We start from the raw sequence: 70454 nt of genomic DNA, 5'->3' as shown, positions 1-70454 counted from the left end.
TTGATCAAAATCACCATGCGCGAAATGCCGTATCGGCTACTGTTTCAGTCTTAAAGTGAAGTCGGGCTATATTTCGGCCCAGAAGCTCGAAAGTGAGGGTTCAAAAAGTTTTGCTGTGTGCATTTCACTGCAAACCAAAGCTATCAAAAGTTAGTTTAGGGTACCCGGGACTGGAAATATTCACCAAGTTCCGGGAAAGTGCGCCGAAGTTGATCAAAATCACGATGCGCGAAATGCGGTCTCGGCTACTGTTTCAGTCTTAAAGTAACGTGTGGCTATATTTCGGCCCACAAGCTCGAAAGTGAGCGTTCAAAAAGTTTTCCTGTCTCCATTTCAATGCAAAACAAGGCCATCAGGACTTAGTTTAGCGTCCAAGGGACTGGAAAATGTTCCCCAAGTTCCGGGAGATCCACCCGAAGTTTGTCAAAATCACAATAAGCGTAAGGTTGTCTCGGTTACTCTTTAAGTCTTAAAGTAAAGTGGGGCTTTATTTCGGCCAGGAAGCTCGAATGTGAGCGTTCAAAAAGTTTTGCTCTGTCCATTTCACTGCAAACCAAGGCCATCAGGAGTTAGTTTAGAGTTACTGGGCATGGAAAATATCCCCCAAGTTCCGGAATATCGACCCAAAGTTTGTCAAACTCACGATGCGAGCAAGGCGGTCTCGGCTACTCTTTCAGTCTTAAGTGAAGTGGGGCTATATTTCGGCCCAGAATCTCGAAAGTGTGCGTTCAAAAAATTGTGCTGTGTCCATTTCAATGGAAACCAAGGCCATCACGAGTTAGTTTAGAGTCCCCGGGACTGGAAAATATCCCCCAAGTCTCGGGAATTGGAGCCGAAGTTGATCAAATTCATGATGCGCGTAACGTGGTCTCGGCTACTGTTTCAGTCTTAAAGTCAAGTGTGCCTATATTTCGGCCCACAAGCTAGAAAGTGAGCGTTCAAAAAGTTTTGCTGTCTCCATTTCACTTCAAAACAAGGCCATCAGCACTTAGTTTAGGGTCCAAGGGACTGGAAAATATCCCGCAAGTTGCGGGAAATCCATTCGAAGTTCGTCAAAATTACGATATACGTAAGGCAGTTTCGGCTACTCTTTCAGTGTTAAAGTAAAGTCGGGCTATATTTCTGTCCAGAAGCTCGAAAGTGAGCATTCAAAAAGTTTTGCTGTGTGCATTTCACTGCAAACCAAAGCTATCAAAGTTAGGTTAAGGTCCCCGGAACTGGAAAACATTCCCCAAGTTCCGGGAAAGCGAGCCGAAGTTGATCAAAATCACGATGCGCGAAATGCGGTCTCCGCTACCGTTTCAGTCTTAAAGTAAAGTGTGGCTATATTTCAGCCCACAAGGTCGAAAGTGAGCGTTCAAAAAGTTTTGCTGTGTCTATTTCACTGCAAAACAAGGCCATCAGGACTTAGTTTAGCGTCCAAGGGACTGCAAGATATCTCCCGAGTTCCGGGAAATCCATTCGAAGTTCCTCAAAATTACGATATACGTAAGGCGGTTTCGGCTACTCTTTCAGTCTTAAAGTAAAGGCGGGCTATATTTCTGTCCACAAGCTCGAAAGTGAGCGTTCAAAAAGTTTTGCTGTTTGTTTTTCACTGCAAACCAAAGCTATCAAAGTTAGTTTAGGGACCCCGGAACTGGAAAATATTCCCCAAGTTCCGGGAAAGCGAGCCGAAGTTGATCAAAATCACGATGCGCGAAATGCGGTCTCGGCTACTGTTTCAGTCTTAAAGTAAAGTGTGGCTAAATTTCGGCCCACAAGCTCGAAAGTGAGCGTTCAAAAGGTTTTGCTGTGTCTATTTCACTGCAAAACAAAACCATCAGGACTTAGGTTAGCGTCTAAGGGACTGGAAAATGTTCCCCAAGTTCCGCTAGATCCACCCGAAGTTTTTCAAAATCACAATGCGCGTCAGGTGGTCTCGGTTACTCTTTAAGTCTTAAAGTAAAGTGGGGCTTTATTTCGGCCAGGAAGCTCGAAGGTGAGCGTTCAAAAAGTTTTCCTCTGTCCATTTCACTGCAAACCAAGGCCATCAGGAGTTAGTTTAGAGTTCCTGGGACTGGAAAATATGCCCAAAGTTCCGGAATTTCGACCCAAAGTTTGTCAAACTCACGATGCGAGCAAGGCGGTCTCGGCTACTCTTTCAGTCTTAAGTGAAGTGGGGCTATATTTCGGCCCAGAATCTGGAAAGTATGCGTTCAAAAAATTGTGCTGTGTCCATTTCAATGCAAACCAAGGCCACTAGGAGTTAGTTGAGAGTCCCCGGGACTGGAAAATATCCCCCAAGTCCCGGGAATTGGAGCCGAAGTTGATCAAATTCATGATGCGCGTAACGTGGTCTCGGCTACTGTTTCAGTCTTAAAGTCAAGTGTGCCTATATTTCGGCCCACAAGCTAGAAAGTGAGCGTTCAAAAAGTTTTCCTGTGTCCATTTCACTTCAAAACAAGGCCATAAGGACTCAGTTTAGCGTCCAAGGGACTGGAAAATATACCCCAAGTTGCGGGAAATCCATTCAAAGTTCGTCAAAATTACGATATACGTAAGGCGGTTTCGGCTACTCTTTCAGTCTTAAAGTAAAGTCGGGCTATATTTCTGTCCAGAAGCTCGAAAGTGAGCGTTCAAACAGTTTTGCTGTGTGCATTTCACTGCAAATCAAAGCTATCAAAAGTTAGTTTAGGGTCTGCGGGACTGGAAAATATTCCCCAAGTTCCGGGAAAGCGAGCCGAAGTTGATCAAAATCACGATGCGCGAAATGCGGTCTCCGCTACTGTTTCACTCTTAAAGTAAAGTGTGGCTATATTTCCGCCCACAAGCTCGAAAGTGAGCGTTCAAAAGGTTTTGCTGTGTCTATTTCACTGCAAAACAAGGTCATCAGGACTTAGGTTAGCGTCCAAGGGACTGGAAAATGTTCCCCAAGTTCCGCTAGATCCACCCGAAGTTTTTCAAAATCACAATGCGCGTCAGGTGGTCTCGGTTACTCTTTAAGTCTTAAAGTAAAGTGGGGCTTTATTTCGGCCAGGAAGCTCGAATGTGAGCGTTCAAAAAGTTTTGCTCTGTCCATTTCACTGCAAACCAAGGCCATCAGGAGTTAGTTTAGAGTTCCTGGGACTGGAAAATATGCCCAAAGTTCCGGAATTTCGACCCAAAGTTTGTCAAACTCACGATGCGAGCAAGGCGGTCTCGGCTACTCTTTCAGTCTTAAGTGAAGTGGGGCTATATTTCGGCCCAGAATCTGGAAAGTATGCGTTCAAAAAATTGTGCTGTGTCCATTTCAATGCAAACCAAGGCCACTAGGAGTTAGTTGAGAGTCCCCGGGACTGGAAAATATCCCCCAAGTCCCGGGAATTGGAGCCGAAGTTGATCAAATTCATGATGCGCGTAACGTGGTCTCGGCTACTGTTTCAGTCTTAAAGTCAAGTGTGCCTATATTTCGGCCCGCAAGCTAGAAAGTGAGCGTTCAAAAAGTTTTCCTGTGTCCATTTCACTTCAAAACAAGGCCATAAGGACTCAGTTTAGCGTCCAAGGGACTGGAAAATATACCCCAAGTTGCGGGAAATCCATTCAAAGTTCGTCAAAATTACGATATACGTAAGGCGGTTTCGGCTACTCTTTCAGTCTTAAAGTAAAGTCGGGCTATATTTCTGTCCAGAAGCTCGAAAGTGAGCGTTCAAACAGTTTTGCTGTGTGCATTTCACTGCAAATCAAAGCTATCAAAAGTTAGTTTAGGGTCTGCGGGACTGGAAAATATTCCCCAAGTTCCGGGAAAGCGAGCCGAAGTTGATCAAAATCACGATGCGCGAAATGCGGTCTCCGCTACTGTTTCAGTCTTAAAGTAAAGTGTGGCTATATTTCAGCCCACAAGGTCGAAAGTGAGCGTTCAAAAAGTTTTGCTGTGTCTATTTCACTGCAAAACAAGGCCATCAGGACTTAGTTTAGCGTCCAAGGGACTGCAAGATATCTCCCGAGTTCCGGGAAATCCATTCGAAGTTCCTCAAAATTACGATATACGTAAGGCGGTTTCGGCTACTCTTTCAGTGTTAAAGTAAAGTCGGGCTATATTTCTGTCCAGAAGCTCGAAAGTGAGCGTTCAAACAGTTTTGCTGTGTGCATTTCACTGCAAATCAAAGCTATCAAAAGTTAGTTTAGGGTCTGCGGGACTGGAAAATATTCCCCAAGTTCCGGGAAAGCGAGCCGAAGTTGATCAAAATCACGATGCGCGAAATGCGGTCTCCGCTACTGTTTCACTCTTAAAGTAAAGTGTGGCTATATTTCAGCCCACAAGCTCGAAAGTGAGCGTTCAAAAGGTTTTGCTGTGTCTATTTCACTGCAAAACAAGGTCATCAGGACTTAGGTTAGCGTCCAAGGGACTGGAAAATGTTCCCCAAGTTCCGCTAGATCCACCCGAAGTTTTTCAAAATCACAATGCGCGTCAGGTGGTCTCGGTTACTCTTTAAGTCTTAAAGTAAAGTGGGGCTTTATTTCGGCCAGGAAGCTCGAATGTGAGCGTTCAAAAAGTTTTGCTCTGTCCATTTCACTGCAAACCAAGGCCATCAGGAGTTAGTTTAGAGTTCCTGGGACTGGAAAATATGCCCAAAGTTCCGGAATTTCGACCCAAAGTTTGTCAAACTCACGATGCGAGCAAGGCGGTCTCGGCTACTGTTTCAGTCTTAAAGTAAAGTGTGGCTATATTTCGGCCCACAAGCTCGAAAGTGAGCGTTCAAAAAGTTTTGCTCTGTCCATTTCAATGCAAAGCAAGGCGATCAGGAGTTAGTTTAGAGTTCCCGGGACTGGAAAATATCCCCCAAGTTCCGGGAAATCGATCCGAAAATGGTCAAAATCACGATGCACGTAAGGCGATCTCGGCTACTCTTTCAGTCTTAAAGTGAAGTGGGGCTATATTTTGGCCCACAAGCTCCAACGTGGGCGTTCAAAAGGTTATGCTGTGCGCATTTCAGCGCAAACCAAGGCCATCCGGAGTTAGTTTAGAGTCCCGCGGACTGGAATATATCCCAAAAGTTGCGTGAAATCGAGCTGAACTTGGTCTAACTCGCGTTGCGCGTGAGGCGGTCTTGTCCACTATTTCAGTCTGAGAGTGAAGTGGGATTCTATTTCGGCCCAGAAGCTAGAAAGAGAGTGTTTAAAAAGCTTTCCTTTGTCCATTTCACGGAAAGCCAAGGCCATCAGGAGTTAGTTTAGAGCCCGCGGAAATGGAATATATCCCCCAAGTTCCGGGAAACCGACCCGAAGTTGGTCAAAATCACGATTTGCGCAACACGCTCTTGGCTACTCTTTCAGTCTTAAAGTAAAGTGGGGCTATATTTCGGTCCAGAAGCTCGAGAGTGAGCGTTCAAAAAGTTTCGCTGTGTCCATTTCACTGAAAACCAAGACAATCAGGAGTTAGTTTAGAGTCCCCGGGACTGGAAAATATCCCCCAAGTTCCGGCAAATCGAGCCGACGTTGGTCAAAATCACGGTGCGCTTAAGGCGGTGTCGGCTACTCCTTCAGTCTTAAAGTGAAGTGGGGCTCTATTTCGGCCCACAAGCTCAAAGCTCAAAAAAAATTACTGTGTCTATTTCACTGCAAACCAAGGCTATCAGGAGTTAGTTTAGAGTCCCCGGGAGTGGAATGTATTTCCCAAGTTCCGGAAAATCGAGAAGACTTTGGTCAAAATCGCGATGCGCGTAAGACGGTTTCGGCTACTCTTTCAGTCTTAAAGTGAAGTGGGGCTATATTTCGGCCCAGAAGCTCAAAAGTGAGCGTTCAAAAAGTTTTGCTGTATCCATTTCAATGCAAACCAAGGCAATCACGGGTTACTTAAGAGTCCTCGGGACTGGAAAATATCCCCCAAGTTCCGGTAAATCGAGCCGAAGTTGGTCAAAATCACGATGTGCGTAAGGTGGTCTCGGCTACTCTTTCAGTCTTAAAGCGAAGTGGGGCAATATTTCTGCCCAGAAGCTCGAAAGTGAGCGTTTAAAAAGTTTTGCTCTGTCACTTTCAGTACAAACCAAGGCCATCAGAAGTTAGTTTAGAGTCCCCGGGACTGGAGAATATCCCCCAAGTCCCGGGAAATCGAGCCGAAGTTGATCAAATTCATGATGCGCGTAACGTGGTCTCAGCTACTTTGTCAGTCCTAAAGTGAAGTGTGGCTATATTTCGGCTCACAAGCTAGAAAGTGAGCGTTCAAAAAGTTTTGTTGTGTCCATATTACTTCAAAACAAGGCGATCAGGACTTAGTTTAGCGTCCAAGGGACTGCAAAATAGCCCCCAAGTTCCGGGAAATCCATTCGAAGTTCGTCAAAATTACGATGCGCGTAAGGCGGTCTCATCTACGCTTTCAGTCTTAAAGTAAAGTGGGGCTATATTTCTGCCCAGAAGCTCGAGAGTGAGCGTTCAAAAAGTTTCGCTGTGTCCATTTCACTGAAAACCAAGACAATCAGGAGTTAGTTTAAAGTTCCCGGGACTGGAAAATATCCCCCAAGTTCCGGCAAATCGAGCCGACGTTGGTCAAAATCACGGTGCGCTTAAGACGGTGTCGGCTACTCCTTCAGTCTTAAAGTAAAGTGGGGCTCTATTTCGGCCCGCAAGCTGAAAGCTCAAAAAAAATTACTGTCTATTTCACTGCAAACCAAGGCTATCAGGAGTTAGTTTAGAGTCCCCGCGAGTGGAATGTATTTCCCAAGTTCGGGAAAATCGAGAAGACGTTGGTCAAAATCACGATGCGCGTAAGACGGTTTCGGCTACTCTTTCAGTCTTAAAGTGAAGTGGGGCTATATTTAGGCCTACAAGCTAGAAAGTGAGCGTTCAAAAAGTTTTGTTGTGTTAATTTTACTTCAAAACAAGGCCATCAGGACTTAGTTTAGCGTCCAAGGGACTGCAAGAAATCCCCCGAGTTCCGGGAAATCCATTCGAGGTTCGTCAAAATTACGATGCGCGTAAGGCGGTCTCATCTACTCTTTCAGTCTTAAAGTAAAGTGGGGCTATATTTCTGCCCAGAAGCTCCAAAGTTGTGCTCTGTCCATTTCACTGAAAACCAAGGCCATCAGCAGTTACTTTAGAGTCCATTTGACTGGAATATATCCCCCAAGTTTCGGGAAATAAACGCGAAATTGGTCAAAGTCACGATTCGCTCAAGACGGTCTCGCCTACTCTTTCAGTCTTAAAGTAAACTGGGGCTCTATTTCGGCCCAGAAGCACGAGAGTGGGCGTTGTGTCCATTTCACTGCAAACCAAGACAAGCAGGACTTAGTTGAGAGTCCCCGGGACTGGAAAATATCCCCCAAGTTCTGGGAAATCAACCCGAAGATTGTCAAAATCACGATGCGCGTAAGGCGGTCTCGGCTACTCTTTCAGAGTTAAGGTAATGGGGGGCTATATTTTGGCCCAGAAGCTCGAAATTGGGCGTTCAAAAAGTTTTGCTGGGTCCATATTACTGCAAACCAAGGCCATCGGGAATTAGTTTAGAGTCCTCAGAACTGGAATATATCCCCTTAGTTCCGGCAAATCGAGCCGAAGTTGCTCAAAATCACGATGCACGTAAGGCGGTCTCGGCTACTCTTTCAGTCTTCAAGTGAAGTGGGGTTCTACTTCGGTCCAGAAGCTCGAAAGTATGCGTTCAAATACTTTTTCTGTTTCCGTTTCACTGCAAACCAAGACGAGCACGAGTTAGTTTAGAGTACCCGGGACTGAAAAATATTTCGCAAGTTCCGGGAAATTGAGCCGAAGTTGATCAAAATCACGATGCGCGAAACGTGGTCTCGGCTACTGTTTCAGTCCTAAAGTGAAGTATGGCTATATTTCGGCCCACAAGCTGGAAAGTGAGCGTTCAAAAAGCTTTGCTGTGTCCATTTCACTGCAAAACAAGGCCATCGGCACCTAGTTTAGCGTCCAAGGGACTGGAAAATATCCCCCACGTTCCGGGAAATCGAGCTGAACTTGGTCAAAATCACGATGCTCGTAAGGCGGTCTCGGCTACTATTTCAGTCTTAAAGTGAAAGACGGCTATATTTCGGCCCAGAAGCTCGAAAGTGAAAGTTCAAAAAATTTTGCTGTATCCATTTCACCGTGAACCAAGCCGCATCAGGAGATAGTCTACAGTCTCCGGGAGATCAAAAATATCCCCCAAGTTGCGGGAAATCGAGCCGAAGTTTGTCAAAATCACGATGCGCGTAAAGCAGTCTCGGCTACTCTTTGAGTCTCAAAGTGACGTGGCTGTATATTTCGGCCCAGAAGGTCGAAAGTGAGCGTTCACAAAGTTATGCTGTGCCCATTTCACTGCAAACCAAGGCCCTCAGGAAGTAGTTTACAGTGCCCGGAACTGGAAAATATCCCCCAAGTTCCGCGAAATCGAGACGAAGTTGGTCAAAATAACGATTCGCGTGAGGCGGTCTCGGCTACTGTTTCAGTCTTAAAGTGAAGTAGGGCTATATTTCGGTCCAGAAGCTCGAAAGTGAGCGTTCAAAAAGTTTTCCTCTCTCAATTTCACTGAAAACCAAGGCCACCATGAGTTAGTTTAGAGTTCCCGGGACTGGAAAATATCTTTTAAGTTCTGGCAGATCAAGCCGAAGTTGGTCAAAATCACGATGCGCCTAAGGCGGGCTCGGCTACTCTTTCAGTCTTAAAGTGAAGTGGGGCTCTATTTCGGCCCAGAAGCTCCAAAGTGAGCGCTGCAAAAAATTTGCTGTGTCTATTTCACTGCAAACCAAGGCCATCAGGAGTTAGTTTAGAGTCCCCGGGACTCCAATATATTTCCCCAGTTCCGGAAAATGGAGAAGACGTTGCTCAAAATCACGATGCGCGCAAGACGGTCTTGGCTAGTCTTTCAGTCTTAAAGTGAAGTGGGGCTATATTTCGGTCCAGAAGCTCGAAAGTGAGCGTTCAAAAAATTTTGCTGTATCCATTTCAATGCAAACGAAGGCCATCAGATGTTACTTAAGAGTCTTCGGGACTGGAAAATATCCCCCAAGTTCACGGAAATTTAGCCGACGTTGGTCAAAATCAGGGTGCGCGTTAGGCGGTCTCGCTTACTGTTTCAGTCTTAAAGTGAAGTGAGGCTTTATTCCTGCCCAGGAGCTTGAAAGTGAGCGTTCAAAAAGTTTCCCTGTGTTTATTTCACTGCAAACCAAAGCCATCAGGAGCTAGTTTAGAGTCCCCGGGACTGGAAAATATCCCCCAACTTCCGGGAAATCGAGCCGAAGTTGGTCAAAATACGATCCGCGCAAGCCGGTCTCGGCTACTCTTTCAGTCTTGAAGTGAAGTGGGGCTATGTTTCGGGCCAGAAGCCCGAAAGTGAGCGTTCGAAAAGTTTTGCTGTGTTCATTTCACTGCAAACCAAGGCCATCAGGAGTTAGTTTAGCGTCCCCGGGACAAGAAAATATGCCCCAAGGTCCGGGAAATTCAGCCGAGGTTGGTCAAAATCACGATGCCCCTAAAGTGGTCTCGGCTACTCTTTCTGTCTTAAAGTGAAGTGGGGCTATATTTCGGGACAGAAGCCCGAAAGTGAGCGTTCAAAAAGTTTTGCTGTGTCCATTTCACTGCAAACCAAGGCCATCAGGGGTTATTTTAGGGTCCCCGGGACTGGAAAATATTGCCCAAGTTCCGGGAAAGCGAGCCGAAGTTGATCAAAATCACGATGCGCGAAATGCGGTCTCGGCTACTCTTTCAGTCGTAAAGTGAAGTGGGGCTATATTTCTGCCCAGAAGCTCCAAAGTTGTGCTCTGTCCATTTCACTGAAAACCAAGGCCATCAGGAGTTAGTTTAGAGTCCCCGGGACTCCAATATATTTCCCCAGTTCCGGAAAATGGAGAAGACGTTGCTCAAAATCAAGATGCGCGCAAGACGGTCTTGGCTAGTCTTTCAGTCTTAAAGTGAAGTGGGGCTATATTTCGGTCCAGAAGCTCGAAAGTGAGCGTTCAAAAGATTTTGCTGTATCCATTTCAATGCAAACGAAGGCCATCAGATGTTACTTAAGAGTCTTCGGGACTGGAAAATATCCCCCAAGTTCACGGAAATTTAGCCGACGTTGGTCAAAATCAGGGTGCGCGTTAGGCGGTCTCGCTTACTGTTTCAGTCTTAAAGTGAAGTGAGGCTTTATTCCTGCCCAGGAGCTTGAAAGTGAGCGTTCAAAAAGTTTCCCTGTGTTTATTTCACTGCAAACCAAAGCCATCAGGAGCTAGTTTAGAGTCCCCGGGACTGGAAAATATCCCCCAACTTCCGGGAAATCGAGCCGAAGTTGGTCAAAATACGATCCGCGCAAGCCGGTCTCGGCTACTCTTTCAGTCTTGAAGTGAAGTGGGGCTATATTTCGGGCCAGAAGCCCGAAAGTGAGCGTTCGAAAAGTTTTGCTGTGTTCATTTCACTGCAAACCAAGGCCATCAGGAGTTAGTTTAGCGTCCCCGGGACAAGAAAATATGCCCCAAGGTCCGGGAAATTCAGCCGAGGTTGGTCAAAATCACGATGCCCCTAAAGTGGTCTCGGCTACTCTTTCTGTCTTAAAGTGAAGTGGGGCTATATTTCGGGACAGAAGCCCGAAAGTGAGCGTTCAAAAAGTTTTGCTGTGTCCATTTTACTGCAAACCAAGGCCATCAAGGGTTATTTTAGGGTCCCCGGGACTGGAAAATATTGCCCAAGTTCCGGGAAAGCGAGCCGAAGTTGATCAAAATCACGATGCGCGAAATGCGGTCTCGGCTACTCTTTCAGTCGTAAAGTGAAGTGGGGCTATATTTCTGCCCAGAAGCTCCAAAGTTGTGCTCTGTCCATTTCACTGAAAACCAAGGTCATCAGGAGTTACTTTAGAGTCCATTTGACTGGAATATATCCCCCAAGTTTCGGGAAATAAACGCGAAATTGGTCAAAATCACGATTCGCTCAAGACGGTCTCGCCTACTCTTTCAGTCTTAAAGTAAACTGGGGCTCTATTTCGGCCCAGAAGCTCGAGAGTGAGCGTTTGTGTCCATTTCACTGCAAACCAAGACAAGCAGGACTTAGTTGAGAGTCCCCGGGGACTGGAAAATATCCCCCGAGTTCCGGGAAACCAACCCGAAGATTGTCAAAATCACGATGCGCGTAAGGCGGTCTCGGCTACTCTTTCAGTGTTAAAGAAATGGGAGGCTATATTTTGGCCCAGAAGCTCGAAATTGAGCGTTCAAAAAGTTTTGCTGGGTCCATTTTACTGCAAACCAAGGCCATCAAGAATTAGTTTAGAGTCCTCAGAACTGGAATATATCCCCTTAGTTCCGGCAAATAGAGCCGAAGTTGCTCAAAATCACGATGCACGTAAGGCGGTCTCGGCTACTCTTTCAGTCTTAAAATTAAGGGGGGCTATATTTCGACCTAGACGCTCGAGACAGGGCGTGCGCTAATTTTACCTGTGTCCATTTCACTGACATCTTAGGCCATCAGGAGTTAGTTTAGAGTGCTTGGGACTGGAAAATATTTCCCAAATTCTGGCAGATCGAGCCAAAGTTGCTCAAAATCACGATGCACGTAAGGCGGTCTCGGCTACTCTCAGTCTTAAAATGAAGTGGGGCTATATTTCGGCCGACAAGCTCAACACCGAGCGTGCGCTCCTTTTACCTGTGTACATATCACTGAAAACTAAGCTCATCAGGGGTTAGCATAGAGTCCTCGGGACTGGAGAATAGTCCCCGAATTCCGGCAAATCGAGCCAAAGATGCTCAAAAATCACGATGCGCGTAAGGCGGTCTCGGCTACTCGTTTACTCCGAAAATGAAGTGGGGCTATATTTCGGTTCTACAAGCTCGACACCGAGCGTGCTCTCCTTTTACCTGTGTCCATTTCACTAAGAACTAAGTCCATCAGGAGATAGTTTAGAATCCTCGAGACTGGAAGCTATCCTCCAAGTTTCGGCAAATTGAGCCATACTTTCTTAAAATTACGATAAGCCTACGGCAGTTTCGTTTACTCTTTCAGTCTTAAAATGAACTGGGGCTACATTTCGGCCTAGAAGCTCGACACCGAGCGTGCGCTCCTGTTACCTGTCACCATTTGACTGAAAACTAAGGCCATCAAGAGTTAGGATAGAGTCCTCGGGACTGGAAAGTATCCCCCAAGTTTTGGCAGATCGAGCCATAGTGGCTAAAAATTTCGATGCGCTTAAGGCGGTTTCGTGTACACTATCAGTCTTAAAATAAAGTAGGGCTATATTTCGGCCTACAACTTGGAAACCTAGCGTGCGCCCCTTTTACCTGTGTCCATTTCACTAAAAACCAAGGCATTCAGGAGTTAGTTTAGAGCTTCCGGGACTGGAAAATATCCCCCAAGTCCCAGGAAATCAAGCCGAAGTTCGACAAAATTACCATGCGCGTAAGGCGGTCCCGGCTACTCTTTCAGTCTTAAAGTGAAGTGGGGCTATATTTCGGCCCAGAAGCTCGAAAGTGAACGTTCAAAGAGTTTGGCTGTGTCCATTTCACTGAAAACAAAGGCCATCAGGAATTAGTTTAGAGTGCCCGAGACTGGGAATTATCTCCCAAGTTCCGGGAAATCGAGCCGAAGTAGCCCAAAATCACGATGCGCGTAAGGCGGTCTCGGCTAGTCTTTCAGTCTTAAAGTGAAGTAGGGCTATGCTTCGGCTCTACAAGCTCGACACCGAGCGTGCTCTCCTTTTACCTGTGTCCATTTCACTAAGAACTAAGTCCATCAGGAGATAGTTTAGAATCCTCGAGACTGGAAGCTATCCTCCAAGTTTCGGCAAATTGAGCCATACTTTCTTAAAATTACGATAAGCCTACGGCAGTTTCGTTTACTCTTTCAGTCTTAAAATGAACTGGGGCTACATTTCGGCCTAGAAGCTCGACACCGAGCGTGCGCTCCTGTTACCTGTCACCATTTGACTGAAAACTAAGGCCATCAAGAGTTAGGATAGAGTCCCCGGCACTGGAAAATATCCCCCAAGTTTTGGCAGATCGAGCCGTAGTGGCTAAAAATTTCGATGCGCTTAAGGCGGTTTCGTGTACACTTTCAGTCTTAAAATAAAGTGGGGCTATACTTCGGCCCACAACCTCGAAACCCAGCGTGCGCCCCTTTTACCTGTGTCCATTTCACTAAAAACCAAGGCATTCAGGAGTTAGTTTAGAGCTTCCGGGACTAGAAAATATCCCCCAAGTCCCAGGAAATCAAGCCGAAGTTCGACAAAATTACCATGCGCGTAAGGCGCTCTCGGCTACTCTTTCAGTCTTACAGTGAAGTGGGGCTATATTTCGGCCCAGAAGCTCGAAAGTGAACGTTCAAAGAGTTTGGCTGTGTCCATTTCACTGAAAAGCAATTAGGAATTAGTTTAGAGTGCCCGGGACTGGGAATTATCACCCAAATTCCGGGAAATCGAGCCGAAGTAGCCCAAAATCACGATGCGCGTAAGGCGGTCTCGGCTAGTCTTTCAGTCTTAAAGTGAAGTAGGGCTATGCTTCGGCCCGGAAGCTCAAACGTGAGCGTTCAAAAAGTTGTGCTGTGTCCATTTCACTGCAAACCAAGGCAATCAGGAGTTAGTTTATAGCCCCCGGTACCAGAAAATATCCCCCATTTCCCGGGAAATCGAGCCAAAGTTGGTCAAAATCACGATGGGCGTAAGGCGGTCCCGGTTACTCTTTAATTCTTAAAGTGAACTGGGGCAATATTTGCGCCCAGAAGCTGGAAAGTGAGCGTTCAAAAAGTTGTGCTGTGTCCATTTCACTCCAGAGCAAGGCCATCAGGAATTACTTTAGAGTCCGCGGGACTGGAAAATATCCCCCAAGTTCCGGGAAATCGAGCCGAAGTTGGTCAAAATTAGGATGGGCGTAAGGCGGTCTCGGCTACTCTTTCACTCTTAAAGTGAAGTGGAGCTATATTTCGGCCCAGACGCTCGAAAGTGAGCGTTCAAAAAGTTTTGCTGTGTCCATTTTACTGCAGACCAAGGACGTCGGGGGTCAGTATAGAGTCCTCGGGACTGGAAAATATCCCCCAAGTTCGGGGAAATTTAACCGAAGTTGGTCAAAATCAGGACGCGCGTACGGCGGTCTCGGCTACTCTTTCAGTCTTAAAGTGAAGTGGGGCAATATTTCGGCCCAGAAGCTCGAAACTGAGTGTTTAAAAATTTTCGCTGTGTCCATTTCACTGCAAAACTAGGCCATCACGACTTAGTTTAGCGTCCAAGGAACTGGAAATATCCCCCAAGTTACGGGAAATCCACCCGAAGTTAGTCAAAATCACGATGCGCTTAAGGGGGTCTCGGCTACTCTTTCAGTCTTAAGGTAAAGTGGGCTTAGATTTAACTCCAGAAGCTCGAAAGTAAGGGTTCAAAAAATTTTGTCTCTATTTCACTCACTTCTTAGACAATCAGGAGTGAGTTTAGAGACTTTGGGACTGGAAAATATCTCCCAAGTTTCGCCAGATGGAGCCGAAGATCCTCAAAATCACAATGCGCGTAAGGCGCTCCCGCCTACTCTTTCAGTCTTAAAAAGAAGTAGGGCTATATTTCGGCCAGCAAGCTCGAAAGTGCGCGTTGAAAAAGTGTTCCTGTGTCCATATCACTGGAAACCAAGGCCATCAGGAGTTAGTTTAGAGTCAACGGGACTGGAAAATATCCCCCTATTTGCGGGTAATCCAGCCGAAGTATCCCAAAATTACGATGCGCGTAAGGCGGTCTCGGCTACTCTTTCAGTCTTAAAGTGAAGTAGGGCTATATTTCGGCCGAGAAACTCGAAAGTGAGCGTTCAAAAAAATGTGCTGTGTCCATTTCACTGCAAACCAAGGCCATCAGCAGTTAGTTTAGAGTCCCCGGGACTGGAATATATCCCCGAATTTCCGGGAAATCGAACGGAGGTTGGTCAAAATCACGATGCGCCTAAGACGGTCTCGGCTACTCTTTCAGTCTTAAAGTAAAGTGGGGCTATATTTCGGCCCAGAAGCTCGAAAGTGACCCTTTAAAAAGTTACGCTTTCTGCATTTAACTGCAAACCAAGGCCATCAGAAGTTAGTTTAAAGTCCCCCGGACTGGAAAATATCCCCCAAGTTCCGGGAAATCGAGCTGAACTTGGTCAAAATCACGATGCTCGTAAGGCGGTCTCGGCTACTATTTCTGTCTTAAAGTGAAACACGGCTGTATTTCGGCCCAGAAGCTCGAAACTGAGCGTTCAAAAAGTTTTCCTGCGTCCATTTCACTGCAAACCAAGGCCGTCAGCAGTTAGTTTACAGTCCCCGGGACTTGAAAATAGCGCGAAAATTATAGAAAATAGAGCGGAAGTTGCTCAAAATCACGATGCGCGTAAGGCGGTCTCGCCTACTCTTTCAGTCTTAAAGTGAAGTGGGCCTATATTTCATCCCAGACGTTCGGAAATAAGCCTTCAAAAAGTGTTACTGTGTTCATTTCACTGGAAACCAAGGCCATCAGGAGTTAGTTTAGACTCCTCGAGACTGGAAAATATCGCCCAAGTTCGGGGAAATCGAGCCGAATTGTCTCAAAATCGCGATGCGCGTAAGGCGGTCTCCGCTACTCTTTCATTCTTAAAGTCATCCGGAGCTATATTTCGGCCGAGAGGCTAGAAAGTGAAAGTTCAAAAAGTTTTGCTGTAATCATTTCACTGCAAACCAAGGCAATCAGGAGTTACTTTAGAGTCCCCGGTACCGGAAAATACTCCCCATTATCCGGGAAATCGAGCCAAAGTTGGTCAAAATCAGGATGCGCGTAAGGCGGTCTCGGCTACTCTGTCATTCTTAAAGTGAACTGGGGCTATATTTCCGCCCAGAAGCTAGAAAATAAAAGTTCAAAAAGTTTTGCTGTGTCCATTTCACCGCAAACCAAGCCACATCAGCAGATTGTTTACAGTGTCCGGGACATCAAAATATCCCCCAAGTTCCGGGAAATCGAGCCGAAGTTTGTCAAAATCACGATGCGCGTAAAGCAGTCTCGGCTACTCTTTTAGTCTTAAAGTGACGTGGCTGTATATTTCGGCCCAGAAGCTCGAAAGTGAGCGTTCAAAAAGTTTTGCTCTCTCAATTTAACTGAAAACCAAGGCCATCATGAGTTAGTTTAGAGTCCACGGGACTGGAAAATATCCCTTAAGTTCTGGCAACTCAAGCCGAAGTTGGTCAAAATCACGATGCGTCTAAGGCGGTCTCGGCTACTATTTCAGTCTTAAAGTGACGTGGGGCTATATTTCGGCCCAGAATTTCGAAAGTAAGCGTTCAAAAAAAAATTGTCCTGTCCATTTCACTGCAGACCAAGGCAATCAGGGGTTAGTTTAGACTCCTTGGGACTTGGATATATCCCCACAGTTTCGGAAAATCGAGGCGAAGTTGGTCAAAATCACGATGCGCGTAAGACGGTGTCGGCTACTCTTTCAGTCTTAAACTGAAGTAGGGCTATATTTCGGCTCAGAAGCCCGAAGGGGAGCGTTGAAAAAGTTTTGCTCTCTCCATTTCAATACAAACCAAGGCAATCAGGAGTTACTTTAGAGTCCCCGGTACCGGAAAATATTCCCCATTTCCCGGGAAATCGAGCCAAAGTTGGTCAAAATCACGATGCGCGTAGCGCGGTGTCGGCTATTCTTTCATTCTTAAAGTGAACTCGGGCTATATTTCGGCCCAGAAGCTCGAAAGTGAAAGTTCAAAAAGTTTTGCTGTGTCCATTTCCCCGCGAACCAAGCCACATCAGGAGATAGTTTACAGTCTCAGGGACATCAAAATATCCCCCAAGTTGCGGGAAATCGAGCCGAAGTTTGTCAAATTACGATGCGCGTAAACCAGTCTCGGCTACTCTTTGAGTCTTAAAGTGACGTGGCTGTATATTTCGGCCCAGAAGCTCTAAAGTGAGCGTTCAAAAAGTTATGCTGTGCCCATTTCACTGTAAAGCAAGGCCCTCACGAAGTAGTTTACAGTGCCCGGAACTGGAAAATATCCCCCAATTGCCGCGAAATCGAGAAAAAGTTGGTCAAAATAACGATTCGCGTAAGGCGGTCTGGGGTACTCTTTCAGTCTTAAAGTTAAGTAGGGCTATATTTCGGTCCAGAAGCTCGAAAGTGAGCGTTCAAAAAGTTTTCCTCTCTCAATTTCACTGAAAACCAAGGCCACCATGAGTTAGTTTAGAGTCCCCGGGACTGGAAAATATCTTTTAAGTTCTGGCAACTCAAGCCGAAGTTGGTCAAAATCACGATGCGCCTAAGCCGGCCTCGGCTACTCTTTCAGTCTTAAAGTGAAGTGGGGCTCTATTTCGGCCCAGAAGCTCCAAAGGGAGCGCTGCAAAAAATTTGCTGTGTCCATTTCACTGCAAACCAAGGCCATCAGGAGTTAGTTTAGAGTCCCCGGGACTGCAATATATTTTCCAAGTTCCGGAAAATAGAGAAGACGTTGGTCAAAATCACGATGCGCGCAAGACGGTCTTGGCTAGTCTTTCAGTCTTAAAGTAAAGTGGGGCTATATTTCGGCCCAGAAGCTCAAAAGTGAGCCTCAAAAGGTTTTGCTGTATCCATTTCAATGCAAACGAAGGCCATCAGAAGTTACTTAAGAGTCTTCGGGACTGGAAAATATCCCCCAAGTTCACGGAAATTTAGCCGACGTTGGTCAAAATCAGGGTGCGCGTTAGGCGGTCTTGCTTACTGTTTCAGTCTTAAAGTGAAGTGAGGCTTTATTCCTGCCCAGGAGCTTGAAAGTAAGCGTTCGAAAAGTTTCCCTGTGTTTATTTCACTGCAAACCAAAGCCATCATGAGCTAGTTTAGAGTCGCCGGGACTAGAAAATATCCCCCAACTTCCGGGAAATCGAGCCGAAGTTGGTCAAAATAACGATTCGCGTAAGGCGGTCTCGGCTACTCTTTCAGTCTTAAAGTGAAGTGGGGCTATATTTCGGGCCAGAAGCCCGAAAGTGAGCGTTCAAAAAGTTTTGCTGTGTTCATTTCACTGCAAACCAAGGCCATCAGGAGTTAGTTTAGCGTCCCCGAGACAAGAAAATATGCCCCAAGGTCCGGGAAATTGAGCCGAGGTTGGTCAAAATCATGATGCCCCTTAAGTGGTCTCGGCTACTCTTTCTGTCTTAAAGTGAAGTGGGGCTATATTTCGGGACAGAAGCCCGAAAGTGAGCGTTCAAAAAGTTTTGCTGTGTCCATTTCACTGCAAACCAAGGCCATCGGGGGTTAGTTTAGATTCCCCGAGACTGAAAAATTTCGCCCCAGTTCCGGGGAATCGAACCGAAGTTGATCAAAATCACGATACGCGAAATGCGGTATCGGCTACTGTTTCAGTCTTAAAGTGAAGTGGGGCTATATTTCGGCCGAGGAGCCCGAAAGTGAGCGTTCAAAAAGTTTTGCTGTGTTCTTTGACTGAAAAACAAGGCCATCACGAGTTAGTTTAGCTTCCCTGGGACTGGAAAATATTCCCCAAGTTCCGGTAAATCGAGCTGAAGTTGGTCAAAATCACGATGCTCCCAAAGCGCTCTCGGCTACCCTTTCAGTCTTAAAGTGAAGTGGGGCTATATTTCTGTCCAGAAGCTCGAAAGTGAGCGTTCAAAAAGTTTTGCTGTGTGCATTTTACTGCAAACCAAAGCTATCAAAAGTTAGTTTAGGGTCCCCGGGACTGGAAAATATTCCCCAAGTTCCGGGAAAGCGAGCCGAAGTTGATCAAAATCACGATGCGCGAAATGCGGTCTCGGTTACTGTTTCAGTCTTAAAGTAAAGTGTGGCTATATTTCGGCCCACAAGCTCGAAAGTGAGCGTTCAAAAAGTTTTGCTGTGTCCATTTCACTGCAAAACAAGGCCATCAGGACTTGGGTTAGCGTCCAAGGGACTGGAAAATGCTCCCCAAGTTCCGGGAGATCCACCTGAAGTTTGTCAAAATCACAATGCGCGTAAGGTGGTTTCGGTTACTCTTTAAGTCTTAAAGTAAAATGGGGCTTTATTTCGGCCAGGAAGCTCGAAGGTGAGCGTTCGAAAAGTTTTGCTCTGTCGATTTCACTGCAAACCAAGGCCATCAGGTGTTAGTTTAGAGATCCTGGGACTGGAAAATATCCCCCAAGTTCCGGACTATCGACCCGAAGTTTGTCAAACTCACGATGGGAGCAAGGCGGTCTCGGCTACTCATTCAGTCTTAAGTCAAGTGGGGCTATATTTCTGCCCAGAATCTGGATAGTGTGGGTTCAAAAAATTGTGCTGTGTCCATTTCAATGCAAACCAAGGCTATCAGGAGTTAGTTTAGAGTCCCCGGCACTGGAAAATATCCCCAAGTTCCGGACTATCGACCCGAAGTTTGTCAAACTCACGATCCGAGCAAGGCGGTCTCGGCTACTGTTTCAGTCTTAAAGTCAAGTGTGCCTATATTTCGCCCCACAAGCTAGAAAGTGAGCGTTCAAAAAGTTTTGCTGTGTCCATTTCACTTCAAAACAAGCCCATCAGGACTTAGTTCAGCGTCCAAGGGACTGGAAAATATACCCCAAGTTGCGGGAAATCCATTCCAAGTTCGTCAAAATTACCATATACGTAAGGCGGGTTCGGCTACTCTTTCAGTCTTAAAGTAAAGTCGGGCTATATTTCTGTCCAGAAGCTCGAAAGTGAGCGCTCAAAAAGTTTTGCTGTGTGCATTTCACTGTAACCCAAAGCTATCAAAAGTTAGTTTAGGGTCCCCGGGACTGGAGAATATCCCCAAGTTCCGGGAAAGCGAGCCGAAGTTGATCAAAATCACGATACGCGAAATGCGGTCTCGGTTACTGTTTCAGTCTTAAAGTAAAGTGTGGCTATATTTCGGCCCGCAAGCTCGAAAGTGAGCGTTCAAAAAGTTTTGCTCTGTCCATTTCAATGCAAAGCAAGGCGATCGGGAGTTAGTTTAGAGTCCCCGGGACTGGAAAATATCCCCCAAGTTCCGAGAAATCGATCCGAAAATGGTCAAAATCACGATGCGCGTAAGGCGATCTCGGCTACTCTTTCAGTCTTAAAGTGAAGTGGGGCTATATTTCGGCCCAGAAGCTCCAAAGTGGGCGTTCAAAAAGTTATGCTGTGCGCATTTCAGTGCAAACCAAGGCAATCCGGAGTTAGTTTAGAGTCCCTTTGACTGGAATATATCCCCCAAGTTTCGGGAAATAAAGTTGGTCAAAATCACGATGTGCGTAAGGTGGTCTAGGCTACTCTTTCAGTTTTAAAGTGAAGTGGGGCAATATTTCGGCCCAGAAGCTCGAAAGTGAGTGTTGAAAAAGTTTTGATCTCACTTTCAGTGTAAACCAAGGCCATCAGATGTTAGTTTCGAGTCCCCGGGACTGAAGAATATCCCCCAAGTCCCGGGAAATCGAGCCGAAGTTGATCAAATTCATGATGCGCGTAACGTGGTCTCGGCTATTGTGTCAGTCCTAAAGTGAAGTGTGGCTATATTTCGGCCCACAAGCTAGAAAGTGAGCGTTCAAAAACTTTTGTTGTGTCCATTTTACTTCAAAACAAGGCCATCAGGACTTAGTTTAGCGTCCAAGGGACTGCAAAATATCCCCCAAGTTCCGGGAAATCCATTCGAAGTTCGTCAAAATTACGATGCGCGTAAGGCGGTCTCATCTACTCTTTCAGTCTTAAAGTAAAGTGGGGCTATATTTCTGCCCAGAAGCTCCAAAGTTGTGCTCTGTCCATTTCACTGAAAACCAAGGCCATCAGCAGTTACTTTAGAGTCCCTTTGACTGGAATATATCCCCCAAGTTTCGGAAAATAAACGCGAAATTGGTCAAAATCACGATTCGCTATAGACGATCTCCCCTACTCTTTCAGTCTTAAAGTAAAATGGGGCTCTATTTCGGCCCAGAAGCTCGAGAGTGAGCCTTCAAAAAGTTTCGCTGTGTCCATTTCACTGCAAACCAAGACAAGCAGGAGTTAGTTGAGAGTCGCCGGGACTGGAAAATATCCCCCAAGTTCCGGGAAATCAACCCGAAGTTTGTCAAAATCACGATGCGCGTAAGGCGGTCTCGGCTACTCTTTCAGTGTTAAAGTAATGGGGGGCTATATTTTGGCCCAGAAGATCGAAATTGAGCGTTCAAAAAGTTTTGCTGGGTCCATTTTACTGCAAACCAAGGCCATCAGGAATTAGTTTAGAGTCCACAGAACTGGAATATATCCCCTTAGTTCCGGCAAATCGACCCGAAGTTGCTCAAAATCACGATGCACGTAAGGCGGTCTCGGCTACTCTTTCAGTCTTCAAGTGAAGTGGGGTTCTATTTCGGTCCAGAAGCTCGAAAGTATACGTTCAAAAAGTTCTTCTGTTTCCGTTTCACTGCAAACCAAGACAAGCACGAGTTAGTTTAGAGTCCCCGGTACTGGAAAATATTTCGCAAGTTCCGGGAAATCGAGCCAAAGTTGATCAAAATCACGATGCGCGAAACGTGGTCTCGGCTACTCTTTCAGTCTTAAAGTGAAGTATGGCTATATTTCGGCCCACAAGCTCGAAAGTGAGTGTTCAAAAAGCTTTGCTGTGTCCATTTCACTGCAAAACGAGGCCATCGGCACCTAGTTTAGCGTCCAAGAGACTGGAAAATATCCCCCAAGTTCCGTGAAATCCACCCGAAGTTTGTCAAAATCACGATGCGCGTAAGGCGGTCTCCGCTACTTTTTCAGTTATAAAGTAAAGTGGGCTATATTTTGGCCCAGAAGCTTGAAGGTGAGCGTTCAAAAAGTTTTGCTGTCTCCATTTCACTGCAAACCAAGGCCATCAAGTGTTAGTTTAGAGTCCCTGGGACTGGAAATTATCCCCCATGTTCCGGAATATCGACCCGAAGTTGGTCAAAATCACGATGCGCGCACGCCGGTCTCGGCTACTCTTTAAGCCGTAAGTGATGTGGGACTATATTTCGGCCTAGAAGCTCGAAAGTGTGCGTTCAAAAACTTGTGCTGTGTGAATTTCACTGCAAACCATGGCCATCAGGAGTTAGTTTAGAGTACCCGGTACTGAAAAATATTCCCCAAGTTCCAGGAAAACGAGCAGAAGTTGATCAAAATCACGATGCGCGTACCGCGGTCTCGGCTACGTTTTCAGTCTTAAAGTGAAGTGTGGCTATATTTAGGCCCACAAGCTCGAAAGTGAGCGTTCAAAAAGTTTTGCTGTGTCCATTTCACTACAAACCAAGGCCATCAGGAGTTAGTTTAGAGTCCCCGCGACTGGAAAATATTCTCCAAGTTCCAGGAAATGGCGCCGAAGTTGATGAAAATTACGATGCGCGTAACGGGCTCTCGGCTATTCTTTCAGTCTTAAATTTAAGTAGGGCTATATTTCGGCCCTGAAGCTCGAAGGTGAGCGTTCAGAATGTTTTGCTGTGCTCATTAAACTGCAAACCAAGGTCATCGGGAGTTAGTTTAGCGTCCCTGGGACTTTAAATTATTCGCCAACTTCCGGGAAATCGAGCAAAAGTGGCCCAAAATCACGATGCGTGTAAGGTGGTCTTGGCTACTCTTTCAGTCTTAAAATTAAGGGGGGCTATATTTCGACCTAGAAGCTCGAGACCGGGCGTGCGCTAATTTTACCTGGGTCCATTTCACTGACATCTTAGGCCATCAGGAATTAGTTTAGAGTCCTTGGCACTGGAAAATATTTCCCAAATTCTGGCAGATCGAGCCAAAGTTGCTCAAAATCACGATGCGCGTAAGGCGGTCTCAGCTACTCTTTCAGTCTTAAAATGAAGTGTGGCTATATTTCGGCCCAGAAGCTCGAAAGTGAACGTTCAAAGAGTTTGGCTGTGTCCATTTCACTGAAAACTAAGGCCATCAGGAATTAGTTTAGAGTGCCCGGGACTGGGAATTATATCCCAGGTTCCGGGAAATCGAGCCGAAGCAGCGCAAAATCACGATGCGCGTAAGGCGGTCTCGGCTAGTCTTTCAGTCTTAAAGTCAAGTAGGGCTATGCTTCGGCACACAAGCTCAAACTTGAGCGTTCAAAAAGTTGTGCTGTGTCCATTTCACTGCAAACCAAGGCAATCAGGAGTTAGTTTAGAGTCCCCGGTACCGGAAAATATCCCCCATTTCCCCGGAAATCGAGCCAAAGTTGGTCAAAATCACGATGCGCGTAAGGCAGTCCCCGTTACTCTTTCATTCCTAAAGTGAACTGGGGCAATATTTCCGCCAAGAAGCTGGAAAATGAGCGTACAAGAAGTTGTGCTGTGTCCATTTCACTCCAGAGCAAGGCCATTAGGAGTTACTTTCGAGTCCGCGGGAATGGAGAATATCCCCCAAGTTCCGGGAAATCGAGCCGAAGTTGGTCAAAATTAGGATGGGCGTAAGGCGGTCTCGGCTACTCTTTCACTTTTAAAGTGAAGTGGAGCTATATTTCCGCCCAGAAGCTCAAAAGTGGGCGTTCAAAAAGTTTTGCTGTGTCGATTTCACTGCAAAACAAGGCCATCACGACTTAGTTTAGCGTCCAAGGGACCGGAATTATCCCCCAAGTTACGGGAAATTTACCCGAAGTTAGTCAAAATCACGATGCGCTTAAGGGGGTCTCGGCTACTCTTTCAGTCTTAAGGTAAAGTGGGCTTAGATTTAACTCCAGAAGCTCGAAAGTAAGGGTTCAAAAATTTTTGTGTCTATTTCACTCACATCTTAGACAATCCGGAGTGAGTTTAGAGACTTTGGGACTGCAAAATATCTCCCAAGTTTCGCCAGATCGACCCGAAGATCCCCAAAATCACAATGCGCGTAAGGCGCTCCCGCCTACTCTTTCAGTCTTAAAAGAGAAGTAGGGCTATATTTCGGCCAGCAAGCTCGAAAGTGCGCGTTCAAAAAGTGTTCCTGTGTCCATTTCACTGGAAACCAAGGCCATCAGGAGTTAGTTTAGAGTCCCCGGGACTGGAAAATATCCCCCTATTTCCGGGAACCCGAGCCGAACTATCCCAAAATCACGATGCGCGTAAGGCGGTCTCGGCTACTCTTTCAGTCTTAAAGTGAACTGGGGCTATATTTCGACCCATAAGCTCGAAAGTGAGCGTTCAAAAAGTTTTGCTGTGTCCATTTAACTGCAAACTAAGGCCATCGGAAGTTAGTTTAGCTTCCCCCGGAGTTGAAAATATTCGCCAACTTCCGGGAAATGGAGCCGAAGTTGGTCAAAATTACGATGCGCGTAAGGCGGTCTCGGCTACTCTTTCAGTCTTAAAGTGAAGTAGGGCTATATTTCGGCCGAGAAGCTCGAAAGTGAGCGTTCAAAGAAATGTGCTGTGTCCATTTCCCTGCAAACGAAGGCCATCAGCAGTTAGTTTAAAGTCCCGGGACTGGAATATATCCCCGAATTTCCGGGAAATCGAACGGAGGTTGGTCAAAATCACGATGCGCGTAAGAGGGTCTCGGCTACTCTTTCAGTCTTAAAGTAAAGTGGGGCTATATTTCAGCCCAGCAGGTCGAAAGTGACCCTTTAAAAAGTTACGCTTTCTGCAGTTAACTGCAAACCAAGGCCATCAGGAGTTAGTTTAAAGTCCCCCGGACTGGAAAATATCCCCCAAGTTCCGGGAGAATCGAGGTCAACTTGGTCAAAATCACGATGCGCGTAAGGCAGTCTCGGCTACTATTTCAGTCTAACAGTGAAATACGGTTGTATTTCGGCCCAGAAGCTCGAAACTGAGCGTTCAAAAAGTTTTCCTGCGTCCATTTCACTGGAAACCAAGGCCATCAGCAGTTAGTTTAGAGTCCCCGGGACTTGAAAATATTGCCAAAATTCTAGAAAATCGAGCGGAAGTTGCTGAAAATCACGATGCGCGTAAGGCGGTCTCGCCTACTCTTTCAGTCTTAAAGTGAAGTGGGGCTATATTTCATCCCAGAAGCTCGAAAATAAGCCTTCAAAAAGTGTTAGTGTGTTCATTTCACTGGAAACCAAGGCCATCAGGAGTTAGTTTAAATTCCTCGGGACTGGAAAATATCGCCCATTTTGGGGCAAATCGAGCCGAATTTTGTCAAAATCACGATGCGCGTAAGGCGGTCTCGGCTACTCTTTCATTCTTAAAGTGAGCTGGGGCTATATTTCGGCCGAGAAGCTAGAAAGTGAAAGTTCAAAAAGTTTTGCTGTGTTCATTTCACTGCAAACCAATGCCATCAGGAGTTAGTTTAGTCTCCTCGGGACTGGAAAATATCGCCCAAGCTCGGGCAAATCGAGCCGAATTTTGTCAAAATCACTATGCGCGTAAGGCGGTCTCGGCTACTCTTTCATTCTTAAAGTGAACTGGGGCTATATTTCGGCCCAGAAGCTAGAAAGTGTAACTTCAAAAAGTTTTGCTGTGTCCATTTCACCGCAAACCAAGCCACGTCAGCAGATTGTTTACAGTGTCCGGGACATCAAAATATCCCCCAAATCCCGGGAAATCGAGCCGAAGTTTGTCAAAATCACGATGCGCGTAAAGCAGTCTCGGCTACTCTTTTAGTCTTAAAGTGACGTGGCTGTATATTTCGGCCCAGAAGCTCGAAAGTGAGCGTTCAAAAAGTTTTGCTCTCTCAATTTAACTGAAAACCAAGGCCATCATGAGTTAGTTTAGAGTCCACGGGACTGGAAAATATCCCTTAAGTTCTGGCAACGCAAGCCGAAGTTGGTCAAAATCACGATGCGTCTAAGGCGGTCTCGGCTACTATTTCAGTCTTAAAGTGAAGTGGGGCTATATTTCGGCCCAGAATTTCGAAAGTAAGCGTTCAAAAAAAATTGCTGCGTCAGTTTCACTGCAGACCAAGGCCATCAGGGGTTAGCTTAGAGTCCTTGGGACTTGAATATATCCGCGAAGTTTCGGGAAATCGAGCCGAAGTTGGTCAAAATCACGATGCGCGTAAGACGGTGTCGGCTACTCTTTCAGTCTTAAACTGAAGTGGGGCTATATTTCTTCTCAGAAGCCCGAAGGGGAGCGTTGAAAAAGTTTTGCTCTCTCCATTTCAATGCAAACCAATGCAATCAGGAGTTACTTTAGAGTCCGCGGTAGCGGAAAATATTCCCCATTTCCCGGGAAATCGAGCCAAAGTTGGTCAAAATCACGATGTGCGTAAGGCGGTCGCGGCTATTCTTTCATTCTTAAAGTGAACTCGGGCTATATTTTGGCCCAGAAGCTCGAAAGTGAAAGTTCAAAAATTTTTGCTGTGTCCATTTCACCGCGAACCAAGCCACATCAGGAGATAGTTTACAGTCTCCGGGACATCAAAATATCCCCCAAGTTGCGGGAAATCGAGCCGAAGTTTGTCAAAATCACGATGCGCGTAAAGCAGTCTCGGCTACTCTTTGAGTCTTAAAGTGACGTGGCTGTATATTTCGGCCCAGAAGCTCGAAAGTGAGCGTTCAAAAAGTTATGCTGTGCCCATTTCACTGCAAAGCAAGGCCCTCAGGAAGTAGTTTACAGTGCCCGGAACTGGAAAATATCCCCCAAGTTCCGCGAAATCGAGACGAAGTTGGTCAAAATAACGATTCGCGTAAGGCGGTCTCGGCTACTCTTTCAGTCTTAAAGTGAAGTAGGGCTATATTTCGGTTCAGAAGCTCGAAAGTGGACGTTCAAAAAGTTTTCCTCTCGGGATTTCACTTAAAACCAAGGCCAGCATGAGTTAGTTTACAGTCCCCGGGACTGGAAAATATCTTTTAAGTTCTGGTAACTCAAGCCGAAGTTTGTCAAAATCACGATGCGCCTAAGGCGGCCTCGGCTACTTTTTTAGTCTTAAAGTGAAGTGGGGCTCTATTTCGGCCCAGAAGCTCCAAAGTGAGCGCTGCAAAAAATTTGCTGTGTCCATTTCACTGCAAACCAAGGCCATCAGGAGTTAGTTTAGAGTCCCCGGGTCTGCAATATATTTCCCAAGTTCCGGAAAATCGAGAAGACGTTGCTCAAAATCACGATGCGCGCAAGACTGTGTTGGCTACTCTTTCAGTCTTAAAGTGAAGTGGGGCATTATTTCGGGCCAGAAGCCGAAAAGTGAGCGTTCAAAAAGTTTTGCTGTGTTCATTTCACTGCAAACCAAGGCCATCAGGAGTTAGTTCAGAGTTTCTGGGACTGGAAAATATCCCCCATGTTCCGGAATATCGACGCGAAGTTTGTCAAACTCACGATGCGAGGAAGGCGGTCTCCGCTACTCTTTCAGTCTTAAGTGAAGTGAGGCTATATTTCGCCCCAGAATCTCGAAAGTGCGCGTTCAAAAAATTGTGCTGTGTCCATTTCAATGCAAACCAAGGCTATCAGGAGTTAGTTTAGAGTCCCCGGGACTGGAAAATATCCCCCAAGTCCCGGCAATTGGAGCCGAAGTTGATCAAATTCATGATGCGCGTAACGTGGTCTCGGCTACTGTTTCAGTCTTAAAGTCAAGTGTCCCTATATTTCGGCCCAAAAGCTAGAAAGTGACCTTTGAAAAAGTTTTGCTGTGTCCATTTCACTTCAAAACAGGGCCATCAGGACTTAGTTTAGCGTCCAAGGGACTGGAAAATATACCCCAAGTTGCGGGAAATCCATTCCAAGTTCGTCAAAATTACGATATACGTAAGGCGGTTTCGGCTACTCTTTCAGTCTTAAAGTAAAGTCGGGCTATATTTCTGTCCAGAAGCTCGAAAGTGAGCGTTCAAAAAGTTTTGCTGTGTGCAATTCACTGCAAACCAAAGCTATCAAAAGTTAGTTTAGGGTCCCCGGGACTGGAAAATATTCCCCAAGTTCCGGGAAAGCGAGCCGAAGTTGATCAAAATCACGATGCGCGAAATGCGGTCTCGGCTACTGTTTCAGTCTTAAAGTAAAGTGTGGCTATATTTCGGCCCACAAGCTCGAAAGTGAGCGTTCAAAAAGTTTTGCTCTTCTCCATTTCAATGCAAAGCAAGCCGATCAGGAGTTAGTTTAGAGTCCTCGGGACTGGAAAATATCCCCCAAGTTCCGAGAAATCGATCCGAAAATGGTCAAAATCACGATGCGCGTAAGGCGATCTCGGCTACTCTTTCAGTCTTAAAGTGAAGTGGGGCTATATTTCGGCCCAGAAGCTCCAAAGTGGGCGTTCAAAAAGTTATGCTGTGCGCATTTCAGTTTAAACCAAGGCCATCCGGAGTTTGTTTAGAGTCCCCCGGACTGGAAAATATCCCAAAAGTTGCGTGAAATCGAGCTGAACTTGGTCTAACTCACGATGCGCGTGAGGCGGTCTCGGCTACTATTTCAGTCTGAGAGTGAAGTGGGATTCTATTTCGGCCCAGAAGCTACAAAGAGAGTGTTCAAAAAGCTTTCCTTTGTCCATTTCAATGCAAACCAAGGCCATCAGCAGTTAGTTTAGAGCCCGCGGAAATGGAATATATCCCCCAAGTTCCGAGAAACCGACCCGAAGTTGGTCAAAATCACGATTTGCGCAAAGCGCTCTCGGCTACTCTTTCAGTCATAGACTAAAGTGGGGTTATATTTCGGTCCAGAAGCTCTAGAGTGAGCGTTCAAAAAGTTTCGCTGTGTCCATTTCACTGAAAACCAAGACAATCAGGAGTTAGTTTACAGTCCCCGGGACTGGAAAATATCCCCCAAGTTCCGGCAAATCGAGCCGAAGTTGGTCAAAATCACGGTGCGCTTAGGGCGTTGTCGGCTACTCCTTCAGTCTTAAAGTGAAGTGGGCCTCTATTTCGGCCCAGAAGCTCCAAAGTGAGCGCTGCAAAAAGTTTGCTGTGTGCATTTCAGTGCAAACCAAGGCCATCAGGAGATTGTTTAGAGTCCCCGGGACTGTAATATATTTCCGAAGTTCCGGAAAATCGAGTAGACGTTGGTCAAAATCACGATGCGCGCAAGACTGTGTTGGCTAGTCTTTCAGTCTTAAAGTGAAGTGGGGCTAAATTTCGGCCCAGAAGCTCAAAAGTGAGTCTCAAAAGGTTTTGCTGTATCCATTTCAATGCAAACGAAGGCCATCAGGGGTTACTTAAGAGTCTTCGGGACTGGAAAAGAACCCCCAAGTTCAGGGAAATTTAGCCGAAGTTGGTCAAAATCACGGTGCGCGTTAGGCGGTCTCGCTTACTGTTTCAGTCTTAAAGTGAAGTGAGGCTCTATTCCTGCCCAGGAGCTTGAAAGTGAGCGTTCAAAAAGTTTCTCTCTGTTTATTTCACTGCAAACCAAAGCCATCAGGAGCTAGTTTAGAGTCCCCGGGACTGGAAAATATTCCCCAACTTCCGGGAAATCGAGCCGAAGTTGGTCAAAATCACGATTTGCGTAAGGTAGTCTCGGCTACTCTTTCAGTCTTAAAGTAAAGTGGGGCATTATTTCGGGCCAGAAGCCCGAAAGTGAGCGTTCAAAAAGTTTTGCTGTGTTCATTTCACTGCAAACCAAGGCCATCAGGAGTTAGTTTAGCGTCCCCGGGACAAGAAAATATGCCCCAAGGTCCGGGAAATTGAGGCGATGTGGGTCAAAATCACGATGCCCCTAAAGTAGTCTCGGCTACTCTTTCTGTTTTAAAGTGAAGTGTGGCTATATTTCGGCCAAGAAGTCCGAAAGTGAGCGTTCAAAAAGTTTCTCTGTGTTTATTTCACTGCAAACCAAGGCAATCAGGGGTTACTTAAGAGTCCTCGGGACTGGAAAATATAGCCCAAGTTCCGGTAAATCGAGCCGAAGTTGGTCAAAATCACGATGTGCGTAAGGTGGTTTCGGCTACTCTTTCAGTCTTAAAGTGAAGTGGGGCAGTATTTCGGCCCAGAAGCTCGAAAGTGAGTGTTTAAAAAGTTTTGCTCGGTCACTTTCAGTTCAAACCAAGGCCATCACAAGTTCGTTTCCAGTCCCCGGGACTGCAGAATATCCCCCAAGTCCCGGGAAATCGAGCCGAAGTTGATCAAATTCATGATGCGCGTAACGTGGTCTCGGCTACTGTGTCAGTCCTAAAGTGAAGTGTGGCTATATTTCGGCCCAGAAGCTCAGAAGTGAGGGTTCAAAACGTTTTGCTGTATCCATTTCAATGCAAACCAAGGCCATCAGGGGTTACTTAAGAGTCCTCGGGACTGCAAAATATCCCCCAAGTTCCGGGAAATCGAGCCGAAGTTGGTCAAAATCACGATGTGCGTAAGGCGGTCTCGGCTAGTCTTTCAGTCTTCAAGTGAAGTGGGGTTCTATTTCGGGCCAGAAGCTCGAAAGTATGCGTTCAAAAACTTTTTCTGTTTCCGTTTCACTGTAAACCAAGACCAGCACGAGTTAGTTTAGAGTCCCAGGTACTGGAAAATATTTCGCAAGTTCCGGGAAATCGAGCCGAAGTTGATCAAAATCAGGATGCGCGAAACGTGGTCTCGGCTACTGTTTCATTCTTAAAGTGAAGTATGGCTATATTTCGGCCCACAAGCTAGAAAGTGAGCGTTCAAAAACTTTTGTTGCGTCCATTTTACTTCAAAACAAGGCCATCAGGACTTAGTTTAGCGTCCAAGGGACTGCAAAATATCCCCCAAGTTCCGGGAAATCCATTCGAAGTTCGTCAAAATTACGATGCGCGTAAGGCGGTCTCATCTACTCTTTCAGTCTTAAAGTAAAGTGGGGCTATATTTCTGCCCAGAAGCTCCAAAGTTGTGCTCTGTCCATTTCACTGAAAACCAAGGCCATCAGGAGTTACTTTAGAGTCCCTTTGACTAGAATATATCCCCCAAGTTTTGGGAAATAAACGCGAAATTGGTCAAAATCACGATTCGCTCAAGACGGTCTCGCCTACTCTTTCAGTCTTAAAGTAAAATGGGGCTCTATTTCGGCCCAGAAGCTCGAGAGTGAGCCTTCAAAAACTTTCGCTGTGTCCATTTCACTGCAAACCAAGACAAGCAGGCGTTAGTTGAGAGTCCCCAAGACTGGAAAATATCCCCCAAGTTCCGGGAAATCGACACGAAGTTTGTCAAAATCACGATGCGCGTAAGGCGGTCTCGGCTACTTTTTCAGGGTTAAAGTAACGGGGGGCTATATTTTGGCCCAGAAGCGCGAAATTGAGCGTTCAAAAAGTTTTGCTGGGTCCATTTTACTGCAAACCAAGGCCATCAGGAATTAGTTTAGAGTCCTCAGAACTGGAATATATCCCCTTAGTTCCGGCAAATCCAGCCGAAGTTGCTCAAAATCACGATGCACGTAAGGCGGTCTCGGCTACTCTTTCAGTCTTCAACTGAAGTGGAGTTCTATTTCGGTCCAGAAGCTCGAAAGTATGCGTTCGAAAACTTTTTTCTGTTTCCGTTTCACTGCAAACCAAGACCAGCACGAGTTAGTTTAAAGTCCCCGGGACTGGAAAATATTTCGCAAGTTCCGGGAAATCGAGCCGAAGTTGATCAAAATCAGGATGCGCTAAACGTGGTCTCGGCTACTGTTTCAGTCTTAAAGTGAAGTATGGCTATATTTCGGCCCACAAGCTCGAAAGTGAGCGTTCAAAAAGCTTTGCTGTGTCCATTTCGCTGCAAAACAAGGCCATCGGCACCTAGTTTAGCGTCCAAGGGACTGGAAAATATCCCCCAAGTTCCGGGAAATCCACCCGAAGTTTGTCAAAATCACGATGCGCGTAAGGCGGTCTCGGCTACTTTTTCAGTATTGAAGTAAATTGGGCTATATTTCGGCCCAGAAGCTTGAAGGTGAGCGTTCAAAAAGTTTTGCTGTCTCCATTTCACTGCAAACCAAGGCCATCAGGAGTTAGTTTAGAGTCCCTGGGACTGGAAAATATCCCCCAAGTTCCGGAAGATCGACCCCAAGTTGGTCAAAATCACGATGCGCGCACGCCGGTCTCGGCTACTCTTTAAGTCGTAAGTGATGTGGGACTATATTTCGGCCCTGAAGCTCGAAGGTGAGCATTCAGAATGTTTTGCTGCGTTCATTAAACTGCAAACCAAGCTCATCGGGAGTTAGTTTAGCCTCCCCGGGACTTTAAATTATTCGCCAACTTCCGGGAAATCGAGTAAAAGTGGCCCAAGATCACGAAGCGCGTAAGGCGGTCTCGGCTACTCTTCAGTCTTAAAATTAAGTGGGGCTATATTTCGACCTAGAAGCTCGAGACCGGGCGTGCGCTAATTTTACCTGTGTCCATTTCACTGACATCTTAGGCCATCAGGAGTTACTTTAGAGTCCTTGGGACTGGAAAATATTTCCCAAATTCTGGCAGATCGAGCCAAAGTTGCTCAAAATCACGATGCGCGTAAGGCGGTCTCGGCTACTCTTTCAGTCTTAAAATGAAGTGGGGCTATATTTCGGCCGACAAGCTCAACACCGAGCGTGCGCTCCTTTTGCCTGTGTACATATCACTGAAAACTAAGTTCATCAGGAGTTAGCATAGAGTCCTCGGGACTGGAAAATATTCCCCGAATTCCGGCAAATCGAGCCAAAGATGCTCAAAATCACGATGCGCGTAAGGCGGTCTCAGCTACTCGTTTACTCCGAAAATGAAGTGGGGCTATATTTCGGTTCTACAAGCTCGACACCGAGCGTGCTCTCCTATTACCTGTGTCCATTTCACTAAGAACTAAGTCCATCAGGAGATAGTTTAGAATCCTCGAGACTGGAAGCTATCCTCCAAGTTTCGGCAAATTGAGCCATACTTTCTTAAAATTACGATAAGTCTACGGAAGTTTCGTTTACTCTTTCAGTCTTAAAATGAACTGGGGCTACATTTCGGCCTAGAACCTCGACACCGAGCGTGCGCTCCTGTTACCTGTGACCATTTGACTGAAAACTAAGGCCATCAAGAGTTAGGGTAGAGTCCCCAGGACTGGAAAATATCCCCCAAGTTTTGGCAGATCGAGCCATAGTGGCTAAAAATTTCCATGCGCTTAAGGCGGTTTCGTGTACACTTTCAGTCTTAAAATAAAGTGGGGCTATATTTCGGCCTACAACCTGGAAACCTAGCGTGCGCCCCTTTTAGCTGTGTCCATTTGACTAAAAACCAAGGCAGTCAGGAGTTAGTTTAGAGCTTCTGGGACTGGAAAATATTCCCCAAGTCCCAGGAAATCAAGCCGAAGTTCGACAAAATTACTATGCGCGTAAGGCGGTCCCGGCTACTCTTTCACTCTTAAAGTGAAGTGGGGTTATGCTTCGGCCCAGAAGCTCAAACGTCAGCGTTCAAAAAGTTGTGCTGTGTCCATTTCACTGCAAACAAAGGATATCAGGAGTTAGTTTAGAGTCCCCGGTACCGGAAAATATCCCCCATTTCCCTGGAAATCGAGCCAAAGTTGGTCAAAATCACGATGCGCGTAAGGCGGTCCCCGTTACTCTTTCATTGTTAAAGTGAACTGGGGCAATATTTCCGCCCTCAAACTGGAAAGTGAGCGTTCAAAAAGTTGTGCTGTGTCCATTTCACTCCAGAGCAAGGCATCAGGAGTTACCTTAGAGTCCACGGGACTGGAAAATATCCCCCAAGTTCCAGGAAATCGAGCCGAAGGTGGTCAAAATTACGATGGGCGTAAGGCGGTCTCGGCTACTCTTTCACGCTTAAAGTGAAGTGGAGCTATATTTCGGCCCAGAAACTCAAAAGTGAGCGTTCAAAACGTTTTGCTGTGTCCATTTTACTGCACAGCAAGGACGTCGGGGGTCAGTTTAGAGTCCCCGGGACTGGAAAATATCCCCCAATTTCCGGGAAATTTAAGCGAAGTTGGTCAAACTCACGACGCGCGTACGGCGGTCTCGGCTACTCTTTCAGTCTTAAAGTTAAGTGGGGCAATATTTTGGCCCAGAAGCTCGAAACTGAGTGTCTAAAAAGTTTTGCTGTGTCCATTTCACTGCAGAACAAGGCCATCACGACTTAGTTTAGCGTCCAAGGGACTGGAAATATCCCTGAAGTTACGGGAAATCCTCACGAAGTTAGTCAAAATCACGATGCGCTTAAGGGGGTCTCGGCTACTCTTTCAGTCTTAAGGTAAAGTGGGCTTAGATTTAGCTCCAGAAGCTCGAAAGTAAGGGTTCTAAAATTTTTGTCTCTATTTCACTCACATCTTAGACAATCAGGAGTGAGTTTAGAGACTTTGGGACTGGAAAGTATCTCCCAAGTTTCGCCAGATCCAGCCGAAGATCCTCAAAATCACAATGCGCGTAAGGCGCTCCCGCCTACTCTTTCAGTCTTAAAAAGAAGTAGGGCTATATTTCGGCCAGCAAGCTCGAAAGTGCGCGTTCAAAAAGTGTTCCTGTGTCCATTTCACTGGAAACCAAGGCCATCAGGAGTTAGTTTAGAGTCCCCGGGACTGGAAAATATCCCCCTATTTCCGGGAACCCGAGCCGAACTATCCCAAAATCACGATGCGCGTAAGGCGGTCTCGGCTACTCTTTCAATCTTAAAGTGAACTGGGGCTATATTTCGACCCATAAGCTCGAAAGTGAGCGTTCAAAAAGTTTTGCTGTGTCCATTTAACTGCAAACTAAGGCCATCGGAAGTTAGTTTAGCTTCCCCGGGAATTGAAAATATTCGCCAACTTCCGGGAAATGGAGCCGAAGTTGGTCAAAATTACGATGCGCGTAAGGCGGTGTCGGCTACTCTTTCAGTCTTAAAGTGAAATAGGGCTATATTTCGGCCGAGAAGCTCGAAAGTGAGCGTTCAAAAAAAATGTGCTGTGTCCATTTCACTGCAAACCAAGGCCATCAGCAGTTAGTTTAGAATCTCCGGGACTGGAATATATCCCCGAAGTTCCGGGAAATCGAACGGAAGTTGGTCAAAATCACGATGCGCGTAAGACGGTCTCGGCTACTTTTTCAGTCTTAAAGTAAAGTGGGGCTATATTTCGGCCCACAAGCTCGAAAGTGACCCTTTAAAAAATTACGCTTTCTGCATTTAACTGCAAACCAAGGCCATCAGGAGTTAGTTTAAAGTCCCCCGGACTGGAAAATATCGCCCAAGTTCGGGGAAATCGAGCCGAATTTTGTCAAAATCACGATGCGCGTAAGGCGGTCTCGGCCACTCTTTCATTCTTAAAGTGAACTGGGGCTATATTTCGGCCGAGAAGCTAGAAAGTGAAAGTTCAAAAAGTTTTGCTGTGTTCATTTCACTACAAACCAAGGCCATCAGGAGTTAGTTTAGACTCTTCGGGACTGGAAAATATCGGCAGAGTTCGGGGAAATCGAGCGGAATTTTCTCAAAATCACGATGCGCGTAAGGCGGTCCCGCCTACTCTTTCAGTCTTAAAGTGAAGTAGGGCTATATTTCGCCCGAGAACCTGGAAAGTGAGCGTTCAAAGAAATGTGCTGTGTCCATTTCACTGCAAACCAAGGCCATCAGCAGTTAGTTTAGAGTGCCCGGGACTGGAATATATCCCCGAAGTTCCGGGAAATCGAGCCGAAGTTGGTCAAAATCACGATGCGCGTAAGACGGTCTCGGCTACTGTTTCAGTCTTAAAGTAAAGTGGGGCTATATTTCGGCCCAGAAGCTCGAAAGTGACCGTTTAAAAAGTTACGCTTTTTGCATTTAACTGCAAACCAAGGCCATCAGGAGTTAGTTTAAAGTCCCCCGGACTGAAAAATATCCCCCAAGTTCCGGGAAATCGAGCTGAACTTGGTCAAAATTACGATACTCGTAAGGCGGACTCGGCTACTATTTCAGTCTTAAAGTGAAGTACGTTTGTATTTCGGCCCAGAAGCTCGAAACTGAGCGTTCAAAAAGTTTTCCTGCGTCCATTTCACTGCAAACCAAGGCCATCAGGAGTTAGTTTAGAGTCCCCGGGACTTGAAAATATGGCCAAAATTCTAGCAAATCGAGCGGAAGTCGCTCAAAATCATGATGCGCGTAAGACGGTCTCGGCTACTCTTTCAGTCTTAAAGTGAAGTTGGGCTATATTTCATCCCAGAAGCTCGAAAATAAGCCTTCAAAAAGTGTTACTGTGTTCATTTCACTGGAAACCAAGGCCATCAGGAGTTAGTTTAGACTCCTGGGGACCGGAAAATATCGCCCAAGTTCGGGGAAATCGAGCCGAATTTTGTCAAAATCACGATGCGCGTAAGGCGGTCTCGGCTACTCTTTCATTCTTAAAGTGAGCTGGGGCTATATTTCGGTCAAGAAGCTAGAAAGTGAAAGTTCAAAAAGTTTTGCTGTGTTCATTTCACTGCAAACCAAGGCCATCAGGAGTTAGTTTAGACTCCTCGGGACTGGAAAATATCGCCCAAGTTCGGGCAAATCGAGCCGAATTTTCTCAAAATCACTATACGCGTAAGGCGTTCTCGGCTACTCTTTCATTCTTAAAGTGAACTGGGGCTATATTTCGGTCGAGAAGCTCGAAAGTGACCCTTTAAAAAGTTACGCTTTCTGCATTTAACTGCAAACCAAGGCCATCAGGAGTTAGTTTAAAGTCCCCCGGACTGAAAAATATCCCCCAAGTTCCGGGAAATCGAGCTGAAATTGGTCAAAATCACGATGCTCGTAAGGCGGTCTCGGCTACTGTTTCAGTCTTAAAGTGAAGTACGGTTGTATTTCGGCCCAGAAGCTCGAAACTGAGCGTTCAAAAAGTTTTCCTGCGTCCATTTCACTGCAAACCAAGGCCATCAGGAGTTAGTTTAGAGTCCTCGGGACTTGAAAATATGGCCAAAATTCTAGAAAATCGAGCCGAAGTTGCTCAAAATCACGATGCGCGTAAGGCGGTCTCGCCTACTCTTTCAGTCTTAAAGTGAAGGTTAGCTATATTTCATCCCAGAAGCTCGAAAATAAGCCTTCAGAAAGTGTTACTGTGTTCATTTGACTGCAAACCAAGGCCATCAGGAGTTAGTTGAGACTCCTCGGGACCGGAAAATATCGCCCAAGTTTGGGGAAATCGAGCCGAATTTTGTCAAAATCACGATGCGCGTAAGGCGGTCTCGGCTACTCTTTCATTCTTAAAGTGAACTGGGGCTATATTTCGGCCGAGAAGCTAGAAAGTGAAAGTTCAAAAAGTTTTGATGTGTTCATTTCACTGCAAACCAAGGCCATCAGGAGCTAGTTTAGACTCCTCGGGACTGGAAAATATCGCCCAAGTTCGGGGAAATCGAGCCGAAGTTTGTCAAAATCACGATGCGCGTAAGGCGGTCTCGGCTACTCTTTCATTCTTAAAGTGAACTGGGGCTATATTTCGGTCCAGAAGCTCGAAAGTGAAAGTTCAAAGAGTTTTGCTGTGTCCATTTCACCGCAAACCAAGCCACATCAGCAGATTGTTTACAGTGTCCGGGACATCAAAATATCGCCCAAGTCCCGGGAAATCGAGCCGAAGTTTGTCAAAATCACGATGCGCGTAAAGCAGTCTCGGCTATTCTTTAATTCTTTAAAGTGAACTCGGGCTATATTTCGGCCCAGAAGCTCGAAAGTGAAAGTTCAAAAAGTTTTGCTGTGTCCATTTCACCGCGAACCACGCCACATCAGGAGATAGTTTACAGTCTCCGGGACATCAAAATATCCCCCAAGTTGCGGGAAATCGAGCCGAAGTTTGTCAAAATCACGATGCGCGTAAAGCAGTCTCGGCTACTCTTTGAGTCTTAAAGTGACGTGGCTGTATATTTTGGCCCAGAAGCTCTAAAGTGAGCGTTCAAAAAGTTATGCTGTGCCCATTTCACTGCAAACCAAGGCCCTCAGGAAGTAGTTTCCAGTGCCCGGAACTGGAAAATATCCCCCAAGTTCCGCGAAATCGAGACGAAGTTGGTCAAAATAACGATTCGCGTGAGGCGGTCTCGGCTACTCTTTCAGTCTTAAAGTGAGGTAGGGCTATATTTCGGTCCAGAAGCTCGAAAGTGAGCGTTCAAAAAGTTTTCCTCTCGGGATTTCACTGAAAACCAACGCCATCATAAGTTAGTTTAGAGTCCCCGGGACTGGAAAATATCTTTTAAGTTCTGGCAACTCAAGCCGAAGTTGGTCAAAATCACGATGCGCCTAAGGCGGGCTCGGCTACTCTTTCAGTCTTAAATTGAAGTGGGGCTCTATTTCGGCCCAGAAGCTCCAAAGTGAGCGCTGCAAAAAATTTGCTGTGTCCATTTCACTGCAAACCAAGGCCATCAGGAGTTAGTTTAGAGTTCCCGGGACTGCAATATATTTCCCAAGATCCGGAAAATCGAGAAGACGTTGGTCAAAATCACGATGCGCGTAAGACCTTCTCGGCTACTCTTTCAGTCATAAAGTGAAGTGGGGCTATATTTCCGCCAAGAAGCTCAAACGTGAACGTTCAAAAATTTTTGCTGTATCCAGTTTTGCTGTATTTCACTGCAAAGCAAGGCCCTCAGGAAATAGTTTACAGTGCCGGGAACTGGAAAATATCCCCCAAGTTCAGGGAAATTTAGCCGAAGTTGGTCAAAGTTCACGGTGCGCGTTAGGCGGTCTCGCTTACTGTTTCAGTTTTAAACTGAAGTGAGGCTTTATACCTTCCCAGGAGCTTGAAAGTGAGCGTTCAAAAAGTTTCCCTGTGTTTATTTCACTGCAAACCAAAGCCATCAGGAGCTAGTTTAGAGTCCCCGGGACTGGAAAATATCCCCCAACTTCCGGGAAATCGAGCCGAAGTTGGTCAAAATCACGATTTGCGTAAGGTAGTCTCGGCTACTCTTTCAGTCTTAAAGTGAAGTGGGGCTATATTTCGGGCCAGAAGCCCGAAAGTGAGCGTTCGAAAAGTTTTGCTGTGTTCATTTTACTGCAAACCAAGGCCATCAGTAGTTAGTTAAGCGTCCCCGGGACAAGAAAATATGCCCCAAGGTCCGGGAAATTGAGCGGAGGTTGGTCAAAATCACGATGCCACTAAAGTGGTCTCGGCTACTCTTTTTGTCTTAAAGTGAAGTGGGGTATATTTCGGGTCAGAAGCCCGAAAGTGAGCGTTCAAAAAGTTTTGCTGTGTCCATTTCACTGCTAACCAAGGCCATCAGGGGTTAGTTTAGAGTCCCCGGGACTGAAAAATATTGCCCAAATTTCGGGGAATCGAACCGAAGTTGATCAAAATCACGATGCGCGAAATGCGGTCTCGGCTACTGTTTCAGTCTTAAAGTGAAGTGGGGCTATATTTCGGCCCAGAAGCTCGAAAGTGAGCGTTCAAAAAGTTTTGCTGTGTTCTTTGACTGAAAAACAAGGCTATCACGAGTTAGTTTAGCGTCCTTGGCACTGGAAAATATTCCCCAAGTTCCGGTAAATCAAGCTGAAGTTGGTCAAAATCACGATGCTCCCAAAACGGTCTAGGCTACCCTTTCAGTCTTAAAGTGAAGTGGGGCTATATTTCTGTCCAGAAGCTCGAAAGTGAGCGTTCAAAAAGTTTTGCTGTGTGCATTTCACTGCAAACCAAAGCTATCAAAAGTTAGTTTAGGGTTCCCGGGACTGGAAAATATTCCCCAAGTTCCGGGAAAGCGAGCCGAAGTTGATCAAAATCACGATGCGCGAAATGCGGTCTCGGCTACTGTTTCAGTCTTAAAGTAAAGTGTGGCTATATTTCGGCCGACAAGCTCGAAAGTGAGCGTTCAAAAAGTTTTGCTGTGTCCATTTCACTGCAAAACAAGGCCATCAGGAGTTAGTTTAGCGTCTAAGGTACTGGAAAATGTTCCCCAAGTTCCGGGAGATCCACCCGAAGTTTGTCAAAATCACAATGCGCGTAAGGTGGTCTCGGTTACTCTTTAAGTCTTAAAATAAAGTGGAGCTTTATTTCGGCCAGGAAGCTCGAAGGTGAGCGTTCAAAGAGTTTTGCTCTGTGCATTTCAATGCAAGCCAAGGCGATCAGGAGTTATTTTAGAGTCCCCGGGACCGGAAAATATCCCCCAAGTTCCGAGAAATCGATCCGAAAATGGTCAAAATCACGATGCGCGTAAGGCGATCTCGGCTACTCTTTCAGTCTTAAAGTGAAGTGGGGCTATATTTTGGCCCACAAGCTCCAAAGTGGGCGTTCCAAAAATTATACTCTGCGCATTTCAGTGCAAACCAAGGCCATCCGGAGTTAGTTTAGAGTCCCCCGGACTGGAAAATATCCCAAAAGTTGCGTGAAATCGAGCTAAACTTGGTCTAACTCACGATGCGCGTGAGGCGGTCTCGGCTACTATTTCAGTCTGAAAGTGAAGTGGGATTCTATTTCAGCCCAGAAGCTACAAAAAGAGTGTTCAAAAAGCTTTCCTTTGTCCATTTCACTGAAAACCAAGGCCATCAGGAGTTAGTTTAGAGCCCGCGGAAATGGAATATATCCCCAAACTTCCGGGAAACCGACCCGAAGTTGGTCAAAATCACGATTTGCGCAACACGCTCTCGGCTACTCTTTCAGTCTTAAAGTAAAGTGGGGCTATATTTCGGTCCAGAAGCTCGAGAGTGAGCGTTCAAAAAGTTTCGCTGTGTCCATTTTACAGAAAACCAAGACAATCAGGAGTTAGTTTAGAGTCCTCGGGACTGGAAAATATCCCCCAAGCTCCGGCAAATCGAGCCGAAGCTGGTCAAAATCACGGTGCGCTTAAGGCAGTGTCGGCTACTCCTTCAGTCTTAAAGTGAAGTAGGGCTCTATTTCTGCCACAAGCTCAAAGCTCAAAAAACAATTACTGTGTCTATTTCACTGCAAACCAAAGCTATCAGGAGTTAGTTTAGAGTCCCCAGGAGTGGAATGTATTTCCCAAGTTCCGGAAAATCGAGTAGACGTTGGTCAAAATTACGATGCGCGTAAGACCTTCTCGGCTACTCTTTCAGTCTTAAAGTGAAGTGGGGCTATATTTCGGCCCAGAAGCTCAAAAGTGAGCGTTCAAAAAGTTTTGCTGTATCCATTTCAATGGAAACCAAGGCAATCAGGGGTTACTTAAGAGTCCTCGGAACTGGAAAATATCCCCCACGTTCCGGTAAATCGAGCCGAAGTTGGTCAAAATCACGATGTGCGTAAGGTGGTCTCGGCTACTCTTTCAGTCTTAAAGTGAAGTGGGGCAATATTTCGGTCCAGAAGCTCGAAAGTGAGTGTTTAAAAAGTTTTGCTCTGTCTTTTTCAGTGCAAACCAAGGCCATCAGAAGTTAGTTTAGAGTCCCCGGGACTGGAGAATATCCCTTAAGTCCCGGGAAATCGAGCCGAAGTTGATCAAATTGATGATGCGCGTAACGTAGTCTCGGCTACTGTGTCAGTCTTAAAGTGAAGTATGGCTATATTTCGGCCCACAAGCTCGAAAGTGAGCGTTCAAAAAGCTTTGCTGTGTCCATTTTACTGCAAAACAAGGCCATCGGCACCGAGTTTAGCGTCCAAGGGACTGGAAAATATCCCCCAAGTTCCCGGAAATCCACCCGAAGTTTGTAAAAGTCACGATGCGCCTAAGGCGGTCTCGGCTACTTTTTCAGTATTAAAGTATAGTGGGCTATATTTCGGCCCAGAAGCTTGAAGGTGAGCGTTCAAAAAGTTTTGCTGTCTCCATTTCACTGCAAACCAAGGCCATCAAGAGTTAGTTTAGAGTCCCCGGGACTGGAAAATATCCCCCAAGTTCCGGAATATCGACCCCAAGTTGGTTAAAATCACGATGCGCGCACGCCGGTCTCGGCTACTCTTTAAGTCGTAAGTGATGCGGGACTATATTTCGGCCTAGAAGCTCGAAAGTGTGCGCTCAAAAACTTGTGCTGTGTGAATTTCACTGCAAACCATGGCCATCAGGAGTTAGTTTAGAGTCCCCGGGACTGGAAAATATTCCCCAAGTTCCAGGAAAGCGAGCAGAAGTTGATCAAAATCACGATGCGCGTAACGCGGTCTCGGCTACTGTTTCAGTCTTAAAGTGAAGTGTGGCTATATTAAGGCCCACAAGCTCGAAAGCGAGCGTTCAAAAAGTTTTGCTGTGTCCATTTCACTGCAAACCAAGGCAATCAGGAGTTAGTTAAGAGTCCCCGCGACTGCAAAATATTCTCCAAGTTCCAGGAAATGGGGACGAAGTTGATGAAAATTACGATGCGCGTAACGGGCTGTCGGCTATTCTTTCAGTCTTAAATTTAAGTAGGGCTATATTTCGGCCCTGAAGCTCGAAGGTGAGCGTTCAGATTGTTTTGCTGTGTTCATTAAACTGCAAACCAAGGTCATCGGGAGTTAGTTTAGCGTCCCCGGGACTTTAAATTATTCGCCAACTTCCGGGAAATCGAGCAAAAGTGGCCCAAGATCACGATGCTTTCAGTCTTAAAATTAAGGGGAGCTATATTTCGACCTAGAAGCTCGAGACCGGGCGTGCGCTAATTTTACCTGTGTCCATTTCACTGACATCTTAGGCCATCAGGAGTTAGTTTAGAGTCCTTGGGACTGGAAAATATTTCCCAGATTCTGGCAGATCGAGCCAAAGTTGCTCAAAATCACGATGCGCGTAAGGCGCTCTCGGCTACTCTTTCAGTCTTAAAATGAGGTGGGGCTATATTTCGGCCGACAAGCTCAACACCGAGCGTGCGCTCCTTTTGCCTGTGCACATATCACTGAAAACTAAGCTCATCAGAAGTTAGCATAGAGTCCTCGGGACTGGAGAATATTCCCCGAATTCCGGCAAATCGAGCCAAAGATACTCAAAATCACGATGCGCGTAATGCGGTCTCGGCTACTCGTTTACTCCGAAAATGAAGTGGGGCTATATTTCGGTTCTACAAGCTCGACACCAAGCGTGCTCTCCTTTTACCTGTGTCCATTTCACCAAGAACTAAGTCCATCAGGAGATAGTTTAGAATCCTCGAGACTGGAAGCTATCCTCCAAGTTTCGGCAAATTGAGCCATACTTTCTTAAAATTACGATAAGCGTACGGCAGTTCGTTTACTCTTTCAGTCTTAAAATGAACTGGGGCTACATTTCGGCCTAGAAGCTCGACACCGAGCGTGCGCTCCTGTTACCTGTGACCATTTGACTGAAAACTAAGGCCATCAAGAGTTAAGGTAGAGTCCCCAGGACTGGAAAATATCCCCCAAGTTTTGGCAGATCGAGCCATAGTGGCTAAAAATTTCCATGCGCTTAAGGCGGTTTCGTGTACACTTTCAGTCTTAAAATAAAGTGGGGCTATATTTCGGCCTACAACCTGGAAACCTAGCGTGCGCCCCTTTTACTTGTGTCCATTTCACTAAAAACCAAGGCATTCAAAAGTTAGTTTAGAGCTTCCTGGACTGGAAAATATTCCCCAAGTCCCAGGAAATCAAGCCGAAGTTCAACAAAATTACCATGCGCGTAAGGCGGTCCCGGCTACTCTTTCAGTCTTAAAGTGAAGTGGGGCTATATTTCGGCCCAGAAGCTCGAAAGTGAACGTTCAAAGAGTTTGGCTGTGTCCATTTCACTGAAAACCAAGGCCAGCAGGAATTAGTTTAGAGATCCCGAGACTGGAAAATATCCCAAAAGTTGCTTGAAATCGAGCTGAACTTGGTCTAACCCAAGTTCCGGGAAATCGAGCCGAAGTAGCCCAAAATCACGATGCGCGTAAGGCGGTCTCGGCTAGTCTTTCAGTCTTAAAGTGAAGTAGGGCTATGCTTCAGCCGAGAAGCTCAAAAGTGAGCGTTCAAAAAGTTGTGCTGTGTCCATTTCACTGCAAAACAACGCAATCAGGAGTTAGTTTAGAGTCCCCGGTACCGGAAAATATCCCCCATTTCCCGGGAAATCGAGCCAAAGTTGGTCAAAATCACGATGCGCGTAAGGCGGTCCCGGTTGCTCTTTCATTCTTAAAGTGAACTGGGGTAATATTTCCGCACAGAAGCTGAAAAGTGAGCGTTCAAAAAGTTGTGCTGTGTCCATTTCACACCGGAGCAAGGCCATTAGGAGTTACCTTAGAGTCCGCGGGACTGGAAAATATCCCCCAAGTTCCGGGAAATTTAACCGAAGTTGGTCAAAATCACGACGCGCGTACGGCGGTCTCGGCTACTCTTTCAGTCTTAAAGAGAAGTGGGGCAATATTTCCGCCCAGAAGCTCGAAACTGAGTGTTTAAAAAGTTTTGCTGTGTCCATTTCACTGCAAAAGAAGGCCGTCACGACTTAGTTTAGCGTCCAAGGGACTGGAAATATCCCCCAAGTTACGGGAAATCCTCACGAAGTTAGTCAAAATCACGATGCGCTTAAGGGGGTCTCGGCTACTCTTTCAGTCTTAAGGTAAAGTGGGCTTAGATTTAGCTCCAGAAGCTCGAAAGTAAGGGTTCTAAAATTTTTGTCTCTATTTCACTCACATCTTAGACAATCAGGAGTGAGTTTAGAGACTTTGGGACTGGAAAGTATCTCCCAAGTTTCGCCAGATCCAGCCGAAGATCCTCAAAATCACAATGCGCGTAAGGCGCTCCCGCCTACTCTTTCAGTCTTAAAAAGAAGTAGGGCTATATTTCGGCCAGCAAGCTCGAAAGTGCGCGTTCAAAAAGTGTTCCTGTGTCCATTTCACTGCAAACCAAGGCCATCATTAGTTTGTTTTGAGTCCCCGGGACTGGAATATATCCCCGAAGTTCCGGGAAATCGAACGGAAGTTGGTCAAAATCAAGATGCGCGTAAGACGGTCTCGGCTACTCTTTCAGTCTTAAAGTAAAGTGGGGCTATATTTCGGCCCAGAAGCTCCAAAGTGACCCGTTAAAAAGTTACGCTTTGTGCATTTAACTGCAAACCAAGGCCATCAGGAGTTAGTTTAAAGTCCCCCGGACTGGAAAATATCCCCCAAGTTCCGGGAAATCGAGCTGAACTTGGTCAAAATCACGATGCTCGTAAGGCGGTCTCGGCTACTATTTCAGTCTTAAAGTGAAATACAGTTGTATTTCGGCCCAGAAGCTCGAAAGTGAGCGTTCAAAAAGTTTTCCTGCGTCCATTTCACTGCAAACCAAGGCCATCAGGAGTTGGTTTAGAGTCCCCGGGACTTGAAAATATCGCCCAAGTTCGGGGAAATCGAGCCGAATTTTGTCAAAATTACCATGCGTGTAAGGCGGTCTCGGCTACTCTTTCATTCTTAAAGTGAACTGGGGCTATATTTCGGCCGAGAAGCTAGAAAGTGAAAGTTCAAAAAGTTTTGCTGTGTTCATTTCACTACAAACCAAGGCAATCAGGAGTTAGTTTAGACTCCTCCGGACTGGAAAATATCGCCCAAGTCCGTGCAGATCGAGCCGAATTTTGTCAAAATCACGATGCGCGTAAGGCGGTCTCGGCTACTCTTTCATTCTTAAAGTGAACTGGGGCTATATTTCGGCCCAGAAGCTCGAAAGTGAAAGTTCAAAAAGTTTTGCTGTGTCCATTTCACCGCGAACCACGCCACATCAGCAGATTGTTTACAGTGTCCGGGACATCAAAATATCCCCCAAGTTCTGGAAATCGAGCCGAAGTTTTTCAAAATCACGATGCGCGTAAAGCAGTCTCGGCTACTCTTTGAGTCTTAAAGTGACGTGGCTGTATATTTCGGCGAACAAGCTCGAAAGTGAGCGTTCACAAACTTATGCTGTGCCCATTTCACTGCAAAGCAAGGCCCTCAGGAAGTAGTTTACAGTGCCCGGAACTGGAAAATATCCCCCAAGTTCCGCAAAATCGAGACAAAGTTGGTCAAAATAACGACTCGCGTAAGGCGGTCTCGGCTACTCTTTCAGTCTTAAAGTGAGGTAGGGCTATATTTCGGTCCAAAAGCTCGAAAGTGAGCGTTCAAAAAGTTTTCCTCTCGGAATTTCATTGAAAACCAAATCCATCATGAGTTAGTTTAGAGTCCCCGGGACTGGAAAATATCTTTTAAGTTCTGGCAACTCAAGCCGAAGTTGGTCAAAATCACGATGCGCATAAGGCGGCCTCGGCTACTCTTTCAGTCTTAAAGTGAAGTGGGGCTCTATTTTGGCCCAGCAGCTCCAAAGTGAGCGCTGCAAAAAATTTGCTGTGTCCATTTCACTTCAAACCAAGGGCATCAGGAATTAGTTTAGAGTCCCTGGGACTGCAATATATTTCCCAAGTTCCGGAAAATCGAGAAGACGTTGGTCAAAATCACGATGCGCGCAAGACGGTCTTGGCTAGTCTTTCAGTCTTAAAGTGAAGTGGGGCTATATTTCGGCCCAGAAGCTCGAAAGTGAGCGTTCAAAAAGTTTTGCTGTATCCATTTCAATGCAAACGAAGGCCATCAGGGGTTACTTAAGAGTCTTCGGGACTGGAAAATATCCCCCAAGTTCAGGGAAATTTAGCCGAAGTTGGTCAAAATCACGGTGCGCGTTAGGCGGTCTCGCTTACTGTTTCAGTCTTAAAGTGAAGTGAGGCTTTATTCCTGCCCAGGAGCTTGAAAGTGAGCGTTCAAAAAGTCTCCCTGTGTTTATTTCACTGCAAACCAAAGCCATCAGGAGCTAGTTTAGAGTCCCCGGGACTGGAAAATATCCCCCAACTTCCGGGAAATCGAGCCGAAGTTGGTCAAAATCACGATTTGCGTAAGGTAGTCTCGGCTACTCTTTCAGTCTTAAAGTGAAGTGGGGCTATATTTCGGGCCAGAAGCCCTAAAGTGAGCGTTCAAAAAGTTTTGCTGTGTTCATTTCACTGCAAACCAAGGCCATCAGGAGTTAGTTTAGCGTCCCCGGGACAAGAAAATATGCCCCAAGGTCCGGGAAATTCAGCCGAGGTTGGTCAAAATCAAGATGCCCCTAAAGTGGTCTCGGCTACTCTTTCTGTCTTAAAGTGAAGTGGGGCTATATTTCGGGCCAGAAGCCCGAAAGTGAGGGTTCAAAAAGTTTTGCTGTGTGCATTTCACGGGAAACCAAAGCTATCAAAAGTTAGTTTAGGGTCCCTGGGACTGGAAAATATTCCCCAAGTTCCGGGAAAGCGAGCCGAAGTTGCTCAAAATCACGATGCGCGAAATGCGGTTTCGGCTACTGTTTCAGTCTTAAAGTAAAGTGTGGCTATATTTCGGCCCACAAGCTCGAAAGTGAGCGTTCAAAAAGTTTTGCTGTGTCCATTTCAATGCAAAACAAGGCCATCAGGACTTAGGTTAGCGTCCAAGGGGCTGGAAAATGTTCCCCAAGTTCCGGGAGATCCACCCGGAGTTTGTCAAAATCACAATACGCGTAAGGTGGTCTCGGTTACTCTTTAAGTCTTAAAGTAAAGTGGGCTTTTATTTTGGCCAGGAAGCTCGAAGGTGAGCGTTCAAAAAGTTTTGCTCTGTCCATTTCACTGAAAACCAAGGCCATCAGGGGTTAGTTTAGAGTCCCTGGGTCTGAAAAATATTGCCCAAGTTCCGGGGAATCGAACCGAAGTTGATCAAAATCACTATGGGCGAAATGCGGTATCGGCTACTGTTTCAGTCTTAAAGTGAAGTGGGGCTATATTTCGGGCCAGAAGCTCGAAAGTGAGCGTTCAAAAAGTTTTGCTGTGTCCATTTCACTGCAAAACAAGGCCATCAGGACTTAGTTTAGCGTCCAAGGGACTGCAAAATATCCCCCAAGTTCCGGGAAATCCATTCCAAGTTCGTCAAAATTACGATGCGCGTAAGGCGGTCTCATCTACTCTTTCAGTCTTAAAGTAAAGTGGGGCTATATTTCTGCCCAGAAGCTCCAAAGTTGTGCTCTGTCCATTTCACTGAAAACCAAGGCCATCAGCAGTTACTTTAGAGTCCCTTTGACTGGAATATACCCCCCAAGTTTCGGGAAATAAACGCGAAATTGGTCAAAATCACGATTCGCTCAAGACGGTCTCGCCTACTCTTTCAGTCTTAAAGTAAAATGGGGCTCTATTTCGGCCCAGAAGCTCGAGAGTGAGGATTCAAAAACTTTCGCTGTGTCCATTTCACTGCAAACCAAGACAAGCAGGAGTTAGCTGAGAGTCCCCGGGACTGGAAAATATCCCCCAAGATCCGGGAAATCAACCCGAAGTTTGTCAAAATCACGATGCCCGTAAGGCGGTCTCGGCTACTTTTTCAGTGGTAAAGTAAAGTGGGCTATATTTCGGCCCAGAAGCTTGAAGGTGAGGGTTCAAAAAATTTTGCTGTCTCCATTTCACTGCAAACCAAGGCCATCAAGAGTTAGTTTAGAGTCCCTGGGACTGGAAAGTATCCCTCAAGTCCCGGAATATCGACCCGAAGTTGGTCAAAATCACGATGCGCGAACGGCGGTCTCGGCTACTCTTTAAGTCGTAAGTGATGTGGGACTATATTTCGGTCTAGAAGCTCGAAAGTGTGCGTTCAAAAACTTGTGCTGTGTGAATTTCACTGCAAATCATGGCCATCAGAAGTTAGTTTAGAGTCCCCGGGACGGGAAAATATTCTCCAAGTTCCAGGAAATGGCGCCGAAGTTGATGAAAATTACGATGCGCGTAACGGGCTCTCGGCTATTCTTTCAGTCTTAAATTTAAGTAGGGCTATATTTCGGCCCTGAAGCTCGAAGGTGAGCGTTCAGAATGTTTTGCTGTGTTCATTAAACTGTAAACCAAGGTCCTTGGGAGTTAGTTTAGCGTCCCTGCCAACTTCCGGGAAATCGAGCAAAACTGGCCCAAAATCACGAAGCGCGTAATGCGGTCTAGGCTACTCTTTCAGTCTTAAAATTAAGGGGGGCTATATTTCGACCTAGAAGCTCGAGACCGGGCGTGCGCTAATTTTACCTGTGTCCATTTCACTGACATCTTAGGCCATCAGGAGTTAGTTTAGAGTCCTTGGGACTGGAAAATTTTTTCCCAAATTCTGGCAGATCGAGCCAAAGTTGCTCAAAATCACGATGCGCGTAAGGCGGTCTCGGCTACTCTTTCAGTCTTAAAATGAAGTGGGGCTATATATCGGCCGACAAGCTCAACACCGAGCGTGCGCTCCTTTTGCCTGTGTACATATCACTGAAAACTAAGTTTATCAGGAGTTAGCATAGAGTCCTCGGGACTGGAGAATATTCCCCGAATTCCGGCAAATCGAGCCAAAGATGCTCAAAATCACGATGCGCGTAAGGCGGTCTCCGCTACTCGTTTACTCCGAAAATGAAGTGGGGCTATATTTCGGTTCTACAAGCTCGACACCGAGCGTGCTCTCCTTTTACCTGTGTCCATTTCACTAAGAACTAAGTCCATCAGGAGATAGTTTAGAATCCTCGAGACTGGAAGCTATCCTCCAAGTTTCGGCAATGAGCCATACTTTCTTAAAATTACGATAAGCCTACGGAAGTTTCGTTTACTCTTTCAGTCTTAAAATGAACTGGGGCTACATTTCGGCCTAGAAGCTCGACACCGAGCGTGCGCTCCTGTTACCTGTCACCATTTGACTGAAAACTAAGGCCATCAAGAGTTAGGGTAGAGTCCCCGGGACTGGAAAATATCCCCCAAGTTTTGGCAGATCGAGCCATAGTGGCTAAAAATTCCAAAGCGCTTAAGGCGGTTTCGTGTACACTTTCAGTCTTAAAATAAAGTGGGGCTATATTTCGGCCTACAACCTGGAAACCTAGCGTGCGCCCCTTTTACCTGTGTCCATTTCACTAAAAACCAAGGCATTCAGAAGTTAGTTTAGAGCTTCCGTGACTGGAAAATATCCCCCAAGTCCCAGGAAATCAAGCCGAAGTTGGACAAAATTACCATGCGCGTAAGGCGGTCCCGGCTACTCTTTCAGTCTTAAAGTGAAGTGGGGCTATATTTCGGCGCAGAAGCTGGAAAGTGAACGTTCAAAGAGTTTGACTTTGTCCGTTTCACTGAAAACCAAGGCCATCAGGAATTAGTTTAGAGTGCCCGGGACTGGGAATTATCTCCCAAGTTCCGGGAAATCGAGCCGAAGTATCCCAAAATCACCATGCGCGTAAGGCGGTCTCGGCTAGTCTTTCAGTCTTAAAGTGAGGTAGGGCTATGCTTCGGCCCAGAAGCTCAAAAGGGAGCATTCAAAAAGTTCTGCTGTGTCCATTTCACTGCAAACCAAGGCAATCAGGAGTTAGTTTAGAGTCCCCGGTACCGGAAAATATCCCCCATTTCCCCGGAAATCGAGCCAAAGTTGGTCAAAATCAGGATGCGCGTAAGGCGGTCCAGGTTACTTTTTTCATTCTTAAAGTGAACTGGGGCAATATTTCCGCCCAAAACCTGGAAAGTGAGCGTTCAAAAAGTTGTGCTGTGTCCATTTCACTCCAGAACAAGGCCATCAGGAGTTACTTTAGAGTCCGCGGGACTGGAAAATATCCCTCAAGTTCCGGGAAATCGAGCCGAAGTTGGTCAAAATTACGATGGGCTTAAGGCGGTCTCGACTACCCTTTCACTCTTAAAGTAAAGTGGAGCTATATTTCGGCCCAGAAGCTCAAAAGTGAGCGTTCAAAAAGTTTTGCTGTGTCCATTTTACTGCAAACCAAGGACGTCGGGGCTCAGTTTAGGGTCCCCGGGACTGGAAAATATCCCCCAAGTTCCGGGAAATTTAACCGAAGTTGGTCAAAATCACGACGCGCGTACGGCGGTCTCGGCTACTCTTTCAGTCTTAAAGAGAAGTGGGGCAATATTTCCGCCCAGAAGCTCGAAACTGAGTGTTTAAAAGGTTTTGCTGTGTCCATTTCACATCAAAACAAGGCCATTACGACTTAGTTTAGCGTCCAAGGGACTGGAAATATCCCCCAAGTTACGGGAAATCCACCCGAAGTTAGTCAAAATCACGACGCGCTTAAGGGGGTCTCGGCTACTCTTTCAGTCTTAAGGTAAAGTGGGCTTAGATTTAGCTCCAGAAGCTCGAAAGTAAGGGTTCTAAAATTTTTGTCTCTATTTCACTCACATCTTAGACAATCAGGAGTGAGTTTAGAGACTTTGGGACTGAAAAATATCTCCCAAGTTTCGCCAGATCGAGCCGAAGATCTTCAAAATCACAATGCGTGTAAGGCGCTCCCGCCTTCTCTTTCAGTCTTAAAGAGAAGTAGGGCTATATTTTGGCCAGCAAGCTCGAAAGTGCGCGTTGAAAAAGTGTTCCTGCGTCCATTTCACTGGAAACTAAGGCCATCAGGAGTTAGTTTAGAGTCCCTGGGACTGGAAAATATCCCCCTATTTGCGGGAAATCGAGCCGAACTATCCCAAAATCACGATGCGCGTAAGGCGGTCTCGGCTACTCTTTCAGTCTTAAATTTAAGTGGGGCTATGTTTCGACCCATAAGCTCGAAAGTGAGCGTTCAAAAAGTTTTGCTGTGTCCATTTAACTGCACACTAAGGCCATCGGAAGGTAGTTTAGGTTCCCCGGAAATTTAAAATATTCGCCAACTTCCGGGAAATCGAGCCGAAGTTGGTCAAAATTACGATGCGCGTAAGGCGGTCTCGCCTACTCTTTCATTCTTAAAGTGAGGTGGGGCTATATTTCATCCCAGAAGCTCGAAAATAAGCCTGTGTTCATTTCACTGCAAATCAGGGCCATCAGGAGGTAGTTTAGACTCCTCGGGACTGGAAAATATCGCCCAAGTTCGGGGAAATCGAGCCGAATTGTGTCAAAATCACGATGCGCGTAAGGCGGTCTCGGCTACTCTTTCATTCTTAAACTGAACTTGGGCTATATTTCGGCCGAGAAGCTAGAAAGTGAGAATTCAAAAAGTTTTGCTGGGTTCATTTCACTACAAACCAAGGCCATCAGGAGTTGGTTTAGACTCGTCAGGACTGGAAAATATTGCCCAAGTTCGGGGAAATCGAGCCGAATTTTCTCAAAATCACGATTCGCGTAAGGCGGTCTCGGCTACTCTTTCATTCTTAAACTGAACTTGGGCTATATTTCGGCCAAGAAGCTAGAAAGTGAGAATTCAAAAAGTTTTGCTGGGTTCATTTCACTACAAACCAAGGCCATCAGCAGTTAGGTTAGACTCGTCGGGACTGGAAAATATCGCCCAAGTTCGGGGAAATCGAGCCGAATTTTCTCAAAATCACGATGCGCGTAAGGCGGTCTCGGCTACTCTTTCATTCTTAAAGTGAACTGGGGCTATATTTCGGTCCAGAAGCTCGAAAGTGAAAGTTCAAAAAGTTTTGCTGTGTCCATTTCACCGCAAACCAAGCCACATCAGCAGATTGTTTACAGTGTCCGGGACATCAAAATATCCCCCAAGTCCCGAGAAATCGAGCCGAAGTTTGTCAAAATCACGATACGCGTAAAGCAGTCTCGGCTACTCTTTTAGTCTTAAAGTTACGTGGCTGTATATTTCGGCCCAGAAGCTCGAAAGTGAGCGTTCAAAAAGTTTTGCTCTCTCAATTTAACTGAAAACCAAGGCCATCATGAGTTAGTTTAGAGTCCACGGGACTGGAAAATATCCCTTAAGTTCTGGCAACTCAAGCCGAAGTTGGTCAAAATCACGATGCGCGTAAGGCGGTGTCGGCTACTCTTTCATTCTTAAAGTGAACTCGGGCTATATTTCGGCCCAGAAGCTTGAAAGTGAAAGTTCAAAAAGTTTTGCTGTGTCCATTTCACCGCGAACCAAGCCACATCAGGAGATAGTTTACAGTCTCCGGGACATCAAAATATCCCCCAAGTTCCGGAAAATCGAGCCGAAGTTTGTCGAAATCACGATCCGCATAAAGCAGTCTCGGCTACTCTTTTAGTCTTAAAGTGACGTGGCTGTATATTTCGGCCCACAAGCTCGAAAGTGAGCGTTCAAAAAGTTATGCTGTGCCCATTTCACTGCAAAGCAAGGCCCTCAGGAAGTAGTTTACAGTGCCCAGAACTGGAAAATATCCCCCAATTTCCGCGAAATCGAGACAAAGTTGGTCAAAATAACGATTCGCGTAAGGCGGTCTTGGCGACTGTTTCAGTCTTAAAGTGAAGTAGGGCTATATTTCGGTCCAGAAGCTCGAAAGTGAGCGTTCCAAAAGGTTTCCTCTCTGAATTTCACTGAAAACCAAGGCCATCATTACTTAGTTTAGAGTCCCCGGGACTGGAAAATATCTTTTAAGTTCTGGCAACTCAAGCCGAAGTTGGTCAAAATCACGATGCGCCTAAGGCGGCCTCGGCTACTCTTTCAGTATTAAAGTCAAGTGGGGCTCTATTTCGGCCCAGAAGCTCCAAAGTGAGCGCTGCAAAAAATTTGCTGTGTCCATTTCACTACAAACCAAGGCCATTAGGAGTTAGTTTAGAGTCCCCGGAACTGCAATATATTTCCCAAGTTTCAGAAAATGGAGAAGACGTTGGTCAAAATCACGTGCGCGCAAGCCTGTCTTGGCTAGTCTTTCAGTCTTAAAGCGAAGTGGGTTTATATTTCGCCCCAGAAGCTCAAAAGTGAGCTTCAAAAAGTTTTGCTGTATCCATTTCAATGCAGACGAAGGCCATCAGGGGTTACTTAAGAGTCTTCGGGACTGGAAAATATCCCCAAGTTCAGGGAAATTTAGCCGAGGTTGGTCAAAATCAGGGTGCGCGCTAGGCGGTCTCGCTTACTATTTCAGTCTTAAAGTGAAGTGAGGCTTTATTCCTGCCCAGGAGCTTGAAAGTGAGCGTTCAAAAAAGTTTCGCTGTGTCCATTTCACATAAAACGAAGACAATCAGGAGTTAGTTTAAAGTCCCCGGGACTGGAAAATATCCCCCAAGTTCCGGGAAATCGAGCCGAAGTTTGTCAAAATCACAAGCGCGTAAAGCAGTCTCGGCTACTCTTTGAGTCTTAAAGTAACGTGGCTGTATATTTCGGCCAACAAGCTCGAAAGTGAGCGTTCACAAAGTTATGCTGTGCCCATTTCACTGCAAAGCAAGGCCCTCAGGAAGTAGTTTACAGTGCCCGAAACTGGAAAATATTTCCCAAGTTCCGCGAAATCGAGACAAAGTTGGTCAAAATAACGATTCGCGTAAAGCGGTCTCGGCTACTCTTTCAGTCTTAAAGTGAAGTAGGGCTATATTTCGGTCCAGAAGCTCGAAAGTGAGCGTTCCAAAAGGTTTCCTCTCTGAATTTCACTGAAAACCAAGGCCATCATAAGTTAGTTTAGAGTCCCCGGGACTGGAAAATATATTTTAAGTTCTGGCAACTCAAGCCGAAGTTGGTCAAAATCACGATGCGCCTAAGGCGGCCTCGGCTACTCTTTCAGTCTTAAATTGAAGGGGGGCTATATTTCGGCCCAGAAGCCCGAAAGTGAGCGTTCAAAAAGTTTTGCTGTGTTCATTTCACTGTAAACCAAGGCCATCAGGAGTTAGTTTAGCGTCCCCGGGACAAGAAAATATGCCCCAAGGTCCGGGAAATTCAGCCGAGGTTGGTCAAAATCACGATGCCGCTAAAGTGGTCTCGGCTACTCTTTCTGTCTTAAAGTGAAGTGGGGCTATATTTCGGGCCAGAAGCCCGAAAGTGAGGGTTCAAAAAGTTTTGCTGTGTCCATTTCACTGCAAACCAAGGCCATCAGGGGTTAGTTTAGAGTCCCCGGGAGTGAAAAATATTGCCCAAGTTCCGGGGAATCGACCCGAAGTTGATCAAAATCACGATGCGCGAATTGCGGTATCGGCTACTGTTTCAGTCTTAAAGTGAAGTGGGGCTATATTTCGAGCCAGAAGCCCGAAAGTGAGCGTTCAAAACGTTTTGCTGTGTTCATTTCACTGCAAACCAAGGCCATCAGGAGTTAGTTTAGCGTCCCCGGGTCACGAAAATATGCCCCAAGGTTCAGGAAATTGAGCCGAGGTTGGTCAAAATCACGATGCCCCTAAAGTGGTCTCGGCTACTCTTTCTGTCTTAAACTGAAGTGGGGCTATATTTCGGGCCAGAACCTAGAAAGTGAGCGTTCAAAAAGTTTTGCTGTGTCCATCTCGCTGCAAACCAAGGCCATCAAGGGTTAGTTTAGAGTCCCCGGGACTGAAAAATATTGCCCAAGTTCCGTTAAATCGAGCTGAAGTTCGTCAAAATCACGATGCTGCCAAAACGGTCTCGGCTACACTTTCAGTCTTAAAGTGAAGTGGGACTATATTTCTGTCCAGAAGCTCGAAAGTGAGCGTTCAAAAAGTTTTGCTGTGTGCATTTCACTGCAAAACCAAAGCTATCAAAAGTTAGTTTAGGGTCCCCGGGACTGGAAAATATTCCCCAAGTTCCGGGAAAGCGAGCCGAAGTTGATCAAAATCACCATGCGTGAAATGCGGTCTCGGCTACTGTTTCAGTCTTAATGTGTGGCTATATTTCGGCCCACAAGCTCGAAAGTGAGCGTTCAAAAAGTTTTGCGTCTATTTCACTGAACAACAAGGCCATCAGGACTTAGGTTAGCGTCCAAGGGACTGGAAAATGTTCCCCAAGTTCCGCTAGATCCACCCGAAGTTTGTCAAACTCACGATGCGAGCAAGGCGGTCTCGGCTACTCTTTCAGTCTTAAGTGAAGTGGGGCTATATTTCGGCCCAGAATCTCGAAAGAGTGCTTTCAAAAAACTGTGCTGTGTCCATTGCAATGCAAACCAACGCCATCAAGAGTTAGTTTAGAGTCCCCGGGACTGGAAAATATCCCCCAAGTCCCGGGAATTGGAGCCGAAGCTGCTCAAATTCATGATGCCCGTAACGTGGTCTCGGCTACTGTTTCAGTCTTAAAGTCAAGTGTGCCTATATTTCGGCCCACAAGCTAGAAAGTGAGCGTTCAAAAAGTTTTGCTGTGTCCATTTCACTTCAAAACAAGCCCATCAGGACTTAGTTTAGCATCCAAGGGACTGGAAAATATCCCCCAAGTTCCGGGAAATCCATTCGAAGTTCGTCAAAATTACGATATACGTAAGGCGGTTTCGGCTACTCTTTCAGTCTTAAAGTAAAGTCGGGCTATATTTCTGTCCAGAGGCTCGAAAGTAAGCATTCAAAAAGTTTTGCTGTGTCCATTTCACTGCAAACCAAGGTTCCGGGAAAGCGAGCCGAAAATGCTCAAAATCAGGATGCGCGTAAGGCGATCTCGGCTACTCTTTCAGTCTTAAAGTGAAGTGGGGCTATATTTCGGCCCAGAAGCTCCAAAGTGGGCGTTCAAAAAGTTAGGGTGTGCGCTTTTCAGTGCAAAAAAAGCCAATCCGGAGTTAGTTTAGAGTCCCGCGGACTGGAAAATATCCCAAAAGTTGCGTGAAATCGAGCTGAACTTGGTCTAACTCACGATGCGCGTGAGGCGGTCTCGGCTACTATTTCAATCTGGAAGTGAAGTGGGATTCTATTTCGGCCCAGAAGCTACAAAGAGAATGTTCAAAAAGCTTTCCTTTGTCCATTTCACTGAAAACCAAGGCCATCAGGAGTTAGTTTAGAGCCCGCCCAAATGGAATATATCCCCCAAGTTCCGAGAAACCGACCCGAAGTTGGTCAAAATCACGATTTGCGCAAGACGGTCTCGGCTACTCTTTCAGTCTTACAGTAAAGTGGGGCTATATTTCGGACCAGAAGCTCGAGAGTGAGCGTTCAAAAACTTTCGCTGTGTCCATTTCACTGAAAACCAAGACAATCAGGAGTTAGTTTAGAGTCCGCGGGACTGGAAAATATTTCCCAAGTTCCGGCAAATCGAGCCGAAGTTGGTCAAAATCACGGTGCGCTTAAGGCGGTGTCGGCTACTCCTTCAGTCTTAAAGTGAAGTGGGGCTCTCTTTCGGCCCACAAGCTCAAAGCTCAAAAAAAATTCGTGTGTATTTCACTGCAAACCAAGGCTATCAGGAGTTAGTTTAGAGTCCCCGGGAGTAGAATGTATTTCCCAACTTCCGGAAAATCGAGAAGACGTTGGTCAAAATCACGATGCGCGTAAGACGGTCTCGGCTACTCTTTCAGTCTTAAAGTGAAGTGGGGCTATATTTCGGCCCAGAAGCTCAAAAGTGAGCGTTCAAAAAGTTTTGCTGTATCCATTTCAAGGCAAACCAAGGCCATCAGGGGTTACTTAAGAGTCCTCGGAACTGCAAAATATCCCCCAAGTTCCGGTAAATCGAGCCGAAGTTGGTCAAAATCACGATGTGCGTAAGGTGGTCTCGGCTACTCTTTCAGTCTTAAAGTGAAGTGGGGCAATATTTCGGCCCAGAAGCTGGAAAGTGAGTGTTTAAAAAGTTTTGCTCTGTCACTTTCAGTGCAAACCAAGGTCATCAGAAGTTAGTTTAGAGTCCCTGGGACTGAAGAATATCCCCCACGTCCCGGGAAAACGAGCCGAAGTTGATCAAATTCATGATGCGCGTAACGTGGTCTCGGCTAATGTGTCAGTCCTAAAGTCAAGTGTAACTATATTTCGTCCCACAAGCTAGAAAGTGAGCGTTCAAAAAGTGTTGTTGTCTCCATTTTACTTCAAAACAAGGCCATCAGGACTTAGTTTAGCGTCCAAGGGACTGCAAAATATCCCCCAAGTTCCGGTAAATCCATTCGAAGTTCGTCAAAATTACGATGCGCGTAAGGCGGTCTCATCTACTCTTTCAGTCTTAAAGTAAAGTGGGGCTATATTTCTGCCCAGAAGCTCCAAAGTTGTGCTCTGTCCATTTCACTGAAAACCAAGGCCATCAGCAGTTGCTTTAGAGTCCCTTTGACTGGAATATATCCCCCAAGTTTCGGGAAATAAACGCGAAATTGGTCAAAATCACGATTCGCTCAAGACGGTCTCGCCTACTCTTTCAGTCTTAAAGTAAAATGGGGCTCTATTTCGGCCCAGAAGCACGAGAGTGAGCGTTGTGTCCATTTCACTGCAAACCAAGACAAGCAGGAGTTAGTTGAGAGTCGCTGGGGCTGGAAAACATCCCCCAAGTTCCGGGAAATCAACCCGAAGTTTGTCAAAATCACGATGCGCGTAAGGCGGTCTCGGCTATTCTTTCAGTGTTAAAGTAATGGGGGTGCTATATTTTGGCCCAGAAGCTCGAAATTGAGCGTTCAAAAAGTTTTGCTGGGTCCATTTTACTGCAAACCAAGGCCATCGGGAATTAGTTTAGAGTCCTCAGAACTGGAATATATCCAATTAGTTCCGGCAAATCGAGCCAAGGTTCCTCAAAATCACGATGCACGTAAGGCGGTCTCGGCTACTCCTTCAGTCTTCAAGTGAAGTGGGGTTCTATTTCGGTCCAGAAGCTCGAAAGTATGCGTTCAAAAACTTTTTCTGTTTCCGTTTCACTGCAAACCAAGATCAGCACGAGTTAGTTTAGAGTCCTCGAGACTGGAAAATATTTCGCAAGTTCCGGGAAATCGAGCCGAAGTTCATAAAAATCACGATACGCGAAACGTGGTCTCGGCTACTCTTTCAGTCTTAAAGTGAAGTATGGCTATATTTCGGCCCACAAGCTCGAAAGTGAGCATTCAAAAAGCTTTGCTGTGTCCATTTCACTGCAAAACAAGGCCATCGGCACCTAGTTTAGCGTCCAAGGGACTGGAAAATATCCCCCAAGATCCAGGAAATCCACCCGAAGTTTGTCAAAATCACGATGCGCGTAAGGCGGTCTCGGCTACTTTTTCAGTATAAAAGTAAAGTGGGCTATATTTCGGCCTAGAAGTTTGAAGGTGAGCGTTCAAACAGTTTTGCTGTCTCCATTTCACTGGAAACCAAGGCCATCAAGAGTTAGTTTAGAGTCCCTGGGACTGGAAAATATTCTCCAAGTTCCAGGAAATGGGGACGAAGTTGATGAAAATTACGATGCGCGTAACGGGCTCTCGGCTATTCTTTCAGTCTTAAATTTAAGTAGGGCTATATTTCGGCCCTGAAGCTCGAAGGTGAGCGTTCAGAATGTTTTGCTGTGTTCATTAAACTGCAAACCAAGGTCATCGGGAGTTAGTTTAGCGTCCCCGGGACTTTAAATTATTCGCCAACTTCCGGGAAATCGAGCAAAAGTGGCCCAAAATCACGATGCGCGTAAGGCGGTCTCGGCTACTTTTTCAGTCTTAAAATTAAGGGGGGCTATATTTCGACCTAGAAGCTCGAGACCGGGCGTGCGCCAATTTTACCTGTGTCCATTTCACTGACATCTTAGTCCAGCAGGAGTTAGTTTAGAGTCCTTGGGACTGGAAAATATTTCCCAAATTCTGGCAGATCGAGCCAAAGTTGCTCAAAATCACGATGCGCGTAAGGCGGTCTCGGCTACTCTTTCAGTCTTAAAATGAAGTGGGGCTATATATCGGCCGACAAGCTCAACACCGAGCGTGCGCTCCTTTTGCCTGTGTACATATCACTGAAAACTAAGTTCATCAGGAGTTAGCATAGATTCCTCGGGACTGGAAAATATTCCCCGAATTCCGGCAAATCGAGCCAAAGATGCTCAAAGTCCCGATGCGCGTAAGGCGGTCTCGGCTACTCGTTTACTCCGAAAATGAAGTGGGGCTATATTTAGGTTCTACAAGCTCGACACCGAGCGTGCTCTCCTTTTACCTGTGTCCATTTCACTAAGAACTAAATCCATCAGTAGATAGGTTAGAATCCTCGAGACTGAAAGCTATCCTCCAGGTTTCGGCAAATTGAGCCATAGTTTCTTAAAATTACGATAGGCGTACGGCAGTTTCGTTTACTCTTTCAGTCTTAAAATGAACTGGGGCTACATTTCGGCCTAGAAGCTCGACACCGAGCGTGCGCTCCTGTTACCGGTGACCATTTGACTGAAAACTAAGGCCATCAAGAGTTAGGGTAGAGTCCCCGGCACTGGGAAATATCCCCCAAGTTTTGGCAGATCGAGCCATAGTAGCTAAAAATTTCGATGCGCTTAAGGCGGTTTCGTGTACACTTTCAGTCTTAAAATAAAGTGGGGCTATATTTCGGCCTACAACCTGGCAAGCTAGCGTGCGCCCCTTTTACCTGTGTCCATTTCACTGAAAACCAAGGCATTCAGGAGTTAGTTTAGAGCTTCTGGGACTGGAAAATATCCCCCAAGTCCCAGGAAATCAAGCCGAAGTTGGACAAAATTACCATGCGCGTAAGGCGGTCCCGGCTACTCTTTCAGTCTTAAAGTGAAGTGGGGCTATATTTCGGCGCAGAAGCTCGAAAGTGAACGTTCAAAGAGTTTGGCAGTGTCCATTTCACTGAAAACCAAGGCCATCAAAAATTAGTTTAGAGTGCCCAGGACTGGGAATTATCTCCCAAGTTCCGGGAATTCGAGCCGAAGTAGCCCAAAATCACGATGCGCGTAAGGCGGTCTCGGCTAGTCTTTCAGTCTTAAAGTAAAGTAGGGCTATGCTTCGGCTCAGAAGCTCAAAACTGAGCGTTCAAAAAGTTGTGCTGTGTCCATTTCACTGCAAACCAAAGCGCTCAAGAGTTAGCTTAGAGTCCCCGGTACCCGAAAATATCCCCATTTTCCCGGGAAATCGAGCCAAAGTTGGTCAAAATCAGGATGCGCGTAAGGCGCTTCCGGTTACTCTTTCATTCTTAAAGTGAACTGGGGCAATATTTCCGCCCAGAAGCTGGAAAGTGAGCGTTCAAAAAGTTGTGCTCTGTCCATTTCACTCCAGAGCAAGGCCATCAGGAGTTACTTTCGAGTCCGCGGGACTGGAAAATATCCCCCAAGTTCCGGGAAATCGAGCCGAAGTTGGTCAAAATTACGATGGGCGTAAGGCGATCTCGGCTACTCTTTCACTCTTAAAGTGAAGTGGAGCTATATTTCGGCCCAGAAGCTCAAAAGTGAGCGTTCAAAAAGTTTTGCTTTGTCCATTTTACTGCAGACCAAGGACGTCGAGGGTCCGTTTAGAGTCCCTGGGACTGGAAAATATTCCCCAAGTTCCGGGAAATTTAACCGAAGTTGGTCAAAATCACGACGCGCGTACGGCGGTCTCGGCTACTCTTTCAGTCTTAAAGAGAAGTGGGGCAATATTTCGGCCCAGAAGCTCGAAACTGAGTGTTTAAAAATTTTCGCTCTGTCCATTTCACTGCAAAATAAGGCCATCACCACTTAGTTTAGCGTCCAAGGGACTGGAAATATCCCTCAAGTTACGGGAAATCCACCCGAAGTTAGTCAAAATCACGATGCGCTTAAGGGGGTCTCGGCTACTCTTTCAGTCTTAAGGTAAAGTGGGCTTAGATTTAACTCCAGAAGCTCGAAAGTAAGGGTTCAAAAATTTTTGTCTCTATTTCACTCACATCTTAGACAATCAGGAGTGAGTTTAGAGACTTTGGGACTGGAAAATATCTCCCAAGTTTCGCCAGATAGAGCCGAAGATCCTCAAAATCACAATGCGCGTAAGGCGCTCCCGCCTACTCTTTCAGTCTTAAAAAGAAGTAGGGCTATATTTCGGCCAGCAAGCTCGAAAGTGCGCGTTGAAAAAGTGTTCCTGTGTCCATTTCACTGGAAACCAAGGCCACCAGGAGTTAGTTTAGAGTCCCCGGGACTGGAAAATATCCCCCTATTAGCGGGAAATCGAGCCGAACTATCCCGAAATCACGATGCGCGTAAGGCGGTCTCGGCTACTCTTTCAGTCTTAAATTTAAGTGGGGCTATATTTCGACCCATAAGCTCGAAAGTGAGCGTTCAAAAAGTTTTGCTGTGTCCATTTAACTGCAAACTAAGGCCATCGGAAGTTAGTTTAGCTTCCCCGGGAATTGAAAGTATTCGCCAACTTCCGGGAAATCGAGCCGAAGTTGGTCAAAATTACGATGCGCGTAAGGCGGTCTCGGCTACTTTTTCAGTCTTAAAGTCCAGAAGGGCTATATTTCGGCCGAGAAGCTCGAAAGTGAGCGTTCAAAAAAATGTGCTGTGTCCATTTCACTGAAAACCAAGGCCATTGGCAGTTAGTTTAGAGTCCCCGGGACTGGAATATATCCTCGAAGTTCCAGGAAATCGAACGGAAGTTGGGCAAAATCACGATGCGCGTAAGAGAGTCTCGGCTACTCTTTCAGTCTTCAAGTAAAGTGGGGCTATATTTCGGCCCAGAGGCTCGAAAGTGACCCTTTAAAAAGTTACGCTTTCTGCGTTTAACTGCAAACCAAGGCCAACAGCAGTTACTTTAAAGTCCCTCGGACTGGAAAATATCCCCCAAGTTCGGGGAAATCGAGCCGAATTTTGTCAAAATCACGATGCGCGTAAGGCGGTCTCGGCTACTCTTTCATTCTTAAACTCAAGTGGGGCTATATTTCGGCCCAGAAGCAAGAAAGTGAAAGTTCAAAAAGTTTTGCTGTGTCCATTACACCGCAAACCAAGCCACATCAGCAGATTGTTTACAGTGTCCGGGACATCAAAATATCGCCCAAGTTCCGGGAAATCCAGCCGAAGTTTGTCAAAATCACGATACGCGTAAAGCAGTCTCGGCTACTCTTTTAGTCTTAAAGTGACGTGGCTGTATCTTTCGGCGCGGAAGCTCGAAAGTGAGCGTTCAAAAAGTTTTGCTCTCTCAATTTAACTGAAAACCAAGGCCATCGTGAGTTAGTTTAGAGTCCACGGGACTGGAAAATATCCCTTAAGTTCTGGCAACTCAAGCCGAAGTTGATCAAGTTCAAGATGCGTCTAAGGCGGTCTCGGCTACTATTTCAGTCTTAAAGTGAAGTGGGGCTATATTTCGGCGAAGAATTTCGAAAGTAAGCGTTCAAAAAACGCTTGTCCTGTCCATTTCACTGCAGACCAACGCCATCAGGGGTTAGTTTAGACTCCTTGGGACTTGAATATATCCCCGAAGTTTCGGGATATCGAGCCGAAGTTGGTCAAAATCACGATGCGCGTAAGACGGTGTCGGCTACTCCTTCAGCCTTAAACTGAAGTGTGGCTATATTTCGACTCAGAAGCCCGAAGGGGAGCGTTGAAAAAGTTTTGCTCTCTCCATTTCAATGCAAACCAAGGCAATCATGAGTTACTTTAGAGTCCCCGGTACCGGAAAATATTCCCCATTTCCCGGGAAATCGAGCCAAAGTTGGTCAAAATCACGATGCGCGTAAGGCGGTGTCGGCTATTCTTTCATTCTTAAAGTGAACTCGGGCTATATTTCGGCCCAGAAGCTCGAAAGTGAAGGTTCAAAAAGTTTTGCTGTGTCCATTTCACCGCGAACCAAGCCACATCAGGAGATAGTTTACAGTCTCCTGGACATCAAAATATCCCCCAAATTCCGGGAAATCGAGACGAAGTTTGTCAAAATCACGATGCGCGTAAAGCAGTCTCGGCTACTCTTTGAGTCTTAAAGTAACGTGGCTGTATATTTCGGCCCACAAGGTCGAAAGTGAGCGTTCAAAAAGTTATGCTGTGCCCATTTCACTGCAAAGCAAGGCCCTCAGGAAGTAGTTTACAGTGCCCGGAACTGGAAAATATCCCCCAAGTTCCGCGAAATCGAGACGAACTTGGCCAAAATAACGACTCGCGTAAGGCGGTCTCGGCTACTGTTTCAGTCTAAAAGTTAAGTAGGGCTATATTTCGGTCAAGAAGCTCGAAAGTGAGCGTTCAAAAAGTTTTCCTCTCTCAATTTCACTGAAAACCAAGGCCACCATGAGTTAGTTTAGAGTCCCCGGGACTGGAAAATATCTTTTAAGTTCTGGCGACTCAAGCCGAAGTTGGTCAAAATCACGATGCGCCTAAGGCGGCCTCGGCTACTCTTTCAGTCTTAAAGTGAAGTAGGGCTCTATTTCGGCCCAGAAGCTCCAAAGTGAGCGCTGCAAAAAATTTGCTGTGTCCATTTCACTTCAAACCAAGGCCATCAGGAGTTAGTTTAGAGTCCCCGGGACTTCAATAGATTTCCCAAGTTCCGGAAAATCGAGAAGACGTTGGTCAACATCACCATGCGCGCAAGACGGTGGTGGCTAGTCTTTCAGTCTTAAAGTGATGTGGGGCTATATTTCGGCCCAGAAGCTCAAAAGTGAGCTTCAGAAAGTTTTGCTGTATCCATTTCAATGCAAACGAACGCAATCAGGGGTTACTTAAGAGTCTTCGGGACTGAAAAATATCCCCCAAGTTCAGGGAAATTTAGCCGAAGTTGGTCAAAATCACGGTGCACGTTACGCGGTCTCGCTTACTGTTTCAGTCTTAAAGTGAAGTGAGGCTTTATTCCTGCCCAGGAGCTTGAAAGTGAGCGTTCAAAAAGTCTCCCTGTGTTTATTTCACTGCAAACCAAAGCCATCAGGAGCTAGTTTAGAGTCCCCGGGACTGGAAAATATCCCCCAACTTCCGGGAAATCGAGCCGAAGTCTGTCAAAATAACGATTCGCGTAAGGCGGTCTCGGCTACTCTTTCAGTCTTAAAGTGAAGTGGGGCTATATTTCGGGCCAGAAGCCCGAAAGTGAGCGTTCGAAAAGTTTTGCTGTGTTCATTTCACTGCAAACCAAGGCCATCAGGAGTTAGTTTAGCGTCCCCGGGACAAGAAAATATGCCCCAAGGTCCGGGAAACTGAGCCGAGGTTGGTCAAAATCACGATGCCCCTAAAGTGGTCTCGACTACTCTTTCTCTCTTAAAGTGAACTGGGGCTATATTTCGGGCCAGAAGCCCGAAAGTGAGCGTTCAAAAAGTTTTGCTGTGTCCATTTCACTGCAAACCAAGGCCATCAAAGGTTAGTTTAGAGTCCCCGGGACTGAAAAATATTGCGCAAGTTCCAGGGAATCGAACCGAAGTTGATCAAAATCACGATGCGAAATGCGGTATCGGCTACTGTTTCAGTTTTAACGTGAAGTGGGGCTATATTTCGGCCCAGAAGCTCGAAAGTGAGCGTTCAAAAAGTTTTGCTGTGTGCATTTCACTGCAAACCAAAGCTATCAAAAGTTAGTTTAGGGTCCCCGGCACTGGAAAATATTTCCCAAGTTCCGGGAAAGCGAACCGAAGTTGATCAAAATCAGGATGCGCGAAATGCGGTCTCGGCTAGTGTTTCAGTCTTAAAGTAAAGTGTGGCTATATTTCGGCCCACAAGCTCGAAAGTGAGCGTTCAAAAAGTTTTGCTGTGTCTATTTCACTGTAAAACAAGCCCATCAGTACTTAGGTTAGCGTCCAAGGCACTGGAAAATGTTCCCCAAGTTCCGGAAGATCCACCCGAAGGTTGTCAAAATCACAATGCGCGTAGGGTGGTCTATGTTACTCTTTAAGTCTTAAAATAAAGTGGGGCTTTATTTCGGCCAGGAAGCTCGAAGGTGAGCGTTCAAAAAGTTTTGCTCTGTCCATTTCACTGCAAACCAAGGCCATCAGGAGTTAGTTTAGAGATCCTGGGACTGGAAAATATCCCCCAAGTTCCGGAATATCGACCCGAAGTTTGTCAAACTCACGATGCGAGCAAGGCGGTGTCGGCTACTCTTTCAGTCTTAAGTGAAGTGGGGCTATATTTCGGCCCAGAATCTCCAAAGTGTGCTTTCAAAGAATTGTGCTGTGTCCATTTCAATGCAAACCACGGCCATCAGGAGTTAGTTTAGAGTCCCCGAGACTGGAAAATATCCCCCAAGTCCCGGGAATTGGAGCCGAAGTTGATCAAATTCATGATGCGCGTAACGTGGTCTCGGCTACTGTTTCAGTCTTAAAGTCAAATGTGTTTATATTTCGGCCCACAAGCTTGAAAGTGAGCGTTCAAAAAGTTTTCCTGTGTCCATTTCACTTCAAGACAAGGCCATCAGGACTTAGTTTAGCGTTCAAGGGACTGGAAAATATACGCCAAGTTGCGGGAAATCCGTTCGAAGTTCGTCAAAATTACGATATACGTAAGGCGGTTTCGGCTACTCTTTCAGTCTTAAAGTAAAGTCGGGCTATATTTCTGTCCAGAAGCTCGAAAGTGAGCGTTCAAAAAGTTTTGCTGTGTCTATTTCACTGCAAACCAAAGCTATCAAAAGTTAGTTTAGGGTCCCCGGGACTGGAAAATATTGCCCAAGTTCCGGGAAAGCGAGCCGAAATTGATCAAAATCACGATGCGCGAAATGCAGTCTCCGCCACTGTTTCAGTCTTAAAGTAAAGTGTGGCTATATTTCGGCCCACAAGTTCGAAAGTGAGCGTTCAAAAAGTTTTGCTCTGTCCATTTCAATGCAAACCAAGGCCATCAGGAGTTAGTTTAGAGATCCTGGGACTGGAAAATATCCCCCAAGTTCCGAGAAATCGATCCGAAAATGGTCAAAATCACGATGCGCGTGAGGCGATCTCGGCTACTCTTTCAGTCTTAAAGTGAAGTGGGGCTATATTTCGGCCCCCGAAGCTCCAAAGTGGGCGTTCAAAAAGTTATGCTGTGCGCATTTCAGTGCAAACCAAGGGCATGCGGAGTTAGTTTAGAGTCCCCCGGACTGGAAAATATCCCAAAAGTTGCGTGAAATCGAGCTGAACTTGGTCTAACTCACGATGCGCGTGAGGCGGTCTCGGCTACTATTTCAGTCTGAAAGTGAAATAAGATTCTATTTCGGCCCAGAAGCTACAAAGAGAGTGTTAAAAAAGCTTTCCTTTGTCCATTTCACTGAAAACCAAGGCCATCAGGAGTTAGTTTAGAGCCCGCGGAAATGGAATATATCCCCCAAGTTCCGGGAAACCGACCCGAATTTGGTCAAAATCACGATTTGCGGAAAACGCTCTCGGCTACTCTTTCAGTCTTACTGTAAAGTGGGGCTATATTTCGGACCAGAAGCTCGAGAGTGAGCGTTCAAAAAGTTTCGCTGTGTCCATTTCACTGAAAACCAAGACGATCAGGAGTTAGTTTAGAGTCACCGGGACTGGAAAATATCCCCCAAGTTCCGGCAAATCGAGCCGAAGTTGGTCAAAATCACGGTGCGCTTAAGGTGGTGTCGGCTACTCCTTCAGTCTTAAAGTGAAGTGGGGCTCTATTTCGGCCCACAAGCTTAAAGCTCAAAAAAAATTACTGTCTCTTTCACTGCAAACCAAGGCTATCAGGAGTTAGTTTAGAGTCCCCGGGAGTGGAATGTATTTCCCAAGTTCCGGAAAATCGAGAAGACGTTGGTCAAAATTGCGATGCGCGTAAGACCTTCTCGACTACTCTTTCAGTCTTAAAGTGAAGTGTGGCTCTATTCCGGCCCACAAGCTAGAAAGTGAGCGTTCAAAAAGTTTTGCTGTGTCCATTTTACTTCAAAACAAGGCCATCAGGACTTAGTTTAGCGTCCAAGGGACTGCAAAATATTCCCCAAGTTCCGGGAAATCCATTCGAAGTTCGTCAAAATTACGATGCGCGTAAGGCGGTCTCATCTACTCTTTCAGTCTTAAAGTAAAGTGGGGCTATATTTCTGCCCAGAAGCTCCAAAGTTGTGCTCTGTCCATTTCACTGAAAACCAAGGCCATCATTAGTTAGTTTAGAGCCCGCGGAAATGGAATATATCCCCCAAGTTCCGGGAAACCGACCCGAAGTTGGTCAAAATCACGATTTGCGCAAGACGATCTCGGCTACTCTTTCAGTCTTAAAGTAAAGTGGGGCTATATTTCGGTGCAGAAGCGCGAGAGTGAGCGCTCAAAAAGTTTCGCTGTGTCCATTTCACTGAAAACCAAGACGATCAGGAGTTAGTTTAGAGTCCCCGGGACTGGAAAATATCCCCCAAGCTCCGGCAAATCGAGCCGAAGCTGGTAAAAATCACGGTGCGCTTAAGGCGGTGTTGGCTACTCCATCAGTCTTAAAGTGAAGTGGGGTTCTATTTCGGCCCACAAGCTCAAAGCTCAAAAAAAATTACTGTGTCTATTTCACTTCAAACCAAGGCTATCAGGAGTTAGTTTAGAGTCCCCGGGAGTGGAATGTATTTCCCAAGTTCCGCAAAATCGAGAAGACGTTGGTCAAAATCACGATGCGCGTAAGACGGTCTCGGCTACTCTTTCAGTCTTAAAGTGAAGTGGGGTGATATTTCGGGCAGAAAGCTCAAAAGTGAGCGTTCAAAACGTTTTGCTGTATCCATTTCAATGCAAACCAAGGCCATCAGGGTTTACTTAAGAGTCTTCGGGACTGGAAAATATCCCCGAAGTTCCGGAAAATCGAGCCGAAGTTGGTCAAAATTACGATGCGCTAAATGCGGTCTCGGCTACTGTTTCAGTCTTAAAGTAAAGTGCGGCTATATTTCGGCCCACAAGCTCGAAAGTGAGCGTTCAAAAAGTTTTGCTGTGTCCATTTTACTGCAGACCAAGGACGTCGGGGGTCAGTTTAGAGTCGCCGGGACTGGAAAATATCCCCCAAGTTCCGGGAAATTTAACCGAAGTTGGTCAAAATCACGGCGCGCGTACGGCGGTCTCGGCTACTCTTTCAGTCTTAAAGAGAAGTGGGGCAATATTTCGACCCAGAAGCTCGAAACTGAGTGTTTAAAAAGTTTTGCTGTGTCCATTTCACTGCAAAACAAGGCCATCACGACTTAGTTTAGCGTCCAAGGGACTGGAAATATCCCCCAAGGTACGGGAAATCCACCCGAAGTTAGTCAAAATCACGATGCGCTTAAGGGGGTCTCGGCTACTCTTTCAGTCTTAAAGTGAAGTAAGGCTATATTTCGGCCGAGAAGCTCGAAAGTGAGCGTTCAAAAAAATGTGCTGTGTCCATTTCACTGCAAACCAAGGCCATCAGCAGTTAGTTTAGAGTCCCCGGGAGTGGAATACATCCGCGAAGTTCCGGGTAATCGAGCGGAAGTTGGTCAAAATCACGATGCGCGTAAGATGGTCTCGGCTACTCTTTCAGTCTTAGAGTAAAGTGGGGCTATATTTCGGCCCAGAAGCTCGAAACTGACCCTTTAAAAAGTTACGCCTTCTGCATTTAACTGCAAACAAAGGCCATCAGGAGTTAGTGTAAATTCCCTTGGACTGGAAAATATCGCCCAAGTTCCGGGAAATCGAGCTGAACTTGGTCAAAATCACGATGCTCGTAAGGCGGTCTCGGCTACTATTTCAGTCTTAAAGTGGAATACGGCTGTATTTCGGCGCAGAAGCTCGAAACTGAGCGTTCAAAAAGTTTTCCTGCGTCAATTTCACTGCAAACCAAGGCCATCAGGAGTTAGTTTAGAGTCCCCGGGACTTGAAAATATCGCCAAAATTCTAGAAAATCGAGCGGAAGTTGCTCAAAATCACGATGCGCGTAAAGCGGTCTCGCCTACTCTTTCAGTCTTAAAGTGAAGTGGGGCTATATTTCATCCCAGAAGCTCAAAAATAAGCGTTCTAAAAGTGTTACTGTGTTCATTTCACTGCAAACCAAGGCCATCAGGAGTTAGTTTAGACTCCTCGGGACTGGAAAATATCGCCCAAGTTCGGGGAAATCGAGCCGAATTTTGTCAAAATCACGATGCGCGTAAGGCGGTCTCGGCTACTGTTTCATTCTTAAAGTGAACTGGAGCTATATTTCGGCCGAGAAGCTAGAAAGTGAAAGTTCAAAAAGTTTTGCTGTGTTCAATTTCACTGCAAACCAAGGCAATCAGGGGTTAGTTTAGACTCCTCGGGACTGGAAAATATCGCCCAAGTTCGGGGAAATCGAGCCGAATTTTGTCAAAATCACGATGCGCGTAAGGCGTTCTTGGCTACTCTATCATTCTTAAAGTAAACTAGGGCTATATTTCGGCCCAGAAGCTAGAAACCGAAAGTTCAAAAAGTTTGTGTCCATTTCACCGCAAACCAAGCCACATCAGCAGATTGTTTACAGTGTCCGGGACATCAAAATATCCCCCAAATCCCGGGAAATCGAGCCGAAGTTTGTCAAAATCACGATGCGCGTAAAGCAGTCTCGGCTACTCTTTTAGTCTTAAAGTAACGTGGCTGTATATTTCGGCCCAGAAGCTCGAAAGTGAGCGTTCAAAAAGTTTTGCTCTCTCAATTTCACTGAAAACCAAGGCCATCATGAGTTAGTTTAGAGTCCACGGGACTGGAAAATATCCCTTAAGTTCTGGCAACTCAAGCCGAAGTTGGTCAAATTACGATGCGTCTAAGGCGGTCTCGGCTACTCTTTCAGTCATAAAGTGAAGTGGGGCTATCTTTCGGCCCAGAATTTCGAAAGTAAGCGTTCAAAAAAAAATTGCTGTGTCCATTTGACTGCAGACCAAGGCCATCAGGGGTTAGTTTAGAGTCCTTTGGACTTGAATATATCCGCGAAGTTTCGGGATATCGAGCCGAAGTTGGTCAAAATCACGATGCGCGTAAGACGGTGTCGGCTACTCTTTCAGTCTTAAACTCAAGTGGGGCTATATTTCGGCCCAGAAGCTCGAAAGTGAAAGTTCGAAAAGTTTTGCTGTGTCCATTTCCCCGCGAACCAAGCCACATCAGGAGATAGTTTACAGTCTCCGGGACATCAAAATATCCCCCAAGTTGCGGGAAATCGAGCCGAAGTTTGTCAAAATCACGATGCGCGTAAAGCAGTCTCGGCTACTCTTTGAGTCTCAAAGTGACGTGGCTGTATATTTGGGCCCACAAGGTCGAAAGTGAGCGTTCAAAAAGTTATGCTGTGCCCATTTCACTCCAGAGCAAGGCCCTCAGGAAGTAGTTTACAGTGCCCGGACCTGGAAAATATCCCCCAAGTTCCGCGAAATCGAGACGAAGTTGGTCAAAATAACGATTCGCGTAAGGCGGTCTCGGCTACTCTCTCAGTCTTAAAGTTAAGTAGGGCTATATTTCGGTCAAGAAGCTCGAAAGTGAGCGTTCAAAAAGCTTTCCTCTCTCAATTTCACTGCAAACCAAGGCCATCAGGAGTTAGTTTAGAGTACCTGGGACTGGAAAATATCCCCCAAGTTCCGGGAAATCCATTCGAAGTTCGTCAAAATTGCGATATACGTAAGGCGGTTTCGGCTACTCTTTCAGTCTTAAAGTAAAGTCGGGCTATATTTCTGTCCAGAAGCTCGAAAGTGAGCGTTCAAAAAGTTTTGCTGTGTCTATTTCACTGCAAACCAAAGCTATCAAAAGTTAGTTTAGGGTCCCCGGGACTGGAAAATATTGCCCAAGTTCCAGGAAAGCGAGCCGAAGTTGATCAAAATCACGATGCGCGAAATGCGGTCTCGGCTACTGTTTCAGTCTTAAAGTCAAGTGTGGCTATATTTCGGCCCACAAGCTCGAAAGTGAGCGTTCAAAAAGTTTTGCTCTGTCCATTTCACTGCAAACCAAGGCCATCAGGAGTTAGTTTAGAGTTACTGGGACTGGAAAATATCCCCCAAGTTCCGGAATATCGACCCGAAGTTTGTC

This window comes from Orbicella faveolata, unplaced genomic scaffold (genome assembly GCF_042242905.1).
Source record: "Orbicella faveolata isolate gen_17 unplaced genomic scaffold, um_ofav_v1 contig_13, whole genome shotgun sequence".
In the NCBI taxonomy this organism is placed as follows: Eukaryota; Metazoa; Cnidaria; class Anthozoa; order Scleractinia; family Merulinidae; genus Orbicella; species Orbicella faveolata.
The sequence above is the reverse complement of the archived record's forward strand: the minus strand, read 5'-3'. Positions refer to the sequence as shown.